This window comes from Eulemur rufifrons, chromosome 9, assembly GCF_041146395.1.
Source record: "Eulemur rufifrons isolate Redbay chromosome 9, OSU_ERuf_1, whole genome shotgun sequence".
Classification (NCBI taxonomy): Eukaryota; Metazoa; Chordata; class Mammalia; order Primates; family Lemuridae; genus Eulemur; species Eulemur rufifrons.
This window is the reverse complement of record NC_090991.1, coordinates 33714613-33776333: the sequence shown is the minus strand read 5'-3', so window position 1 is coordinate 33776333 and position 61721 is coordinate 33714613. Positions and strand designations below refer to the sequence as shown.

General features: G+C 46.5%; 2 protein-coding genes and 1 pseudogene across 7 annotated transcripts; 1 reads left to right on the top strand and 2 right to left on the bottom strand.

Moving 5' to 3' along the window:
* The first annotated feature begins 1401 nt into the window (after positions 1-1401).
* On the top strand, positions 1402-33785 carry KAT7 (lysine acetyltransferase 7). 6 transcript variants are annotated; one of them, XM_069481231.1, is made up of 15 exons: positions 1402-1490; positions 4340-4487; positions 7482-7658; positions 8793-9032; positions 13317-13399; positions 16741-16830; positions 18335-18433; positions 21425-21535; positions 23031-23222; positions 26649-26738; positions 26939-27079; positions 28168-28261; positions 30632-30778; positions 31389-31495; positions 32119-33785. In XM_069481231.1, the coding sequence occupies exons 1-15, from the start codon at positions 1476-1478 to the stop codon at positions 32218-32220; spliced, it is 1836 nt and encodes a 611-aa protein (XP_069337332.1). In that variant the 5' UTR covers positions 1402-1475; the 3' UTR covers positions 32221-33785. The 6 variants fall into 6 exon arrangements, with proteins under 6 accessions (XP_069337332.1, XP_069337334.1, XP_069337333.1 ...); XM_069481233.1 differs by lacking the exon at positions 8793-9032; XM_069481232.1 differs by lacking the exon at positions 16741-16830.
* Positions 24566-25773, bottom strand: LOC138391965 (large ribosomal subunit protein eL8 pseudogene; annotated as a pseudogene).
* A 7077-nt stretch (positions 33786-40862) lies between the features above and the next one.
* Positions 40863-46190, bottom strand: TAC4 (tachykinin precursor 4). The gene is made up of 3 exons (XM_069481230.1): positions 46080-46190; positions 44754-44847; positions 40863-40894 (listed from the first exon to the last, which is right to left on the bottom strand). The coding sequence occupies exons 1-3, from the start codon at positions 46188-46190 to the stop codon at positions 40863-40865; spliced, it is 237 nt and encodes a 78-aa protein (XP_069337331.1).
* Between the last annotated feature and the right edge of the window lie 15531 nt (positions 46191-61721).

The following is a 61721-nucleotide window of genomic DNA, read 5'->3' as shown; positions in this document are numbered from 1 at the left end:
ACAAATAGGTTCTTATGTGCAGTTCAACCTAAGTATTAATAAGTTATCAAAGGTGTTTATACTAAGCACTAAAAGCTAAATATTAAGTACTAAAAGCTGTCTGTGTCAACACTGGCCCAGGATATCTCCAAGGAGAGTGCAGGGAACTTTAACTCTTCCCAGTTCTCCGTTTAGCACATCAATCAGATGTTTACCTTCTGCTACTTTGTTCTTTAGCCCTGCTCCTTGGGGGAAATCTCCATCTTAATTGGCCACAGGTTGAAACTGGGGTCCAGAATCCCAAATTGATCACCAAGCTTGCCTGGATTCCACCCAGGCTCTAGGCCAATACTTGGTCCTCTCAAGACTTTTCCTCCAGGGGGGTTAAATTCTCAAAGCCTTGCTCTCCATTTTCCAGCCTTTATTTATGACTCTTCCACCAACTACTCCTTCCTAGGCCTTCTCATTATTATTTAAATATTCATTCCTTTTCGGGCACCAGCTTCACTAAAAATATTCCTTTCTCTTCCTCGCTCCCCTAACTCTTGACTCATACATCTGGAGGACATGTGGGCTAAATAGGGTTCTCTGGAACAGCATCTCCACAACCAAAGTCACATTTTTCACCCCCGGCCACCCAGTGATCTCAAACCCAAACACAGTGGGAAAAGGAAGTGGGCGCTCACCGCAGAGCTACATTGGGAATTTTTGGAGCTACAGCTCCTGGAAAACGGTTTTGCCTCCTCCTGCGACGTGAACGACTAACTTATTTGCTGTTCGCTAAAGGCAAGGACAATGTCTCCTCTAATAGGAAATTTCCTGAGGACGGACACTACCCTTTCGTTCCTTTTTCAAGCCCCCATTCCCACTCCTTTGAGACACAAGATGGCTCTTAACAAAGTTTCTTGTGCAAAATATCCCTTCCCAACTTTGAGTTTATATGATAAACGGAAACGTCTTTTAGTCAATAAGGCAACGGAACGGTTAAATTTCAGCAACCTGATGGATTCTGGGGGTTTCCTTTTCTTCCACTCCAGAAAACGACCAGGAAGAGAAATTTTGCCCAAGATAAAGATGAGAACCGTTTACTTCGACTGTCAGGCTTCTGCCCCAAACAAGAATGGCTACCCACGCCCACAAAGGGTTCAACTCACCTAACTAAAAATGGCAGGCCCCGGTTCCCACTATTTGAGTCATTTTTCTGCCCAACTCCAAAATGGCGCCCACTAGCTTCACCAAAAAGAGCGAACCTCCCACAACCCTCTCCGGCCCGTAACGTCATGTGACGCGAGACCCAGCCGGAAGTGAAGGAAAAAGCGCTTCAGCCCGCGGCGCCTGCGCAAAACGCTCTAGACGCTGAGAGGCAGGAGGCACTTGGGATCGTCCGCAGGATTGGGACTGCTACAGAGGCCGCCACGGAGCCCGCCGGAGCCACCGTTCCTGCTGCTGCTGCCGCCGCTGCCCGAATCGGAACCGTCGGGCCGCAGCCGCCGGCAATGCCGCGAAGGAAGGTGAGAAACGGGAGAGGAGGGATGGCGGGTTTCTAAGGACAGTCGATTGAGCAGAGTGACGCAGTTGGCCACGCCTCATGGCCGTTGGGTTCCAACTTCCCGCTCCCCCGAACCTAGCAGAGCCACCCTGTCTTCTATACGTACCCAACAGAAAAATGTGGGCCCGACCCTGGCCTCGGCCTATGCTCGCAACTATTCCCGCCCTCTGCTTGCCTGGATCGTAGGCGTTCTTACTGCTAATTGGTCGCTGAAACGTCTAGAAGCGTATTGATTGGCTGGTGACGCCGCCTATTTGGGCCCAACGGTCACCTCCCCGCGTGCGGGGGCGGTGTCTGGGGCCGGCCCTAGCGCTTTCCAACTGGCTGGAAAGAACGATCCCTCCTCTCTTGATTGGCCGGGCTTGGCAGTCTGTCCCGCGGGGGCGCGGTTTAGCTGGACCTCGATTGGGCGGCACGAATCCCCGCCTTTCCGGGTGGGGATGCCGATAGGTGCACAGGCGGAGTTTTGGAGGCCGCCTTCCTTTCCAGGTGGGAGGCACAACAAAGCGGAGAGAGGACTGGGTGGTGGAAAGCCAGCGCCCACTCCCAAGGGATCCCCCTCAGGCCTTTGGCATCTGAGCCGTAATCTTTCCTTATTTGCGTGGCGCAACAACGCTTAGAAAATGCAGTTCGTAGAAGTCAAAAACTTTCTAGAATTAGGGGATTTATGAGATCACTTAGGAATGCCTCCGTCTCTTCTTTTTACAACTATGCAAATGAAGGACTCATTAGCGGCCCTAAGTCGCTCGATTAGGCGATGGCAGAGCTGAAACTACGGAACAAATCTAAATCAACTCAGAACAAATCTAGTTCAATTAAACAGATGCTTATTGACTACTTGCTACATGGTGGTTGCTGGGGATCCAGTAATTAGACATGATCCCTGCCTTAAAGGTATCACAGTCTGATGGGGGAAAACAGACATATAAACAACTGTAGAAGGATTTAGTAAATTATTTACTCAGAGGCATATACAAAGTGTTATAGGAGGGAGATGAGAAAGCAATTAAATCTGCTTTGGAGTAATATAGGAGGTAGATCGGTGAAGAGAAGAGCTGAGTCCCAGGTTCAAGCGAGGAAGGGATGGTCACAGGTCAAGGATTCAAATATCTGGGTAATTGGACTATAGTACTGATCTTTAAGATTCCCCCTTCATCCTGGCGATTTTCTGTGACTCTTTCTAGGGCCTCCGCTCATTTCTGGGCAGGTTACCTTTTGAGATATTTAGACCAGAATACCATCTGGGTGGTATTCTTCCTTATTTCTGTAGAAATCTTTCTCTTCGCAGAGGCTTTCCAAGTTAAAAATTTATGCTTTTTAATGTCTCCTAAAATGACGTGAGTTGGTAGGTAGTATTTATATTAAGATCACCAAATGTAGGAATAATATTGGTACCTTGGAATAGGTCCGTTGTCCCCTTTCTCCATTTCCCAAATACAAAGAATCCTCCGAAACATAAGTTTTTTTTTTTTTTTTTTTTGAGACAGAGTCTCACTCTGTTGCCCAGGCTAGAGTGAGTGCCGTGGCGTCAGCCTAGCTCACAGCAACCTCAAACTCCTGGGCTCAAGGGATCCTCCTGTCTCAGCCTCCCAAGTAGCTGGGACTACAGGCATGCACCACCATGCCCGGCTAATTTTTTCTATATATATTTTTAGCTGTCCATATAATTTCTTTCTATTTTTAGTAGAGATGGGGTCTCGCTCTTGCTCAGGCTGGTCTCGAACTCCTGAGCTCAAACGATCCGCCCACCTCGGCCTCCCAGAGTGCTAGGATTACAGGCGTGAGCCACCGCGCCGGCCCAGAAACATAAGTTTTTTAGTAACTTGTTTGGTGGCAAACCTGTTTTAAAATGTCTTGAAGCTACTTACAGTTTTTGTATGTCTCATTATATCTTGCTGCAGAAATATTACTGTGCTTGATTATGGGGTGTTATTTGTAGAATATTTGCAAAGTATTCTCTTACTAAAAATCTAAAAAAATTATGAATTCCAAACATGACTGGCCCTAGGGTTTTAAATATAGGATCAGTAGTTTGAAGCTTTGTATTGTTTTAGCAAATACTCTTCCCTTTCTGGCTTGATAAAGGGTATAGCGTTAAGGCTCAATTGATAAGAGTTACTTTTATGACGAATCATTCCTCCGGAGGCTAATAGTTGATAAATAATTATTAATTGAAGAGATGATTTTGAAAAAAATTGTTTTTCAATACCCATCAGTCTTTATGTGCAAGTTTCCTTTTTTAGCACTTTAGTCATTCATGTGGAGAAACTTCAGATAGATGGCATAAGAAAAAGAATTTTTATCTTTTTCTGCTTACGTTCTTTTGGGATCGGAGTTGTGGACCATGATATTTTGAAATAGTGCATGTGTTTTTTAAGATGTGATAGCTGTTCATGGAAACTTACAACAAAAGCTTCCCTAAAGTTAAATGGGGCCTAGCACCAAGATTTTTCTTACTACGTTGGACTTTTATTTATTGGCATAATTATGTCAGCCAGATCATTTTGAGTTGGGTACTTTTATTTCCAGTTTGTGGTAATAATCTGTAAGTGAACTTGGTTCAGACTTAGTGATAATACAGTAAGAATTTTCTTCATTTATTTAACAAAGTTTCCTTATTTGTAAGTTGTTCATTTAAGTGTCCTGAATAAAGGGAAGTTGCCTCTAGGCAGGGAGGGGAAATTCTTGTGGAATCCTTTCTTAGGTTTGAACTTGGTGTTCCCAGCATCACAGTTGGTTTTGTTTCCAGTGTTAATGCAAACCCACAGAGTAAATGCTTCTGTGCTAATGTCTGGATCTATGGTATTACAGAGGAATGCAGGCAGTAGTTCAGATGGAACCGAAGATTCCGATTTTTCTACAGATCTCGAGCACACAGACAGTTCAGAGAGCGATGGCACATCCCGACGATCTGCCCGAGTCACCCGCTCCTCAGCCAGGCTAAGCCAGAGTTCTCAAGGTAAAAGTCCTTATTCCTCCTGACCACTGCTCACTCTGACTAGAGATCATGTTGTGTTGGTTAATGTGGAAACTGGCGCCGTGGCTTGATGTAGTACACCTGATGACTGGTAAAATGCAGAGCAAATGCAGAAGTATCAGGTCTTTAACAGTGCTTAGACCGAAAGGAACTATGGCTGCTAATAATGGATGTGAGACATATGTATGTCTTGAGCTATTCGATTTTTTTTTCCAGCTTACAGTGTTCCCATCAGTAAAATGGGAAAATCTCTTCACTTTCTGTTAGAATGGTTTAGGCTTAGGGACTTGAAGTACAGACTGGAGCTGACTTAGCATTGTTCAACTTAATGACTTTACCATGGTGCTAATGCAGGATGCGTTCAGTAGAAACCATACTTTGAATTTTGATCATTTCCTGGGCTGGTGATATGCTGCACAGTATTCTCTTGTGTTGCTGGCCAGCAGCAATGAGCCACAGTTCAGTCACCCACATGATCTTGAGGATAAACAACCAGTATTCTACAGTGTACTGTGTTTAATAAATTACATGGGGAAGCCAACACTTTATTACAAAATAGGCTCTGTGTTAGATAATTTTGCCCAGCTGTGCTCTAGTGCAAGTGTTGTGAACATGTTTAAGGTAGGCTAGGCTAAGCTCTGATGTTCAGTTGGTTAGGTGTACGAAATGCATTTTCAACATGTGATATTTTCAACTTACGATGGGTTATCAAGGCATAACCCCATGTAAGTCAAGGAGCATCTGTAGTCTCTTGAATTTGTTATTGGAGGAGGCCCAGTACTTCTAAAAGCATGTTTAGTTCTGGAATATAATCCAGTACATGTGTGATAGATATAAATAGTTGTATCCAAATATCAGCGTGTAAATACCCAGGATTTTACTTTGCTAGTAAAAAATTGAGCCTCTTGGGTTTGGAAGGTAGCTTGAAGGTTCTCTAGTGCATTTAGCCATCTGGGATTAGCTTAGGAGGAGGGTACCCTTGATCCCTCCTGGCTCTGCTCTGGGATTCCCTGGGGAGGAAAGAAGATTGCATTTAATACACAACGCTGATGATCAATAGGTGATAATAGATTAAGGGGAAAAATTTTATGTTTTGGCACTTAAATAGTATTGATTTGGTTATTGCTATATGAGCATATTGCAAAATGAGAGAAAAAAACAGTTTTCAAGCAAGAGAGAATATTCTCCTTAACAACTGTTCCTAACTTTATTTTTGAATTTAAGATTTCAGCCTAAGTATAGCTATTGTTTTTTGGTTTCTCAGCCTTCACGTTTTTACCACAATGGGATTATTGCTAAATGGCTACCGTAATTCAGGCACTATGCTATGTCCTGGGAACCAAGATAGAAAAATCATAGTTCCTGCCCTCAAGGATCATACAGTTTAATGTGAGATATAGGTATGTAAATTGGTGATGGAAATACAGTGTGGCAAGGGCTGTGAGGGAAGTTTGCATAGAGTACTGTGGAAGCCCAGAGGTGGGGCAGCCAACTTAGGGCAACTCTCCTAGAATGAAGTCTTAAAGAATCTAATAGTAATTTACAAGTTGAAAGATGGGAATATGTTATTTTAGGCAGAGGGGACACTATATGTAATGGAAGGGGCATCACGTGCTTAGAAAGCATAACTGGCCATGCTCTAGACACCTGAAAGTTGTAAATACTCAAAATAGCTAGGAGATGCATGAGCTCTTGGGCTCTTTCTATTTATTATACTTTCTAACCACAGAGTTGCACAACCCCTGAGGGCACCATTCACAATGTCATCTATGTAAGGTAGCCTTCTGTAGAGCGAAATGTAGACAGCATGGACTCCACCTCTGGAGGTGTACAAACTATTAACCTTGCTGTGTGCTAACTTCTGTCACCTAAAAGTTTAAGAATTTCAGTTTTCTTCTTTGGAGAACCTGTAAGATTTACATGTTATCTCAGGATTTTTTGTTGTTTACAATATACTTTAGAGAGGATTTTGAATGTTCTCACTGCAAAGAAAAGACAAGTGTTTGAGGTGATGGATACTGTAATTACCCTGATTTCATGATATATACATGTACCAGAACATCACACTGTACCCCATAAATATGTACAATTATGTGTCAGTTAAAACAAAACTAAAATGTATGTATTTATCCAAAAATATGCTTTAATTTAAGCTTTGAATTTCTTTTACTTCCTTTAAGTACCATCATGTTGGAGATAGAAAGGGGCTGCTGAGTGCCTCAGAGTAGATTGTTTTGCCGTCCGAAGACCTTAAAAAGCTGTATTCTTGCCTTGCCTTTATGAATCTATTATCATTTTGCTTTAGAGTATCAGAGGGTCATTGGAAAAAAAAAATAGACCCCTTAAGAAAAGAAATAGTTGTATAATGTTATACAGGGTGTCCCCAAAGTCTCCATACATAGGGAAAATGGGAAATTGTAGCTAAGTGTACTTTTGTTTACAAAATATTCATTACAAAATCTTTCCTTTGTATAGAGACTTTTGGGACACCCTGTACATTTAGTAGGAGAATATCTGTTTTGTGGAAGGTTGAGTAAGGGAAGAAAGAGAGGATATAGCTAGTATTTTATAAAGCACTATGTGCTAGGGGTCTTGGTAAGTGCTTTACATGCATACCTATTACTCACCACAAACTTATGAGGAATGTGCTACTAGTATTTTTCCTTTTTTATAGGTCAGAAAACAGACTTGGAGAAAATAACTTGCCCAAGATGCCACAACTATTTGGTATGGCAGAGTGGAATTGAATCAAGTTCAGTCTTGACTCCAGAACCTAAGCTATTAGTACTATACTATATTGCATCTCTACACCTGAGCTAGGCTCTTTTGCTTATGTTCTATTCAATAAAATACATATTTTAAGGATTTGTTGGATTTTGTGAAAGAAGAGGAGGAGCTACATTCTAATAAATTATATAGATGAGACATAAAACATTTCTTTCTTTTTTCTTTATTATTTTTTAAAATTGGGATCAGATTCCAGCCCTGTTCGAAATTTGCAATCTTTTGGCACTGAGGAGCCTGCTTATTCAACCAGAAGAGTGACCCGTAGTCAGCAGCAGCCTACCCCAGTGACACCGAAAAAATATCCACTTCGGCAGACTCGTTCATCTGGCTCAGAAACTGAGCAAGTGGTTGATTTTTCAGATAGAGGTGAGTGGGTATGGTATGTCTTGGACCCATTCCAGAGAATCTGGTTAATTTCTTTTTAAGGAAGACTTGGGGCCACTGCAGATGGATACCTAATACTTCAGCTGGATGTGTGCTGTTTGCCTAGTTCCTTTCTGAGGACAGTTTGATGCTAGAGTATTCCTGAGGTCCCGAGTAGTTGGTGTATGATAGATTGGACCTGTAATAGGAAAAAGAGACTGGGGCCTTCTCAACCACAGATAGCTTGAACTAGGTTTTCTTCTGGCAATGCTTGTCAGTCCATTTACCTCTGGTTTTCTGAGTGCGAGTGACCTTCAGTGATGGGGCATGTTAAGCTTTTGAGATTGTGATTTACCAGCCCAAATCAGGGGCCTTAGAGCAGAGGTTACAGACTGCTGAGCTGCTTCTAGGCTGTCTCCGTGGTCAGTTGGTTTGCTTGCACCGTGTTAAATTTTTTCAATTTGTTGCCAGTATTTGAAAATACAGAGATTTCATATAAAAACCAGGATTAATAGTTTGTTTTAAACAATGGAAAGATCTGGGAACATTGGGTGGCCATTCACCCATAGTAATAATTGGCTGGAGCTGAATAGTAGTTGTCCCCTTTAGACGGACAATGAGCTGTCTATTTGGCCTTGCCCAGCCCCTGTAGGCATTTGGGTTGCAACTCCTGATTTAGAGTCTGGAATTTCAAGATTGGATTGTTAGACTACCAGCAAGTTAACTCAAGAGTCTAAGTCCGACCACTTTCTCACACCAAGTCTGTTCGGTGTCATCCAGAAATACAACCATTTTCATTTACCTTCTGTATCTCCTGCAAGGGGAGTGGAATGGTAATGATTTTAGAATTTATTCCCCTCCAGATTTGATTACCTGTGATGAGGAGCTCAGGAGAAATAAGTGTTATATATTAGGTAAACCCCAAATTTAATTTTAATCAGAATTTAAAGTTACACAAAAGGAATGGTTTTAGTGTCTCTTCATTTTTTCATTTTCCATTTAGCCTTATAGTAGATGAGTAGCTAAAAGTTACTGGTTAAATCATAGAGGATCTTGGAAGCCCATAAACTCTTTGAATAGTAAACTTTTGAATAAATGAACCCCATTCATAAGTTCTACCAATTGCTTTTGCTTTAGAAACTAAAAATACAGCTGATCATGATGAGTCACCACCTCGAACTCCAACGGGAAATGCACCTTCTTCCGAGTCTGACATAGACATCTCCAGTCCCAACGTGTCTCATGATGAGAGCATTGCCAAGGACATGTCCCTCAAGGACTCAGGCAGCGATCTCTCCCATCGCCCCAAGCGCCGTCGCTTCCATGAAAGCTACAATTTCAATATGAAGTGTCCTACACCAGGCTGTAACTCTCTAGGTTAGTGTGCCCAGCTTCGTGACTCCCTTTGTTTTGTGGTTCTCTCTCCCTTTTTAATTAGAATCATCCAGAAATGTTTTGTGTTCTATTGTGATCTGGTCTCTTAGGTTCTTCATTTGCTCAGTAACAATGAGTTGCCCACTTGATTAAAAGCATTTCTCTTTTTGGTTTATTGTCCATAATAATATTAATAGATCTGGTTGCAAGGAGATTAACTGTGGTGAACCATTCAGTTTATTGAGAGCTTTTCCCAGTGAAAAATTCCCTCCTTTTTGCAGCAAAAACAAAGACAACCGTTATGTCCAAATGTCATTGTATGGCACATAGTTTGTGCTTATTGAGGACCAGTAGAGGGTAAGCTAGTGCAGAATAGTGGTTGCATGGCCGTTGCTGTTAAGAAAATGAGAAAACAGATTTCTTATCAAGAGGCTGTGAAACTAGTGAAGTACGCATGAGACCCTGGCCTTCTGTAACTTCAGTAGTTTTAGTCTTGTGGCTTTGTGTACCTAGTATAAATAAGATAAAATATTTCTTCTGAGATAAATATTGTTTTCTTATGACTTTTACCCCTTACAGAATTACTTTAGGGATTCTTGTAATGATTTGAACCTTATTTGTGCTCGCTTGGTGAGCTGAGGTGCAGATGTTGGGCTCAAGCTTTTGTCTGCTGTCAGAAGGTGCTGCTTGGAAAGTAGGAGACCTTTCACTACTGGGTCTACCTCTCAAATTCAGCCTTTGCATGTGGCCGTTCAGAAAAAGGTAGAACAGAGTAAGTTGCTGCTTTGCAAGCCAATAGTACCTTTTCTGTAGTATTTGTTAATTTGGATCCTTTCTTAGTTTTAGCAGCAGTTTCTCAGATAATTTCAATCCATCAAAGTACATAAATAGAGCAAACCCCTGAACTCCATACTAGTCATTATTCAAAGAAGATAATTATTTCAGGCCTGCATCAATTTCCTTGGGATAAATAATGAAAAACTAAGAGTAGAGAACGTATTACACTAGTATAAGAGATGGTGGCTAATATGCTTTAAGAGGTTGAGGGGATTTACTTGCCACACAGCAAGGACGGGCACTTTCCTCAGCTTCTGCTGGTCACAAACCATGATCGCTAAATTGTTAACTTTTATGTGCTATGTTTACTCATTCAGCAAATATTTATTGAATATTTGCCATGTGCTGGACACTGGTTTTTGTTTTTTTTTTTTTGAACCAGTCTCACTTTGTCTCCCTGGGTAGAATGCAGTGGTGTCATTGTAGCTCACTGCAAGCTGGGCTCAAGCGATCTTCCTGCCCCAGCCCCTCCTCAGTAGCTGGGACTACAGGAATGCGCCATCACACCTGGTTAATTTTTTTCTATTTTTGGTAGAGATGGGATCTCACTCTTCCTCAGGCTGGTCTCGAGCTCTTGACCTCAAACAGTCCTCCCACCTCGGCCTCCCAGTGTTCGGATTATAGGAGCTTATAGTCTAGCTGAGGAAGGCAAAGACAGGTAGATACATAATAATATATCAACTGGAGATAAGTGCTATGAAGGAAAATAAAGCAAGGCGTGCTGAAGGGTAGGAGATTACGTGTGTGTATACATGTACATATGTATGTAGTTGGTTATATACGCATATACGTGGTTGTATATGTAACATTATCTATGTAGTTGGCTAGGGAAAGCTACTCTGATGTGGTGACATTTGAGCAGAGACTTGCCATTTGAGTGTTTGAGAATAAGCATTATGGGTAGCGGGAACAGCAAGTGCAAAGGCTCTGGGGCAGGAGAATGCTTAACCAGTTTGAGGAACACTTAGGAGCCAATATGCCTGGGGCAGTGACCAGAATAGAGAAGAGGAGATAAGGTCAGAATGGGGGCCTGATTGTATTAATTATGCCCAGGACTTAGCCCCTTGGTGGAGTAGACCATGGGGTAAATATAAATATGTAACATCAGAGGAAAGTTTACTTTACTTTTGTTTTGATGTATTGGAAACTTGAAAAGTGCGAATCTGAGTTTCCAAAATATTCTTGATCCTGTTCCATTCCTTAGGCAAAAAAAAAAGGTCATTACTTTTTAAAAACAATTTTTCCGTAAAATTATTGTGTGTGTGTGAAAAATTAGGAACCCTACAGGAGAGCTCAAAGTGCATAAGTAAAAGTTCTCTTTTATTCATACCCCCCGGAACCATGGCCCAGATATAAAACTACTGTTGGTAGTGTTTTGTGAATGCTTCTAGTAAGTTTCTGTACATATATAAGCATACATATATGTACAGACATTTCTTTTTTATTATGCATAAAAGGAAAAATACAATTGGTTGTATATCTTGGATATTTTACATTATCAGCACTTAGTGGTTCATCTTTGTAAAGGATACAGAGAATTTCATTATATTGATAGTTCATAAATTACTTAAATTGTCCCATATTGATTGACATTTAGATAGTTTCTCATTTTTAGCTATTTTGGACAATAGTGTGATGAATAGCCTTGTATGTACATATTTTGATGTCTTTCTAGAAAATGTAGGATAAATTCATAGGAGTGGAATTGCTAGTTTAATAGATCAGCTGTTACCTTTTAAACTTTTAATATAGATGCATTAGAATGGTTTTAATTTATATATTATAAAATAAGACATGACTTGAATAACTTACTCAGCAGTTGTGGGATACATAACAACTAAAAAGCAAGTCTTGCTGTAGTGATACTACATTTTACACCCAGTGTTTGATCACTGAGGTAAGTTTTTTGTGTCCAGGTTAATTATATGGATCTCCAGAATTGCATTTTTAATAATATAGTCCAAGCACCCTACACCCTAGCCCCAGCGACAGAGGGAGACCCTGTCCCTCCCCCCCCAAAAAAATATATATACATATTTATTTATTTATATATACAGTCCAAGAGAAATGGCAGCCTGAATGTCATAAAATAACCACCTCCCCAATACTTGGACTGTGCTTTCCCTTTAAAAGTTACTCTGTAAATCATGTTGTATAAGTTTTAAAATCCCAGTGTTGTCTTTCCCTCAAATTAAATGTCTTTTTTTTTTTAATGAAAGGTGAATATTTTTATAGACCTGCAATTCAACTTAGTGACTTATCTTTCTCATTAACGTTATCTCACCAGCCCATTCAGTCTTAGGTGTTTTATAAACCTTTTGGTTGAAGAGGTATATAAAAAGGAAATAATATTCAATTCCCTCTGTGTTTTCCAAAAACCACATGAGAAAAATGGATGAATGAAAGAGATACCCCTTTAGATAAAACAAGCTTTCTGTATTGTTATTCTTGATATTTTACCCTCTTATAGCCTTGTGTTAACTGCCTGTTTAAAAGTTTGATTTTTTTAATTTATTTATTTATTTATTTTTCCACTACCAAGAAGTGGGATTACTGGATTGAATAGTAGGTCTACTTTTAGTTCTTTGAGGAATCTCCATACTGTTTTCCATAGAGGTTGTACTAGTGCACATTCCCACCAACAGTGTATAAGCTTTCCTTTCTCTCTGCCTTCATGCCAACGTCTATTATTTTTTTTTTTTTACTTTTTATTTATTTATTTATTTTATTTTTATTTATTTATTTTTTTGAGACAGAGTCTCACTCTGTTGCCCGGGCTAGACTGCCATGGCGTCAGCCTAGCTCACAGCAACCTCAAACTCCTGAGCTCAAGCAATCCTTCTGCCTCAGCCTCCCAAGTTGCTGGGACTACAGGCATGTGCCACCATGCCTGGCTAATTTTTATATATATATATATATTTTTTTTTTTATTTTTTTATTTTTTATTTATTTATTTTTTTTTCAGTAGAGACAGGATCTCGCTCTTGCTCAGGCTGGTCTCGAACTCCTGAGTTCAAACTATCCGCCTACCTTGGCCTCCCATGGAGCTAGGATTACAGGCGTGAGTCACCACGCCCAGCCTAAAAGTTTTTTATTTATTTATACATTCCACCGAAAGAAAGTGTTACTGCCTGTATTTGTGTGTATTATAAATGTACAATTTTATGCGTTTTGGGATTTGAGAAATATATCATCAGAATCAAGGGAACTATAGTTTATATTGACCATATATAAGTATGTTCAAATATGGCCAGATCCATCCTGTGGAAGAAAAGAATTTATGGTGGGTGTGAGTTATAGCCCTAAGAACACTTACTTTTGGTGGATTCAATCTGATCAGACATATATTTAATAAAAATGATAAGGCAAAAAACAGGTTTGTTGTAGAGAAAAATACCACTTTCTAAGCTTGTCTTCTTTCTCAAGGTTAAGTTTTTCTTCCTTTAACAGGACACCTTACGGGAAAACACGAGAGACATTTCTCCATCTCAGGATGCCCGCTGTATCATAACCTCTCAGCTGATGAATGCAAGGTAATTGTATTCTCATTTATTCAACATGTAATTAATGAGTGCTTACCATTGCCGGGCACTTTGCTAAACACTGGGGATATAGTGGTGAACAACATGGGCAAGACCTTGTTCTTGCATTTTAGTGGAAGAAACATAAAAAACAATTGGTTGGGTTTTTTTTAGAAACTAGTTAAATAGACACATAAAAGAATTATAATATGTAATAAGTGCTTTGAAAGAAATTAACAAGGAGATTACAAAATATTTGGAACATCAACCACTAGCGCATTGATAATTTCTATTAAAAATTGACTTCAGGCTGGGTGCAGTGGTTCACGCCTGTGATCCTAACACTCTGGGAGGCCGAGGGAGGAGAATTGCTTGAAGTTAGGAGTTCAAGACCAGCCTGAGTAAGATTGAGACCCTGTTTCTACTAAAAATAGAAAAAATTAGCTGGGTGTGGTGGCGTGTGCCTATAGTCCCATGTACTTGGGAAGCTGAGGCAGGAGAGTTGCTTGAGCCTAGGAGTTTGAGGTTTGCAGTAAGCTTTGATGATGCCATTGCACTCTAGCCCAGGTGAGAGCAGGAGACTCTGTCTCAAAAAAAAATTTGACTTCAAAGATTGCTAGGGACCTCTTCTGCTAAGGAATAATTTGCATAAATATATGTTATGTCAATATTTATGCATTAAGTTCACTTATAAATCTATGAAGTCATTTTGCTTTTTAAAATTTTTTCGTAATTCTTTTCCTCTTTTTCTGTCATTCCTGCATGATACTTTTCCTTTTTGTTACTCTCAGTCACACTTACTGTTGGCTAATTGTTCTTTTAAATTCTTGAAAAATATAGCTCCTAAATAACCTTGGGGATTTGGGGATAATGTATTTACAAGTGGAGGCTCAGATCTTATTTTGTATGTTTCTGCATGGGTTGCTGCTATGAAGGATGGAACCAAAGAACTAATTATGGGAAAGCAAGAGTTGAAAATATTAATTAAATGGATTGCTTGGGTAGTAATTGGACAGGTTATCCAAGCTAGTTAGACCAAGGTATTATTGTTGTTTTGTTCCTGTTAATTTGTTAATGAAGCCATGGTCACTGTCTGAGCCAGTTTTATTCTTAGAAAAATTAGATTCCCTCACTAACATTAATTCTCCTTGATTCAGGAATTTATAGACCACAGGACTGAAAGTTTGTGTTTAGTCTTTTGGTGGAGTAGTATGCTTTGAATGCTTATATGGATTTTAGGTCAATGACTCTACTCTTTTATTTTTTTTCTCATTCCAAATCTTTTTATAAATGAGGCAGTTTTTCTGCTCTGTGTAAGTGGTAAGTCTTCACATCAATCTGAGGCCAGATCAAAACAGAAACAGCTCTGCCCACATCTGCATCAGAAACTGACAAGGCCTTAGGTACTTCTGTCTCTGAAAATAACTGATCTCTGCTTTTTGGGAGTTGTCCTCTATGACTTGTCTTTAAATATAACAATTTGATACTATGGATGGTTTTACATTAAAGTCTACCTGCGGGGCATGGTGGTGCACGCCTGTAGTCCAGCTACTCAGGAGAGTGAGGTGCGAAAATCACTTGAGCCCAGGAGTTCGAGGTTAGCCTGGACTACATAGCCAGACCCTATCTCTTACAAAAACATTCCTAAGGTATAATTTTAAGAGTATTGGCTTGTAGCAATATGAACATATTGTTACCTTAAGCAATTTATTTTAGGAAAAGAAAAATTTCAGTTTGGAGAAGAAAATTCTGAAAAAAACATTTCCATCCTGAATTTTTCTTCTTTTGTTCTGTCTTCTCTGTAAGGGGAATTAGGCTCAGTGTAATCCATCTTTACTACTGGAACGTGTGCTTGGAAAAGCAGGAGAATTTCTGCAAGATGATACATTTTTTATTACATTTACAATCTCAAATAGATTAATTCCTCACATTTATTAAAAGCTCTAGTATTTTTAAAGAACCTGCATATACATGATTGCTCTTGTGTTTCCCAAGACACCTCTGTGATCATTGATATTACCACTTTTATTCAGTCATAAGTTTCTCTGGCCACATGTGCCAAATGCTCTTACAGATATTTGAGGATTCAGTGGATAAGATAAAATACATTCAGGAGCTTACATTCTTATGGGAGGAAGTAACATAAACCTGTAAATTAGTAAGTAAAGAAGAATTTCATACAATAATAAAATCCGTGAGGAACGAAAAGACTAAAGACAGAGAGAGTGACTGTTTTGGGGGTGGAAGGTGTAGGACTGCTTTTCCTAGGGTGGTCAAGGAAGACCTTCCTGAGGAGTTTGCATTTGCTCTGGGACATGGATGAGAGTAAACTCTTGGGTTTGAAAGACTAAGAGTAGGCTGTGTGGCTGCAGCACCACGGGAAATGATGAAGCAGGATCCAGATCACGAAGGGCCTTGTAGGCCTTGGCACAAAGAGTGTGTTTACTTCTGATGGTCATTGGAGGCGTTTGGAGGGCTTTAGCAGAGACATGATAGGATTTCATAAACACTTTTTTTTTAAATGATGGCTTGCTAACATGTGGCGAATGGAGTGTGGGGGCAAGAGTTGACAAAGGGTAGGGTGACTGGAAGATTGTAAAGAAGTTCAGGCAGTAGTTGGTGGCCTGGACTAGGTTTGTATCAGTGGCGATGCTAAGAATGGGTCGGATTCAGGATATATTTTAGAGGTGAGCAACCCACTAGACTTGCTGATGGGTTTGCTGTAAAGTGTGAGAAATGGGAAGAACCAAGGATGACATTCAGGTTTTGGACCTAATCAGCTCTTTAGGCAGTGTTGCCATTTATCGATATCGGGAAGATTTGAGGTGGAGTAGATTTGTGAGGGAATGCCAGTTCTGTTTTGACTATTCTGAGTTTTAATGGTGAAGTTGAGTAGGTAGTTGGCTGTCAGTTCTCAATTCCCAGATGACAAAACAGAAACTATTGAGAGCTGATATGATCGTGTAACTACAGAGTTAAGTTTCCCTATTGACTTGAACCCAGGTTTTCTGATGTTTTCTTTGTACTTCCTTACTCTGTTCTTGCACTTCCTCACACTGTTTCTTATTCGTTGTACAGTGGAAAGAGTCCAGGCTCAGAGTCATCAGACTGAATTAAAATCTTAGCTTTACCACTGTTTAGGGGTGATCTCACTTTGATTGTCAGTTAATGGCTGAGAAGGCAGAAAGTGAAGCTTGCTTTATCTTTCTTATAGGGCTTGTGATAATAAGTGTGAAGACCCTTTGACAGTAAAAGTACAACATAAATTCAAGGGATGATCATTGTGTTCTCGTGCTTTAAGTAAACATAGTCTTAGAACCAGGTGGATTTATTGACGATGTTGATGGTTGCAGGTGAGAGCACAGAGCCGGGATAAGCAGATAGAAGAAAGGATGCTGTCCCACAGGCAAGATGACAACAACAGGCATGCAACCAGGCACCAGGTACGGGCCTTGTTAAAGCTCTGGCCATTCAGAGTTGAGATCCATGACTTGGATCTTCTTTGCCCCACTATTGTCTTTCGGAGTATCCAAGCCTCTTATTCCTATAGTATGTCTAAATAACTGGTCTCATAAACTCAGAATCATGTTTGTTTTTCAAATAGTAAATGTTCATAAGATGAACACTTCTACCTCATAAATAAAGGAAACATGCTATCTACAATAATAATAGTAGTGGTAGTAAAAGATGATTCTAATTATTTGAAAGATTTCTCTTGCTGTTTCAGTGCCTTATTTTGCATCCTTTTTTTAACCTATCGTACTTGGCCTTCCAACCTCTTCACTCTGTTGGCATGTTTCTAAGGTCACCAGTGACTTTTCCTCAGCATTTGACACTTGTTGACTGTATCATTTTTCTTCTGCTTCTCTCTTCCCCTGATTTCCAGGAAGCATCTTGGCTCTGTCCTAATCCTTCTCCCACTTCTCTGAACATTCACGCCTCATTGATTGCACTTAATTCCTTGTTCTCCCTAAATGCCTTTGGTCTTTACTTTTTCTGTTTTCCTGCCTGGTACTCTATACTTCTACCAAGAAGAGATTGTATTTATCCTTCAAGGCCTTGTGCAGCTGTTGTAGGAATTCATCCCACCATTAATGAATTTCTTCCTCATGTATTCCCATTGAAGTGCTCACAGATGTTAGCCTTTGTCACAAATTATACATAGTTCATCATCTCAGTGCCTGTTATTGCAGTTAGATTATAGGTGGCTAGCTGAGTAAGCATGGTGATGAGGAAGAGGTTTGGCTTTGGAGCCAAACGGGTCTGGATTTGAGTACTTAATTCTGTTACTCCAGCTGTGTTGTCCTGGGCAGACCGGCTAACTTTCCTAAACTTTATTTCTTTGTTAATAAAAGGGGTGAATTATGCCTACCTGGCAGGGGAGTCAGCTAAATTATGTATATAAAGTACCTATGCCCAGTGCTTGGCAGGTAAAGCACTCCATAAGTGCTAAGCTATACTTTTCTTCATTGTCTATCTTAGGTTCTGTTCTTACTCAGTTTTTCTGTTATATTTAAGTATTTATTTTGGTATCACTGTTGATCACATCAGTAAGCATTAATTGGAAAACGGTAAGCAATCAATAAATGTTTATTGAGTTGAAATGATCTTTATTTTAGTCTGTTGCTTTGGTGGAGATGTCTATCCTTAATTTATGTTAATATTAAAATAAGTTTGCATTCCCAAACCTATATTTAACTAGCAGTAAGTGTGGTAGTTTGGGTGATGAAGGAACCTAATTTGGAATTTAAAAATAGCCATATTATTCAGAGTTGATTGTAACATTTCTGGCATTTTTTTCTTTTTAAAAATTTAAAAATCTTTTGGTACTTTCCTTTTTTTTTTTTTTTTTGTGGACCTTCTCTGTGGTCAGGTACTTTCATTTTGAAGCTTAACTTGGTAATGAGGTTTCTAGCTAGCTTCTAAGTTTTCTCCTTTTCCTTGTAGGCACCAACGGAGAGGCAGTTGCGATATAAGGAAAAGGTGGCGGAACTCAGGAAGAAAAGAAATTCTGGTCTGAGCAAAGAACAGAAAGAGAAATACATGGTGAGGAAAAATTAAATAATTAGCATGAACTTCTGCTATCACATTTGATTCTTTTTGCTTTCTAAGCTTCTGCCTTGCAGATTCACCATTTGATATTCTCTACACATGAATACCAAGTGATTCTTCTGGAACTTAGAACAAACTTAATCCCCCAGAACTGGGCTGTTGAGAGTGGAAACAGGAGGTCTCGGGAAAATGAAATACAGTTAGAATTTAGATTTTTAAAAATTTGATCCTCAGCTGGGTGCAGTGGCTCATGTCTGTTATCCTAGCACTCACTCTGGGAGGCCAAGGCGGGTGGATCACTCGAGGTCAGAAGTTCGAGACCAGCCTGAACAAGAGTGAGACCCTGTCTCTACTGAAAAATAGAAAGAAATTATCTGGACAACTAAACATATATATAGCAAAAATTAGCCGGGCATGGTGGCGCATGCCTGTAGTCCCACCTGCTCGGGAGGCTGAGGCAGTAGGATCGCTTAAGCCCAGGAGTTTGAGGTTGCTGTGAGCTAGGCTGACGCCACAGCATTCACTCTAGCCCAGGCAACAAAGCGAGACTCTGTCTAAAAAAAAAAAAAAATTTGATCCTCTAGTTATTTGTAAACATCACTATAATTTTAAAGAGTTAATTTACTTACTAGAACAAATATCATGACATTGGAAATGTAAGAAAAAATATTCAAGTTTAGTAGTCATGTACTTCTTTTAATGGAAAAACAAATTTCCTCCATGATAAAAGGTATTAATTGGGTGATATACTCTGTAGTAGATCTTTTAATAGTATTTTAACATTTTTTTCTAACTTTAAAAGTAATGCACACTTCTGTAAAGAATATAGAACAATTAAGAAAAATATACAGAAGAAATCATTAATCCTACTAAAAAAAATATCCACAGGTAGCATTTTGGCTTATACCCTAGCTTTTTACATAATACCTTATTTACATTATTAGGCTCTTACTATAGAAAGCACTTTGGGTTCTGTCTTTCCACTTAAACATCTTGAACTAATTTCCTCATTTCATTTAAAATTAGTCAATTTTTTGCATAAAATGGAGTTTTTTAGGTAAAGATTTTATTATAAGTGTGTTAATACGTGCTTACTATTGAAAATACCAAAAACAAAGAGAAGAAAAATTCCAATAAAAAAGTCACTCCAAGATACAAACCACTGTTTAACATTTTGATGTTTACAGAAACAACATTCTTTCAGTTGTTTTGTGATGTGTATTTTTATTTTTTCATAGAATTGTAATGCTTTCTTATTTAATCATTAGAGTAGATTATTAAATATATGGTTTGTGAATACTTAGACAGTCAAAGCGTGACTTCACTAAGCCAAAAATATGCCAACCTAAGTATAGTCAGCTCCTCGTATCCATGGGTTTTATTCCTGTGGATTCAACCAATCATGGATTGGAAAATATTTGAGAAAAAAAATGGATGGTTGCATCCGTACTGAACATGTACAGACTTTTTTTTCTTGTCATTATTCCCTAAACAATGCAGTATAACAACTGTTTACATAGCATTTCTATTGTATTAGGTATTGTAAGTGATCTAGAGATGATTGAAAGTATACAGGAGGATGTGCATGGGTTATAATGCAAATACTGCACCATTTTATCTAAGGGATTTGAGCATCTGTGGATTAATACCACTTACTGAGTATGTGCTGGGTGCTATGGTTATGATTCTCTTTTAATCTTTGTAATAACCCTATATGATGGATGGTGTACACAGGAGGCTTAGATAGGTAACTTGCCCCAAATCATACAGGTAGAAAGAGTATCTGAAGTAAAAGGGCCTGAAATTTTTAACCTTATAAACATCTGCTTTTCAGTAATTTGGGATAGGTTATTTGGACCCAAGCTTCCTGATAAAAACACTAGATAGGATTTTTTTAGACATTTTTTTTTGCAGCGTTCATGAAACTAGAAGAAATAACTAATACTTAGAACCTGAATCTTAGATGATAGAGTCAAAATTCAAAAAGATACACAGCAGATGGAACCAGATTAACCAAGAAATTTTAATAGGGGTAAAGGTACTGGTGAATGGTTTCTTCGTGTGCTAATATGTGTGTGAAACCTGTAATGCTCTTCCTGGGGTGAGCCATCTGACCCACTTAACCACCATTATCTCCTATTCTTCGGTTGGGAGGTGGAGCCTAGAGCTGAGTGGGAAGGGCTAGAATCAGAGGTTTAAAAGGGAAGTTTACCTTGTGGAATTTCTTTCCTGGGGAAGGATGCTTGTAACTGCCATGGTAAGATTTGAAAACGATTTAAAACCTGGATTATTTTCATGCATTGAATTTTCTGTGACTTTTCCCTCTTCTATGCTTGTTTGACATTTAGTACATTTAATTTTAAAGAGTCCAGCCCTTTTTTCCTGTGTACCTGGGCTGGAATTTTAAAAGTGGGAGCAGTACGCTTTTGGGGGGTAGTGCAATGATGGCTGCAGTGATTCAAGTAAAAGAATTTACAAAGGACTTCTTCGTCCAGCTGCCCCCCTCCCTCCCTGCACATTTTCCTTCCAAGCTAAAATCTTAGACACTAAGATGTAGAGAATTTGTTTTTTGTTTATTTTGTTTTTAGATCAGGAAGTATCCACCAAGCTTCCCTCCAGATCTCAGGATTCTAGGAATTTGTGGTGCCTCTGGGTTTGTTGTACTTTATTTGTTTGTACAGTCTAGCACATTTTTACATGAAGAAATGGAGGCAGAGATTTCTGATCCTTGAGGGTGCCCATTTAGAGATAGAAGAATGAAACTCCCTTCCAGAGGTGTGTGGGCATTTCCTCTCCAGATTCGTTAGGGTGGGTGGAGGGTGTCTTCTGGCGTTGACCTGATAAATAGTATGTTTTGTGCTCAATCCCTAGCACCTACTATGCAGGCACTAAATAAACAGCTCATGTTTGTGGTTTGCATCGATTTAAATGAAATAGATTAAGTTCTTAGGAGCAGAGAGTGTCATGCTCTGGTTATTTTCCTAGGAACACAGACAGACCTATGGGAACACTCGGGAACCTCTCTTGGAAAACCTAACAAGCGAATATGACTTGGATCTTTTCCGCAGAGCACAAGCCCGGGCTTCTGAGGATTTGGTGAGTATTAAAACCTCCAGGCTGAGGTCTACTTGTAAAAAGCATTTAGAATTGCCAAGAAAAATGATTAGCAGTCAATTTGATGGGAATTAAATGTACCTTGCTGCTTGAATCGCTCTCTCCTTCCCCCAGCTGTCCCTATTTGGAGACTGCCTTTCCCATTTGTATTTAAAACTAGTCACCCCTCCTCCCTTCTCCTTTTTCTTAGAATTTTTCCCTTCGTTCCACCTCAGCTTCTGGAAGTACCTGTTTGGCTTTGGGCGTAGTGAGGCTGATAAAACAGCAGGTGCCCCTTTGTGTTTGTTGGCCAATTTGCAATTCTGAGAATCTCTACTCTGGGAGAGACCCATCTCTGTTGTCTTCTTAATCGTAACAGAAACAGCTCCCCTTTTGCAGGGTTTCCTCTGTAAAAGAATGAAAATAACAGTGAAGGGAAGTAATGGAAAAGGCTGTTTGCTGTCTGTTACTTTAATAATCTTTGACACAACCAAGTTTTATATGTTAAGATGGGTTTCCTTCCTGATTTTTATTTACAAGTAGTTGACACTTAGTTTTGATGCCCCAGGCAGAATTTTTAACAACTTTGCTTGAAGAAAGTTCCAGTGGTTGAGTTTACCTCTGATTTAAAAGATTAAATGTGTTCAGGGAAATTCAGTTTGTAAAGTGACTCTTATCTCCATTGTCAGGCCGCCCCTCTCCCCTCAAAACTTCTTGAAAACTTTTAGGAGGCAGGGTTTGATGGCTGCTTTTGCTCCGATAGGCTCTTGCTGCTCTTGGTTTTCTTTGTCCTGTTTTGGAATAGAGCATTTCCCAGGCCAGCTGTTCACAACTTCCTACCTGGTTATGCTTACAAATTACTTCTGTAGCCAACTCAGAGCCACTGAATGGATATCCAAAAATGTCTTTTTTCCAGAGTTTAGATTCCAGAATTAAATCATCATCCACATTTCAAAAATGTATTTTAGAGAGCCCGGTATTTATTTTTCAAGTGGTCATTGTGGATATATGTCACAGAGATTGACACAGCTTTATAAAAGCTCCTACAGATAAGTAAGGCACATTCTAAATCCCCTTTTCTGTCTAGTTTTATAATACTTTGTAAGGGGTTGGGAGTTCGTATCTATGGTGGATTACCTTTATAATTCAGTTTGGTTGAGGCTGAGGTTTTACCAAGGACTCATTCTGATGAGGCCCAGAATGTGGTAGAGAGCAGAGAAACCACTTTCCATTGAGACCTGTGCTCTGGACAATAGAGATAGTAAGTTTTCTAGAATTCTACTTGGTTGTAAGCCTACTTATAGAAATCTGCTTGATTTGTCCTTGCCCCTGTAGCTCTCTTGAGTAATGCAAGCTCTCTTGGGTAGAAGCAAAATGCGTCTGATTTTTTTATAGCCTAGCATGGTAGCATGTACACAAGCTTACTCTACAGGTTTTTAAAAACAAACATGTTTAACCTCTAATCCTCCTTTGACTTTTGATTTCTTCATGGCAACAGGAGAAGTTAAGGCTGCAAGGCCAAATCACAGAGGGGAGCAACATGATTAAAACAATTGCTTTTGGTCGCTATGAGCTTGATACTTGGTACCATTCTCCCTATCCTGAAGAATATGCACGGCTGGGACGTCTCTACATGTGTGAATTCTGTCTAAAATACATGAAGAGCCAAACGATACTCCGCCGACACATGGTAAGTTGTCTTGGATTTCTGTGCCTTGACCATGATAGTGATAAGATCTCTAGATTTTGCCCTAGAGATGACATCTATTCAGGTAACTCTAAGTGGTCCACAGCACTGGGATGAAGGCATAGGAAATGGAAGGCCACATTTCAGAGTCAGAGTATACAGCCTATGGCATGGTGTTACCGGGTGGCACCCAAAGCAGCTGAAGGCCCTTAAGAAGATCTTGATATGCATTTCCCTAGCTTTGTTTTTTTTTTTTTTTTTTTTTTTGAGACAGTCACCCCAGCTAGAGTTTAGTGGCATCATCATAGTTCACTGCAACTTCACACTCTTGGGCTCAAGCAATCCTCTTGCCTCAGCCTCTCAAGCAGCTAGGACTACAGGCATGTACCACCATGCTCATGCCCCTACTCCTCTTTTTCTTCCTTGGAATATGAATTACCTCTGTCCACAGTTTTTGTGTGTCCCAAACTAGATGAAAATACGTAGACTTCATTAGACAGGGCGGGGACAGCGTGGCTCCCCTTTGTATCCCTAGCTACTGGCATGGAAAGTAGATGTCCAGTGAGTGTTGAATGAATACTTAGTTGAGAGAGGTCAGCCTGTGACAGATTGTGAAAGTAACAGAATGGGTCCTTTGGTGCCTTATCCTCAAGTTGTCTAGTGCTTTCTGCTTTCTGAACATTCTTTTTCCTATTAAAATAGGAATAAAGACTTGAATCTGGTTTTATTTGTTGACAAACGTTTACTAGATTTTTTGCAGCTTTAAGTCATTTTTCTTTCCTTGGTTATGGAATAAAAAGTCTTGTCTTAAAGGGAGTTTCTGCCATGGAGCAAGGATGGGGGATGGAGGAATGGAGAGAGATCAGATTAGCTTTTCAGACTATGTCCTTTCTATAGTCACAACATAATCTTGGCTCTAAGGCCTTTTAGAGTGTCTCTTCTTCCTTTTCCTTTCGTCTTTATTCCCCAGGATTTCCATTTTCAAGCTAGGTGTCCTGTGATTTCCGTCATACTCTTCTCCCCAGTTTGGTGGTACTGTTTTTTATGTTCCCAGCTCTGAAGCATGTGATCTAAAGCTTTGTGGCCCAGAACTGCTTTGACTTAAGCCCTCTAGACTCCAGCACACCTGACTTGGATGAGGATGGAGTAATTGGGGGGGGGGTGATGGACAAGGACTGTGGAGGCAACCAGAGCACCAGGAATAATGGTGTCAGAGGGACTGGACACTTGACGCACATGGTAGTCCATGGAGATAAACTCAAATAGGATTTTGCTAAGTGAAAGTAAAACTGGTATTTTTATTGATATGAACTGCTTACCATTTATGCCTGCCTTTTTGTTTCAGGTTACTTAGTGACACTAACCTATAGAAGAGCCAAAAGGGCAAGAAATACCAGTAGAGGGAGGAAACAAAGGATCTAGATAAATCTGAGGATCAAATAAACATTCTGAATATTTGAGGACCTATAGTATCACATGATATAAAAATCAGATTTCAGGAAATACAAACCTGTTTTAATCTATGCGTATTCTGATTCTCATTGCTTCAGGTGTAATTGCTGAAATGATCTTTGTTTGGCTTGGCTTCTATTTCTAAACAAATAATTGTTGCATTGGTTTGGTTATTGTTGGTAAGAGACAGCATGAGTAAAGGGATAGAGATAGGAACAAACTATAGGTGGAGCTTGCTTTTTTTTTTTTTTTTTTTTTTAGGAGAATTTTTATGTGCAGAAAACTCAGCAGTGAACATTTAACCCAGTTAAGTGGAAAGTTCTCTTTAGCCTTTGCCTTTTCCAGCTTGGCAACGTGAGCCACAGAATTCAGACTCAGAACATTGCTTCCCCAGTGGTGGCAGATTTCATCATATCTGTCATTGTAATTGGTCCTGGTAGTTTCCACCAGCTTAGCCAGAGCTCCTTTGTCTTCTGATTTAACCTGTGTGAAGGTGACAGTTGTACATGTCTTCCTGTGGAGTAATAGACGCCCCAGTCTTTCCCTTGATAATGCAGTAAGGGACCCCCATCTTCCAACACAGGACAGGCAGGGAGACAGTCAGCCGGATGGGATCCACATCATGTGTGATCACCACCAGCTGAACCCTCTTGTTCTCCACCAAGGTGGTGACAGTGTTAACCCCTGCTCACTCGGACAGGTGATCTCTTAGTGGGGACATCCCCTTTGCCTATAGCTGTCTTCCTAGCCTGGGCCAACAGCACTGCTTCTCTTACTTTGTCTCTGTGTCTCTGGTCTGTACTTGTGGGCCAGCTTAAGCCGTTGAGAAGCTGTTTGGCAGTCCAAGGCCTGGGTAAACTGCTTAATCACAGGAGGCACTTTCAGCTGCTTATAGAGAATAGCTCTTTGCCGCTACAACCGGATGTAGCAGGGCCATTTGGCAAAGTGGGTGAGGTCCCTTTTGGGCTGGATGTCTCTTCTAATGCCAAAGTTCTTAGGCCTTTCCTCCAATGGGATTCACCACCTTCTTGGCCTCCTGCTCCTTTACAAAGGCAGGGGCTGGGAACACCTTCTTCCCCTTGGCTTTCTGTCGTTTTGGCATCTTAGGTGGCTGGAGGGGAGAGCAAGGTGGAGCTTCTTGGAGCAATTCCAGTTAATAATTATTTGGATTTACACATGACAAAATTGGAACACAATTCTTGAGTTGACAGAAAAGGGTCGCAATAAAATTGCCTAATAGGAAGTGCTCCCTATACGTATACGTTTAAAACACATTTATAGCAATGGTTGGCCGACTGCATTAAAACAATTAGCAATTGAGGGTGAGGCAAGAAGGGGTTCCTTGTGCCACCTTGTGGCCAAGTGCTCCCAGCTTCCTGCTCAGCCAGGCTGCCATGATTTTTTTTTTTAAAAGCCACAGAAAGACTTTCTCTTATTGTTATATAACACAGAGATCACATTTATTGGGGGAGGGGGAGTTGGGAGGGGGAGCAGTCCATAGTTTTTATCATTGTGGGTCAGACTTTCTAATCTGAACAAAAGAAGACCATAATGGTTAGGTGGTAATGAGAAGTTACTGATAAAGGTGAGAGTAAAGCACTTAGCAACTCTAAGCTGCTGGAAATAAGCTGCTTAAGAATTTCCTGTTGTTGTGAGGCATTTTATAATAAGGGTATTCTTATTTATCTGTCTTTTACGTAGTGGATGATTTTAATCTCCTGGACTAAAACAATGCCAGAATGGAGTCTGGAAAACTTGTGCTGAACCGCTGTAAAAAATGCCATAAATATGTTGCAGTGACTTTGGAAACCTTTATTTGTTTTACTGAAAAATCTCTGTTTTGCTGTATGTTGTCAGGTGTGTCCAACTGTTGTGCAGCTCAGTTAACCAAATTTGACCTGTGATTCCTTTTCCCTTTTGAAGAGCAGTCTTGTTGGGAGGCTCGGATTCTCTGATGAGAATTTCATTCTCTTGCAGGCCAAGTGTGTGTGGAAACACCCACCTGGTGATGAGATATATCGTAAAGGCTCCATCTCCGTGTTTGAAGTGGATGGCAAGAAAAACAAGGTAAAAAGTGGTGACTTAAGAAAGGGGTGGTAAGGTATATTTACAGGTTTCAGGAGGAATGTGTTTTTTTTCCATCACCTTGTAAAGGAGATAGAATTCTTCTATTGCCAAAGTACACAATCTGTTTCATTAACAGTAATGGTATAATCATTAATTTTAGGCCTTTGTCTGATAAGTTTGAACTATCTCTCTGCTTCCAGATCTATTGCCAAAACCTATGCCTATTGGCCAAGCTTTTTCTGGACCACAAGACATTATATTATGATGTGGAACCCTTCCTGTTCTATGTTATGACAGAAGCGGACAACACTGGCTGTCACCTGATTGGATATTTTTCCAAGGTCAGCAGGATCTGGAGATTAAGAAGCTGATGGCCAGAGCAGGGTGATCAATGTTGGCATGTGGGGCTCAGATCACTGACAGGAAGAGGCAGTACGGTGGGCAATGATGCCAGCCCTTCCCTTTAGAAAAAGGCAAACTCAGGTAGCAAAGATTGTTTAATGAAAATGTTCAATTCTTTATTAAAAGCTTCTGGTTTATTCATTTCTGGACTCGTGGGCTAGAGCTGCCTATTAATTACTGGCCAGGACCCTCCCTAGTAACCCACGAGCCCACATCTTGTAGGCTGGGTAACTCTCCTGGCTTTGCCTGCTTCTATGTTATTAGCTTAAAACCAGGAATGTATTCCTTTTGGCCAGAGTCAGGCTCCTTGTAGCACAATCCTTCAGTGATAATGTCACTGTGCCTTTTAAAGACCCAAGGCCAAATTTTGACTATGAATCTTTAGTATAATAACTTTATTGAAATATTATTCAAATACCATACAATTCACCCACTTAAAGTGTATAATTCAGTAGTTTTTAATATATTCACAGAGTTGTGCAAGCACCACAATTGTCATTATCCTGAAAAGAAACCCCGTACACATCAGTAATCACTCCCTGTTTACACTCAACCATTCTCAGCCCTTCTGTCTCTATACATTTGTCTATTCTGGACATTTCCTATAAATGGAATTATATTGTATGTTATTTGGTTGTTTTTAATCTCCTTCCAGAATGAGGACTTACTGTTTTGTTCCCTTCCCTTCTCTTCCAGTAGGCAGCTTGCTTTTGAAAAATTGCTTTTAAAGTGGGCAGCTCTAGACTGACTTCGCAGTCTTAACCTTCTTGCTTTACTCTGTGGCTGCAAAGAACCCAGAGTTGACCGCCCCCTAAAATGAGACTGGAGGTCTCAGCTAGGGAAACCCCGGGATTAATGGCTTTGGTCATCATAAAGGGTGTGGATTTATCAGCTGTGAGCCTGACAGCCATTCCCCAGGACTGGTTAGCTGGGTATTTTGCAAGCAGCCTTATTTTGTATCTCTGGGAGTGCTGAAAGCTTTGGTTGTGAACCCTCCTAACCTGCGCTTGTCTGTTCTTGATTTTAGGAAAAGAATTCATTCCTCAACTACAATGTATCCTGTATCCTTACCATGCCTCAGTACATGAGACAGGGCTATGGCAAGATGCTCATTGATTTCAGTAAGTGAAACTGCTAAGTCATAAGCTGCACAAGGCAAAGGACCATGTGAATATTGTCGTTTGTCTTTTTGTCTTATGGTCTCTACAATTCCTGGCATTTCGTGGAAGTACACTGATTATTTAGTAAATGAATAAATGAGCGGGGGAAACCTGAACATAATCATTCTGCCAATACACACTGAGTACTCAATCAATACAGGACTCTGAGTTGGTACTTAGTTGGTAGGAGATACAGAGGATGATAAAGTAAGCTCTTAGGATTATCCCAGTTTGAGACTTTTAAACAGAGCACATATATGCATAAGGCTTAAAATCTGTTCCTTGATGTTAGGGATTTTACTTTTATAAGGACTTGTCTAGAGGTAAATCCATATACCCAATAGACCCTTTGAGTAATATACTCTGTCCTCATTAATTGTGGATTCTGTGCCTATGAATTTGCCTACTCACTAAAATTTATTTGTAACCCCAAAATCAGTCTTGACGTTTTTGTGGTAATTTGCAGATACGTGCAGAGCATTCCCAGCTGACTTTGAAAATTTTTTAGCAGCTCTCGTACCGTAAACAAGTATCATTTTCAATCTGTTAGTGCCATGTTTTTCACATTTTTGTGCTTTCCTTTGATGATTATGAATGGCACCTGAGCATAGTGCTGACGTGCTGTGTAGTGTTTTAAGTGCAGGAACACTGGTGTACCTTACAGTGGTGTAGGTAGCTTTCTTCAGGCCTGAGTTAATAGTGCTGTTGCCTGTGAGTTCAATGTTAATGATATCAAAAATATATTCAATAGGGTGTTGTTAAACAGAAACATATAAAACAAGGTTATATATTGATCGTTGATGAATATGTGACCAGAAGCTTGCAGGAACCTGACTCTGTATTTCCCGTAGGAGCAATGGGTCAGTGTTCGCTAGTTCAGTGGTCTTGGTGACTGTGGAACCCACTGCTGTGAATAATGGGACTCTCCTGTATCTTATCCACGTCTGCTGTCATAGGACAGGACATACTTTAGTCAAAATTAGAATTTTTAGAATTTGGCTTACAAACCTTCTTTCATTTTTAAGTCACCTGGGAAGAAATGAATCATGAAGTGACATAATCTACTTTTAAGGGGGGACTATATATCACTGAATAGGTAACACCTTTTCTATAAACTTGATTTTATGGAAATTTTCAAACATATACAGTGGTAGAATGAGAGTATAATAACTGCCCCTGTACCCATCACCCAGCTTCAATAATTATCATTTTTTGGTCAATCTTGTTTTTCCTGTATTACCCACCCTCTATTATTTTGGTATCTCTAAAAAATAAGCCTACTTACTATACCTTAAAAACAAACAAAACAAAAGGGAATCTTTAATATCATAAATTACAGTATTCAAATTTCACTGGTTTTGAGATTTTGTTCTTTGGGTTTGTTTTTGGGTTGTTATTGTTTGTTTTTTGTTTTTAGACAAGGGCAGCAGTGAGAAAGAAGGAATAGAATAGAACAAGGAGTTTCATCTCTAACTGACAGTAGTTTCCCAGATTAGGAATTTTGCTGATTGCATCCCCATAGTGTTGTTTTGTATATTTTTTATAAATAGGATGTTAGATGTTGAGATGTTAAAACTAGACGCTTCATCGTTTGGGTTTTTTACACTCCCCAGTGCCTCATAGGTGATACTGAGATAATCTCTTCTTAAAGTTCAAAGATTTGAAACATAAGCCATGTAATGTAATGGCTTCACATCTCTGTTTCCGATCTCTCCTGTTTCCAACACACGTGTACAGAGAACCATTGTGATGAAAGTTTCTAGTGAAGCCTCCCAGAGTGTTTTTAGTGCCTATTACAGTAGTCCCCCCTCATCTGCCATTTACTTTCGAGGTTTTAGTTACTGTCTACCACAGTCTGAAAATAGTGCGTACAGTAAAATATTTTGAAAGAGAGAGATCACATTCACATACTGTTATTACAGTATATTGTTATAATTGTTGTATTTTATTATTGCTATTAACATCTTGCTGTGCCTGATTTATACATTAAACTTTATCATAGGTATGTTTATGTAGGAAAAAACACAGTATGTACAGGGTTTGGTACTATCTGCAATTTCAGGCCTCCACTGGAGGTCTTAGAATGTATCCCCTGGGGACAAGGGGGAACTGTTGCATAAGTAAATACAAATACTTCCCATTTGGTTTCTATAAAGGCAGCATACTATACTGAACAGCCACACAGCATTCCGCTGAATGACTAAACCCTAACTGATACTGCGGAGAAGACTGTACTACTTAAACTTTCTTCCATGTTGGCACACTGTTCTTTGCTTTTAGGCACACTATACAGTGTTGCTAGAAAAATTCTGTATATTTGTTCCCTGGCAGGTTATTTGCTTTCCAAAGTGGAAGAAAAAGTTGGCTCCCCGGAACGTCCACTCTCAGATCTGGGGCTCATAAGCTATCGTAGTTACTGGAAAGAAGTGCTTCTCCGTTACCTGCATAATTTCCAAGGCAAAGAGATTTCTATCAAAGGTTGGTTTTTGACTTTTTGAAATGGTTGTTACCCAAGTTGTTAACACCACTGTGTATTCTAACTTTTCTGCTTGGCCCCTGTTGATGCTTTCTAACCTGCAAAGATAAGCTGTTCTATATTTTATCTTACTATAAGAACAGAAGGCTCACTGCGTATGGACCACTGCAGAGACCCTCACTAAATATGCCCAAGGATTCCAGAGTATTTGGCCCCTGGGAATGGTTATGAATTGTTTTCTCAAGTCCAGGGTTGTTAACACTTTAATTCTTACAACAGACAGAAGAAAACTTCTTCAAGTCTGTTGGCATATGCAGGAGCTTCTAAAAAGACATCCTGTGTGCTTATGTAGGGTGGAAGAATTTAGTTTTGTCTACATTTGGCCCAGATTTCTAAGGGGCCAAGAGTAGCTTCTTGCTATAATATCCTTTTTCTGTATTTATTTGGGCTGGTCAAATGAATGCTTTGTAAACTTTTTCTGAACCGGTTGGGCTGAGGATAGAAGATTCCAACCATTTGGAGTCCATTTGGATTTCCCCTAAGGGAAAGGCTTTGGTTGGGGGGGTGAAAAACCTGCTTTTGGGCAGGTTCTCAGAAGCTCTTCTGTTTTAGAAATCAGCCAGGAAACGGCTGTGAATCCCGTGGACATTGTCAGTACTCTGCAAGCCCTTCAGATGCTCAAGTATTGGAAGGGAAAACACCTAGTTTTAAAGAGACAGGTAAGGTTTTTATCAGTTGTTTGCTCATTGCTGGATGTCCCTTAAGGCTTAGCAGAGCAAAATAGGGGCCTTAACACTCAAAAGGTAACCTTCTCCGGAGTTTGACTACATGCACCTTGTAACTGGGTCTTGTTTCCTTAGCTGGCAGTGATGCCTGTGTTACCTTATCCTTATCAGAAGCTTTTGGTAAGCTCCTGTCTCAATTTGGATAACGCAAGTTAAGCAGCTTTGTGTTGCATAGCATTTTTATCATTTGATGATTTTCTTAGATTGGAGGAAATTGCCCTCATCAGTGGAGGGGCATCTTCACAAACTCCAGGGCTTGTGGAAGTGGTTGGAAATTCCTTTAACAGGCGCCACCTTAACTCATGCTCACTTTTAATTTTTTTTAATTGGCTTCATGCATGTAACAAAAGTTGGTGAAGAATGATTTTCAGTTCTCACTAAGGGCAAAGTAGGAAGAAGTGGATTAGGTGGTAGTTTGTAAGTCAAAAGATACTATTTTTAAACCTTAATATATTATTAAATCTTTGAGTCCTGCTTGGCTAATTGTCATTTTGGAATGTATGTAAAGGCATTTTAGTTGAATGTGTATAATGGTTTTTCTCATTGTTCTCCCCCAGGACCTGATTGATGAGTGGATAGCCAAAGAGGCCAAAAGGTCCAACTCCAATAAAACCATGGATCCAAGCTGCTTAAAATGGACCCCTCCCAAGGGCACTTAAAGTGACCTGTCATTCCGAGCCAGCGAACCCCAGCAGTAGGAATCCGTACCCTAGGGATCTGTCTGTCATTTCTGTTGCTCTTGTGATTGGCAAGTACAGTATCCTTTGGGAAGGCCATCCCCCTCAGGACTGTCCTGGCTCCGACCTTCATGTACACTGCAGACGCTGGTTCTGAGGAACTGTTGTTTCGGCCTCAGTGAGGTTGCCTGGATGGGATCTGTATTAGACTCAAGTGCAGATCTCTCAGCACTGACCCAAGGAGTTCTGTTATGGTACTGTACCTGTCCAGTCACTGGTTCTTTCCTCATGTTCTCTCGCCCCATGAGGTTGTGTTGTGTCTTCTAAACTTGGTACTAGTGCTTCTTGCCACCTGGTCACCAGACCTCCAGATATGGCTGCCACCACCAGTACCTTTCCAATGACTCCTTCCTTACACGTGTGTTCTGTGGAGGGGCAGGGAAGAGGTAGCACCTGTGAGTGTGTGTGTGCTGGGAGGGGGTGATTTCATCTTGCTTTTAATTTCTTCCCTCCGTTTTTATTGGAAGACCCGTTTTTGATCAGTATCAGGCTGACCAGAGCCAAATACTTTTCTTGAAGAGTTTCCCAGGGATTAATCTTGGTAACAGCACATAATCCATCTGAATGGGATGGAGAGAAGATGTAAGAGATGGTGGTTCTATATTCTGGTTTGTGTTCACCCGTGGGCAGTGTCTTGGTGAAAGGGAATGGATACTTTTTGCCTCACCAGAAAGTGCCCAGGAGTAAATGTTTTCTTCTCTCTTTACTCCCTGCCCCTTTTACATTTGCGGGTGCCAAAATAATTTCCATTTCTCCCTTTCATGCTACACATGAACTGGTTAATTACAGTGCAAAGGCCTTCCCACCTGTCTAGTCTGATAGAGTACACTGATACTTCCATATAAGTTGCACTGATTTTGTCCGAACGCCCTGGGAGAAGTTGAAAATGATTGAATGACTTCCATATCTCAGTCCCTGACTCAGCAAGGCAGAATGACCACCCCTGCGAAGGTTAGCTTCTCTTCTCAGCAGTGCCTCACCCTCCCTCTAGGACTAAAGTGCTTCTGCCCCTCAATGAACTCCTCCTCCATTTCCTTTTTGGGATTTGCCACCATCCTTCTATTCTCTGGTCTCCTATTTTTAGTGTTGTTCAAGTGAAAGAAGAGATGTTCCCTCTAATTTCTCTCTAGCCTGTTATAACCTGCTATCTTGGGGCAGCTTTTGATGTATGACTTGTCACCCTTCCCAAGTTGGTCTCCGACAACACGCTGTCTTCATGTGGAGCCCTCACCACAATCCTGACTCTGGTCATTTGTGCCTTTCTCTTGTCATCTCTGTACACTACTTATATTCACTGTGGGTTGGGGGGAGCTAATTTTAAGCATGTTCAGTGGCAGCTCCCCCCCCAGTTTCAGTGTCACTGTTGAAATTTATCCAAAAGCAACTTCACTGGGGGTTTTCTTAAGGGGTAAAGGCCTTTTACAGAAGCTAAACCCTCCCCCACATGTGGTAGAATGTGCTCTTCTATATCTACTTCTCAATAAAGCATGTTCTCTGCTCAAGTGTGTTTCATCTTGGGGCTCTCATTTGTGTACGAAAATGATGCAGATGACCACCTACTAATAGTAAAAGCACTTGGGGTTTGCTTTCCCTAGCAGTGCGCTGTTGAGGGATGTGGTTTGTGGCTGTGGAGTTTTTTCCCCGTGATGCAAGCTATCTATAGAGGGAATGCTTACTCTGAACTTGTTTAGTTGGCAGGACAAATTTGATCTGCCTCACTTTGGTCCTAGCTAATAGGCGTGCATAGCAGTGACTAGTCAGTATTAGCCCATTCTTTCATTAAGTTCATTTTCCTCTAATTTTAGGGGCAAAGAACTAGTAGAAAGTTAGGGTAGGTGGGGATACAATTGCTACTTACAGGAGGTGGGAACAGATATGTCCCTTCTCCTCTCCAAGCTCATTCAGCAATACTGAGCAATGTTGCCTCTAATCATTGACTCTCTCAGGTTGAAATGATTGTTTCTGAAAATAGCTGCCTTTTTCCTATAGGGTTTACCCAGTGCAGGAAAAGGGAGGCTAGGCACTTATATTTGTATGCTGTAAGGGATGAGGGTGGGAATTATATGTGCTGGGATGGTTTTGCTTATTGTAGCCAGTAGTGGTGAGAACCTTTCCCGTGGACAAACCAAGGGTCCTTGTTTGCAAGGCTGGAGTCCTTGTGTGTCGCTTACTCAGGTGGGGGATGAGATGGAGAGAAGCTTAAGATTATAAAAAGACCCTTCTCATATTTGCCTTTTATTAGAATGATGTGTGCCCAAACCTCCCTGTTCTGAATATTTGAATCAAAGGGGAATCTGCTCTCCCTCACATTTTGAAAAAATTGAAGTAGGTGATATGGACCACAAGATGGAATCTGAGAGGTCAAGGTGCACAGTCTGGTTCTCAAGCCTCTACTGATTGCCACCCCACTTCCCTCACCTACAAATAAAAGGAGGATTTGTCTGGTTTAAGCCCCTTACAGGTATGGGAACAGTGTTCACTTCCCTTGGCAACTTCGAGCGAGACTGTCCCCTTTGACTCCTTTTTACCTGCCTAAAAGAGACTCAGCTGCTGCTCAGGCTCCTTCATGAGAAGAGCAGAAGTCTGGAGTTACTCTTGGGTCTAACTCCTGAAACCTGCTCGGTGGAAGCAGCTACTCTGTCTCTGGAGGAGAGAGCCCTAGCACATGCTGGCTGCTTCCCATATGCTCAGCACTGTGCTTGGTGCCTTCATACCGACTGGTCTGACCCTCATATTAGCCCCGTGCAGTAGATGTTTACACTGGTTTGCCGAAGGAGACCCGGAGCCGAACGTGACACTGTAAGTAATGAAGCCAGAAATCTCTGGTCTGTCCACGCACAGAACCTCCACCACCACTGTTTGCCTCCTCAGCCTTCTCTGATTTCTTAATGATTAATCATCCCCTCCCTTCTAGTTGATTGCCTTTTTACAAGTGGCTTCCATTGCAAGGATAATAGTGAAACTGGTGAAAACTTTCAGACAATTAATTTTAGTTGATCTTAGAAGCAGCAAGTTAGGGGGGCCAGAAAGCTAAACCAGGAAGCAAAAGATGTGCCTCATTCTGGCATCGCTTCTGATTTCGGAATAGACTGTCTTAGTAAGCGCTGTCCCTTCTGTGGTTTTCGTCAGTCCTCACCACAACATTGTAAGGTGGGTATTATAGCTCTCTTCCAGGTGAGACATTTGAGGCTTTCAGTAGTCTTGCTGCTGCTGTATGGCAACAGAATGAGAGCCTTGCTGCTCGGATTCCACACCCCATGCTTCTGACAATGCTGTGAGATCTGGTCATCTGCGGCCTCTGTGTTGTTTTCCCATTTCTTACATGGAAATAGGAAATCATATTAAGTAATTTTTAACAATGTGGTATATGCTTTATGGGACAAGATGATGTTTTAGACTTGTCATCAACTTTGATTTGTCCCTGTAGTTGTGGGCAGTTGCATGGCTAGGGTTAGGAACAGCCTCAAATGGAGTTGTTCATGTCAAGCTAGTCGTTGGGGCTACGGATCACCTAAAACCAGCATACCAAATAGGCCACAGCTTGCTTACAGTACACATTCCTTCTGGAACATGAAACAAATGGAGATCAACTTTTTGGGGTGTATATTAGTAACTGTCTTAAAGGGTAGTCCTACACATACCTGCCTTCTCCTCCTTTGATGGGCAATTCTCGTCAAATGACATCAAAGCAGAGTTTCATGAGAGGTGCCAGGATCACCCATGATCCTTAACCCCCTTTTTTCCCCTGACCTGATTCAAGTATTGGATTTTTTTTTAACTGCACCTATTTATGCACACACATTTGACAGGAAATTGTGCCTTTGAAGTCCGTTCCTGGACATGGGGTTAAGAAACCCTGGTTTGAGGAAAGGCCCTAGCAAGACGACAGAATCCTGTGTCCTGCCTGCCTTCGCTCTTACCCCAGGCTCTCGGCTACTTAGCGTGCTCAGGCTCAAATAGCCAGTCCCGTCAAGTGAAGTGGCATGACAACAGGGAGAAGACTGGGCTCGCTGAGGCTCTCACCATTATTTCCTCTGCCTCGTAGGCCTTACCAGGTACATGTGTGTACAAAATGTACAGGGTTTTGCGTGTCATGAGAATAAAATACAAAAACTCCTTTGCAAAATAATAGTATGTGAAGTGTGCTAGAAATTCTGGAGACCACCCTTTGCTGTACATTGGGATCATGGAATTAATAGAAATTGGATCTCAACTGGTTTTGCCCCAGCACTTTCTGCCACAAAATTTGGTATGACTGCCTCTTCCAGACTGTCTCCTGCTGATGGGGACAGTATAATAGCTTTCTTCCTTTGTGGTATCTTAACAAAATGCCAATGAATGTCACTAAGAAGGAAACAAAGAATTGCCAATGATGAAAAATGTCCCTGGTGCCAAAACATCAGTTTGTCTCTTCCCTCTTGAGCAATACCTTTAGATACAGGTCATGCTGCCACCATTTTGGGGTTTGGGGGTTTGTTTACTTGTGCCCAAGAGTGGAAAAAATAACCCATGCTGTTGCGCAACTTTGGCTCCATGGCTCCTCCCAAATGTTCCATGTGAGATATAAACACCTTTATCCTTGACAAGTCATGTTCATTCCAAGAAACCAGTCTTTGTTCTTAACTGGGTATTTGTTTCTGGAAACAGCTTACTGTATATTCAGTCTATTCCAAAGTTATCAGAAACCTACACTCTTATCTCACAAATTTAGAGGTAGATCATTTCCAAAGATGGCCACCAGCAATCACCCCCATCCCTGTCTGTGTGTGCTGCTCCTTCCAATAAGAGGTCTGTTTTTCTTCCTTAGTGTGGGCCAAACTTGTGACTTGTTTTGACTAACAGAATGTTACGGAAGTGATATTTTGGCAGCTTCCACTTTTGCTCTTGAACATGAGCTGACATGTTTCCAAACCAGAAACTTGGGCTAAATTACTGAATGATGAGACCACGTGTAGGAGAACCGAGGTGCCCTAGCTGATGGTGCCAAAACCCCAGACTTGTGTGTCTTGAAGGGTTCAACCCCAACCAAATCCCAGCTGAGTGGAGCCTCATGAGTGACCCCTGCTAACACCACATGAAGCTAAAGAAACATCCTGCTGAGTCATACCAACCCAGAGGATCGTGAGAAATGTTCTAAGCCATGTTTTGGGATGGTTTGGTATACACACAGCAAGGGATAAGTGAAACAAAGAGACTTTTGAAACTGAAGGGCTGGAATTCAGTTTGGTCTTGTAGGTTGCATTAACTGATAGCTTGTGATTGGAAGCCAGAGGAGGGCCACCACCTTGTGCAGTTCCAGGAGCACTGTTCATATTCTGCAAAAATGGCACCCTTGGAGTCAGTTCAGCTCCTGTTTGGTCATTCAGCATATCTCAGCTGCCAGTCAAATTGCTTCTGAGGCCCCTTCCTGGCCTTAAAATTCTTAGCCACTTCCTTAAGTGGATCAGGAAAAGTGAAGAAAATCCTTCGTCTATCAAGACATGGCTCATCAGTTCCCTGCTCGACAATCCATGTGGCTTTCCATTGCTCATTGGATCAAGTTCATGTTTATCCTGGTTTTCAAGTCTTTCTGTAAGCTGACTCGGCCTACATAGCTGTCATCATTCCTTTACACATATCCTCGACGTGCACCCGGATTAGTCTCTGTTAGCCCCTTTCCTGTTTACTAAGAAAGCCTCTACTTCAACATTCCCCAAAGTATGTTCCATTAAATACAGAAGTATGGGCAAGAAGCGTTCTGTGTCAAATAAATTTGGAAAACACTGAGCTAAAGTTAAATCCAGTATGGTGCTTGACTATAGGGCTTCTCAAAACCTTCAGTAGGCCAACAGGCATTGGGGTTTTCCAGAGAAAGACACAGCATGTGACATTTCCTAAAATGACTGGATCTGGAAGGAGCTTCTTGAGGGACTGGTATGCTGGGGTCAGACTTGGAAATGTTTCTTTCCTCCCCAAATAGGCCCATAATTCTGCCTGAGACTTGGCGTAGGCCAAGTGTAGGGGTTGGTGTATGTGACGTCACCTTGGCTTAAATCCTGGCTCTGCCATTTCCTGTGTAACTTCAAGCAGGTGGCTTATCCTCATCTGCAGAATGGGGATAACAATTGTGAAGGTGAATTGTCTTGCCTGGCATATTTTCACTCATTTATTCAGGAAACGAATATTCATCAAGTTCCATGAGGCCCTGGGAGCTGGATATTTAGTGTTACACAGAAGCTGTGGAAAGAGCAGTCTGGAGGAGCAGAAGCCAGTGAGGAGTAGCTTTGGGCCAGTGGATCAAAAGTTCAGCGTGTGGACAAGTTGAGTTTGAGAACTACGGGACATGTGTTCAGTAAGTGGCATCACTATTATTTATTTAACTCACTTGTATTAAGTTTGGTTCCCTAGAGACAGACTCCTTGAGGACAGGAAATGTGAATCCTTTGTCTAAACACTCTCCAGGGACCTCTTACATGCCAAGCTCTATTGCTGGCACTGAAGGGTACAAAGTGAAATGAGATGGTCCCTGTTCTAGAGAACCCTGTCTCGCTGGGGAGGTACCATTCATTACAGCATCCACACCGTGGCGTAGAGTAAGTGCTGAAGGAAGAGTGTGCGAGGTGCTTTGGTGATGCCGAGGAGGGAGCGAATGGGTGGTTCCAGGGCTGGAAAACCTTCCAGAGAAATTGACTGAAAATTCCATTCCACCAGAATGGAAAGAGAACAGCATGTGCAGAAACCGGGAGCTTGAGTGAATGTGTTAGGTTTGAAAAAGATAGGATTGGAGAGCGGAATGTGGGCTTTGCACCGAGTGAGTGCGTCTTGGCGTTCCTATAAGGCCATCGTGTCTTCAGGGGCAAATTCCGTTCTCACATAATCGGATTCCCAGTCCCATCTGAGTTCCTGGTCAAGTGTGGCACATAGAGGAAAGTCACCAAGTATTTGGTGAATTTCATTTTTTCCTAAATGTCCCAAACTTCAAACACAAGAAGAAAGTCTTCAGCCCTCTCTGTGGGTCTTTTGAGTTGGGTTATCACAGTGAGCTGCCTCTTGGGACCTCACCTCTGGGTGAGGTGGGGAGGAGGCCTGGTGGGTTAGGAGGTTGCGGGGGGCGGGGAGGAGAAGGACATTAACTGGGAAATTCAGCAGTGTCAGACTCACGGAGGAGGCTTGCCCTGTTCCCACCCCCACATCCCTTACTAGACACGACAGTGAGGTGCGAAAATGAAGACTGGGCCTGCGGTTCACGCGGGGCTCATGATGAACAGTCCTCCTTGGGAGAGAGTCTTCCCCACAGGCCGAGTGGAAGGAGTCTTCCTGCCTGTGCTGGCGCCACTTGGCCTCTGCTGAGCAGCCTCTGCTGAAAACTTTCCTGGCACCCAGAGGAAGGTCCTGCCTTCTGTGCCAACACCAGCTTTCCCCTCCTTTTAAATATAGCCTGGCTCCCCGCATCCGTGCTGCAAAGAATGAACTGCCCAGAAAAACTCCTAACCCATTTCCTTTTCGGAGAGACGGACAGGGAGAAGCGAAATGTGTTGTAGCCTAGTGACTTAATGAACCTCCTTGCCCGCTGTGCCGGCCCGCACAGCTCCCAGCTCCTCTGTGGTCCAGCACCTCAATGCCCACCACCCGGGGTGCCCCTGGGATCCCATGATGCTGGGGTGCCTCTTTCTGAGCATGCTGAGAGCCTTTGTGCCCCACCTGCCTAGAAACTATTAATACCAGGGCAGGGACAATGGTCTCCTCATGAGCCCGGGGCTCCCTGTGGTCGGTCGGGAGCTGTTTCACTCCTCTGGAGCTCTCCCGTGCTCGGGAATGGGGCAGACTAACTGTCCTAAAAGCCAAGCAGTTAGATGAAGGGCCACTTTATACGAAAGAATTGATGAGTGACCTGGGACCTAATTCTTCTCCAAGTCAGGAGACACAAGCCCTTGCGATGACTGCGTAGGGAGAGGGCGTCTTCTTTCATGCTGGGGCTTCACAGGAACCCAAAGGGGAAAAAGACTCCTTGCCCTCAGATCCCTTCCACCCCAAGGTGCCTGTAGGACCTCCCCACCCTGTCACAGCCTCTAACCCATTTCTTTCCTGTTTATACCTGTCCTTACCTGTGTCCTAAGCCTGTCTTTCCACCCAAGGACCAGGGCTGCTTAGTATTTCTCTTGGCAATTCTGCAAAAGGCCTCTTGGCCTGCTGAAATGCCGGGGAGGCCACTCCTGCCCCCTGCCCTGCACTGGAGAAGGAGCCGGTCACCGGTCACTCCTTTATTGAGCCCCTCCTGTGTGCTGGGCACAGGAGGTACACAGTGTGCGAGGCTCGCCGCTGCTGCACAGTGAGATGAGGGCTCTGAGTGCAGGAGGGCAGGGGCGCTCCAGCTCAAGGGGGTCACCACCGTGCATTCATGCCCGACTGCTGCTTGACACTGAGAGTCCCAGGGAAAGCCCAATGGGTTCAGTTTGGGCCTCGTGTGAAATGCCAGTGTTGAGATCAGGAGTCACACAGAGAAGGGATCTGGCCCGCCTGCTGGTCGGCTGTGACATCCAGGTAGGGAGAGGCAGCGTCCTCTGGGAAGCGCGCAGTGGAGGCTCTCACTGTGAAACTTGGTCCTCATCTTCTCTGCCTGGGGACGGTTTGGTACACGGACGGTGGTTAGGAGAGTCTTGTCTGCCTCTTCCACCCTTGGAGCCTTCCCTAGTCACCCCAGCGAAGGCCCTCCCTCTCCCCAGCCCCGTTGCTCCTGTCTGGAGGTATCCAGGGCAATGACATTACAGGTTCATCTGCCACATCTTCCATTACTCAATCGCTAACCCCTCCAGAGCATGGACAGAACCAACCCTCGGTTGTCCTCCTAACGGAAGGGAATGGTACCCAAAAGTCCCAAAGGCCCTCCTGGGGACATGGAAAGTGCCGTGGACTAGGAAACAGGAGACACAGCTTTTAGTCCTGGCTCTGTTAACAGCTCACTGTGCAACTTTGGGCAAGTAGCTTTCCATTTCTGACAAATGACAACTTCTAAGCTTCCTGCCCACACCATGCATGGAGGGACATTTGTTTCTGTTTGGTGTTGGGGTGACTTCTGTGGCCCTTTGAATGAATGGAAGTGCTCGAGCAGGTATTCTCTCGGGGGAGCTAGGGAGGGCCAGAAGTCTGCAGCTCTAGGGGGAAAGGTTCGGCACTAGGGCAGGCAGGCTGGGGCTCCGTGTCCTCGACCCCCTGGGGCACCTGCTGCCCATCTCTCCTGAGCTGTGATCTTTCCCCAGCCTGATTCATTTATTTGCTTTCATGCCTGGCCCCTGGGAACCATTTGGGGGCATGGCCCCTGCCAGAAGGTGTGAGCTGATAACTGCTTAGGGTGTCACCCCTCCCAGGGTGATTTGCACTTACTTAACGATTGTCAAGGGCAGAAATGCTCTGAAGACTAAAGGCTCCAGTAACATTAATGATTAGAACTTTATGGACAGTGAGGGAATAAGGGGAGGTTCCAGGGTCCGGAAAACTGTGCATCGTTCCCTGTGGGTTCAGCTGGCCGTAGCGGGCGGGGCAGAGGGTGCTGGGAGCGTTAGGGGTGGGGAGGGTGCGGCTTCAGGGCCAAAGCTGTTTCAGTCCTGGGCCATCAGAGACCACCTCCCTGCACCTCGACTGCCTCCCAACTGATGGCTTGTGCAGACGGAGCCTGTTCTGTCTGTCCAGCTGCATGCTCCCCCCCCACCCCCGCCCCCGGACTGGCAACAAAGTGTCTGGCCACCGTCCCATGATGCCCTGGCAACCACTAGAGGCCCTCGCCTACCTTCTGTGGATGGTCTTCTCCTGACCAGGAGGCCAGGGACGGTTTGTTCCGACTGATACCCTGGTGCTGGAGAGAGAAGAGGGGGAGGAAGAGGCAGCAGAGGGAGGTTGTCTTGGGAACCAGGGAAGGCTGGGGCCGGGGCCTTGCAAATGGGATCACTTCTTAAGCATCCCTGGAGCTGAGGAAACACCAAGGGTTGGCTCATTCATTCACTGGTTCCTTCCCTGAATCCTCCATTCTTCCTTCTGGTCTGCTCTTCCTTCACAAACACCTAGTGGGTGCTTTAATAGGCAGAAACTGTGCTGGGAGTTGGGGAGACAGAGGCAATAGCAGACGATGCCTGCTCATTGGGGGGTTTCCCGTCTGGGGACACCAGCCGTGTGACCCAGCAGGACAGCGCAGTGCAGTGTGCCAAGGAGACCAGCTCCGCCTGGGTAGGGCAGGGGTCCGGGAAGGGGAGCATTCAAGAGGGGCTGGGGCCAGGTCAGCAAGGGCAGCCCTGAAGGATGTGGGGAGTCATGTTAGGGGATTGAACTTGATCCTGAGAGAGTCCTGAGAGGGTGGTGGGCACAGGTTGGTTGGTTTTCTTTTGATTTTGTTTTTCCTTTTTTGCTGAAGGGTTTTAAGCAGGGTAGTGGGTACTCAGATTCACACTTTTAAGATCCTTCTGGGCACAGGGGATTAGAGCTTTGAGTGCTCTTTTATTTTTGGTGGTTGACTCATTTTTTCCAGTGCCAGGCTTTAGACCCAAGGTAATTTTGAAACTGTGGCAGAACTAGATCCATCCCTGTCTCCTCCTGTCCCTGCAACCTCTGCCTAGGCGTGTGTAGATCACCCCTCTAAGGAAACAACCAGAAAGACCAACGTGGCCAAACCACACTGGCCTCACCCTCCGCGCAGCAAAGCCAGCCTGGCATGCCCCTGACCGGAGCATGTCCCCTCACCTCCCTGATTTGTTAGCGGCCAGGACAGCTCAACCCTCCCCTGGGCCCATGCTGAGGGCAAGGAAGGGCTGGGCAACGTTTACCTGCTTTTCTCCCTGGCTGGATCTGAGGTGTTCCTGGGGGAAGGAGAAGGAAGGAATGAGGACTGCACTGCTTCCCTGGGGGCTTGGTGAGGTGGGGGAGGCTCATGGCTATGTGGGTGTCAGTGCCCCAGTGGGTCTTCCATTGGAACTGTAGTCACTGCCCGTTATCCTCATGTGGCAGTAGGAGTGTGCCCGGTAGGCGGCAGTGTGGAGCAGTGGGCGTGCACAAACGTTGGTGTCCTTGGCATCTGGCGCCGGCTGGGTGGGCATCCTTGGGAAAAGCACTTACCCTATCTGAGTCTTAGTTCTGCTGCTGGTGATGAGGAGGATGTTGTGGAGATTTAATTGGGTGTAAGCACAGTAGCTGCTCAAGAAATATGTCTCTTACACCCCCATCCCCTGCTCCTCAGGGGTTGTTGGATTTGGAAGAGAACTTTGAAGTGGCCCAGGCCAAAACTCATTTTGTAGAGGAGGAAAGTAAGGCTAAAAGTGCTTGGTCACAAGTTGGTTTTCTCTATTTTTATGTGCATATTTTTTTAATTACAAAAGCAGTCTTTGAATACATGCCTGCTATTAAAAAAAAGTCAAGCAATGAAGAGGTTTGTACAGTAAAATTTAAAGTCTCTTCTCCCTTTCTCCACGTCATCTCCACTTCCTGTCCTAGATGTAACCACTGTTTACAGTTTGATATTGATCCTTCTAGAACTTTCCCTATGTGTTTACATATCTATGTGTGTAAGTATGCAGTTTTTAAAAAAACATGTAGGTTCCCATCATGCATATTGTTCTATAACTTGCTTTTTCCACTTACACATATATCCTGGAGATATTTCCATATCTTTCCACAGATGTGTCTCATCCTTTTTAATTGCCGCAAAGGTTATGGATGTGCCTAATATAGTTTGACCATTACCCAATTGATAGTCTTTATGTTATTTCAAACTCTTGCTATTACAAACAAGCTGGCAATGAGCGCTCTGTTGCAAACATCTCAGGGCTCATGCAGCAACAGTCCGCCTACTTGAGACATTCCCCACAGTGAGACTACGGGTCAAAAGGCGTGGGTGTTTCCAACTTTGATGGATGTTGCCAATGTGTCCTCCAAATGGACGGCGTGTAAAAGTGCCACTTTCTTCACAACCCCACCAACACTGAGCAGTGCCCCGTAAAAAATATAATGTTAATAATGAGAAAGAGAAAACTGCTCTCTGTCTAGACTATTTTCTCCTTATCCCCACAGGACAGGACTCCTGAGTTGAAAGTCGTCTCAGGAAACAGGTTCGGTTTAAGAATTGACTAGAAAGCTTGGCTTATGGCTGTGCTCACACTGAGACGCTGGGCTCGAGCTTCCTTCCCCCCGCCCCCACCCCCGGGACATCCAGAGAATGGAAGCCGAGGGCACCAGCCAGGATGCAAAGCATTCGCCCTCACCTTTCAGGCGATCACACTCCCCATATGCTGGGGACAGCCTGGTTTATTTACACCTGTCGCCTGTCATAATTATGAACACTCTCCAAAGCGTCCTGGTTGGGTGATAATTCACACTGTTGTCTGCCCCAACCCATCTCCTGAGCGACCACGTCTGGACTGCAGGACCTGACCCCGGGACCTGGGCTTGAACTCAGGACCCTGCCTGCTGGGCTCCCGCCCACCTTTGCCACTCACCTCCCATCTGCTTGCCCATCAGCCCGAAGAACTGGCTCGCCTTGGCCCTCTTCACCTGCTGCAGCTGGCGCTGAGTGATGGGCGCGGAGCCTTCCTGAAGGAGCAGAGAGTGAGAGTTGGGGGAGGTTGGTGAGGAGACGGGGAGGGCAGCCCGGGCAATGACAGTCTCAATGATGACAGCTCGCGGTTAGCAAACGCTTGCTCTGCGATGGCACTGGGCATTTTGGCAACTTTTATGCAATACCACACATCATCATAATAACTACCTACTATGTTATTATGATAAGTCACCTACTGTGCTCCTGGCACTGATCTGAGCACTTGATATAGTAACTCATTTAATCCTCAGCAAAACCCCATGAAAAAAGCTTTTACTGTCACCATCTTACACATGAAAACACTGAGTCGCAGAGAGACTAAATAACCTGTCCAGGCTAGGAATGGCGAAAGCCCAGCAGCACTAGTTTAAGTTTACGATGATGTTTCCCAAGCGGCTGCATGGAAACCCCCACTCCCCGCACACAGCAAGGTTTCTCTGTCTCTGGCCCAGGCACCCTGATGTCTGGCGCTGACTCTGCAGAGCATGTCAAAGTTGGAGAAAAGCCTTGGGGATCATCTCCCCTCTCCCCCCATGTTGCAGGTGAGGAAACTGACATCCACCAAGCAGCAAGAGTCCGTGGAGCAGCTGAGGCTTGAACCCTGGTCCCCAGTCCTGCTGCCTTCTCCTTACTGCACACAGATTGGAAGTGACTGAATTAGTCCAAGGCCTAGAAAAACATCTGCTTCGATCCTGAAAGGTGGGACAAGTCGTGAGGGACAGAGCGGTTTCCATTGTCCCTAGCCAGGTCCCTGCTGGTCCCAGGAACTCCAGACTAAGACCTAAGGTGTGCAGTTGTGCTTTTGAAGCCGTGCAACCTTGGACAAACTACTTGACCTCTCTGTGCCTCAATTTCCTTGTCTGTGAAATGAGGATAGTAATGGGACCTTCCCCATGAGGTTGATGTGAGGATTAAATGAGTTAATGTTTATAATAAAGCATATAGGATGGTGCCAGAAACATATGTGTTAAATAAGTGTTTCTTAAACAGCACACACACACACACACACACACACACACACACACAGCTGCTCCCCCGTGCATTCACCCCTTTGGAGGGCTGCCACGCCAGTGCTCATGGCCTTGAGACTACCCAGGAAGGGGAGTCAGACAAGCTGCCTGGCAGTGTCCAACTGCTCTCCTGGCAGCCATGGAGGGATCCACCCCTCCACTGTGGATCATCCCCTGCCCAGGTCAGAGCCTCTCCCCAAAGGTACCTCCAAGGTCACGGTTATCCAGGGCTCTGCTTCAGCGCTGAGTGCGTGTTCCTCTCCACCGTCACCTGCCACAGCGCACAAGGACAGCCCCATCAGGAGAAGCAGGGTGAGGCAGGGCAGCATGGTGAGCCTGCTCTGTCCCAGAACCCTCTGGAAGCCCCTCGCAGCCCAAAGATGCCTGCCTCCAGCAGGCTCGTGTCCACACTTTGGCTCCCTGAGTGTAGGTGGGGGAAGCTCCCCCTGTTCTCTGGCCATTCCAGCCATCCTGCTTCCTTCCATCAGCTTATTTGAGCCCCAGGCCGTTTCCTGTGACTCCCTCCCTGGCTGGAAAGGCCAGTGATAGCAGGAGGAGGGATGAGACCTCCTCCACTGCCGCCCCCTAACATTTGATCCTAGGGCTTAACACTCTGATGCAACGCCTGCCTCCCCTTTGGCTGTGTTCCCTGGGTGGCAGGTGCACAATGGGGCAGTGTGTGGGGCCTGAAGCTTCCAGCTTCTGGGCTGAAAACCCCGAGGGGAACTTCTCACCTTGGAAATGGGGAGTGGGGCTGTGCGGCTCCTCCCTTCCTGGTGCTGTGCTCCCCTGCACAGGCTGTCCCCCACAATTTAGCAGTATTCTGCCACTCGTCTCCCCTTCCCGACTGAGCCCCTCTTCCTCGGCATTTCCCTCCATCAGTAATCCCGTGTGTGCACAAAAACACATCCTGCCCTAAGAGAAATAACTCGGTGCTTAAAGAAATGAGGCTCCCCACAAGTGGGAACTGGGATTTACCAGAAAAACAGCCTCCCGCCTCAAGTGTCATTGGCTCTAAACCATCTGTCCCCTTTGTAAATCCCTAACCCGACCTGTCTCTCCTGCTTACAGCCTTCCAGTGTCTTCCCGTTGCCCTGGCATGAATTTCAAGCTCCCTGGCATGGACTTCTCTGTTTAGTTCCTCCCTCTCTCCCTCCCCCCATCTATTCATCCATCCACCCACCCGTCAGTCTAGAACAAGGGCTCTGTGGTCAGAGGCCTGCATTCCAACTCTAGCTCCGCCACTAAGTAGCTGTGTGACCTTAGGCATGTCACTTAATCCCTCTAAACCTTAGAACCCTCATCTGTAAAAAGGATTAATAATAGCACTTGTTTTCAAAGTCTGAGGACGAAATGAGATAATGCAGGTGGGGCACTTAGCACAGTATGTGAAGGTCAATATTTGTTACCCAGTGGGTATTATTATTGCTACTATTATTGACACTGGTTGAGGCACGGGGCCACAGAAGGTGAAGCAAGACACTGTCCCTGTCCTATAGGAGCTCATGATCCAGGCATGCAGACCTCTGTTTGGCAGATAAGCTATGTGCAGTTTGGCACGTGCCCGCATAGCGGTGGGAGCAAGGGAAGGGCGTGCCTTCCTTCCCAGTCCGCCACCCTCCCTGCCCAGGACACGCTGTGCCACCTGCGCCCAGGACAGGCCATGACTTCCCGCCCCCATGCTGCTGCCTCTGCCTGGACCCCTCTCTCCCCCTGGTGAACTCCGCTCATCCTTAAAGGTCCAGCTTAATGTTCACCTTCTCTGTAGAGTTTCTCTGTCTCTATCCCATCTCCAGCAAGAAGTAATTGGCCCCTTTCCCCAACATCCCCCACTTACATCTCCTGCGGCTCTTCACGGGCTGCTGTGAGAGGTTGTGCAGGTTGTGTCCTGCACAAGGGAGGCTGTCGAGGGGGAGAGCAGAGGTGCCAGCCGGCCCTTGCTCTGCTCACTGGGCTGCACAGCCTGGCACGAGGCAGCCGACCCCTGGAGGAAGGTGTGGGCTCTGTTGTATGGGAGTTGACTATTCCATGAGCTGTCTGGGAGTGGGGCTGTGATAGACACGTGCTTGGCACACAGTAGGTCCTTAATAAACGTGCACTCTGAGTCCAGGCTAGCCAAGGCAGGGATGAATAAAGACAAGCGTGGAGCATTTGGGGAAGGAACTCCCCATCTGCCCCCTTCCAGGAATCTCTTTGGTGGGTTCCAATCCTGCATTTGCTAAAGTGCAGATTCCCAGACTCAGCCTAATTCCCACACAGCCAGTCTCCACCTGTGGGTCCCTCTCAACATCCCAGGGAGGCAGTTACCAGCCTCCTGGTGAAATCCCCCCAGAAATCTCACATTCCATTTTGGGTTTTCCACTGTTGTTCACAAGTTCTTCTTAGAACAAAGTTTCCCCTTTCGTCCCCTTTATTTCACAGATGTGGAAACGGAGGCAGGCCAGGCTTGCTCTAGGTGACACTGAGAGTCAGTTGACAGACCAGCTTCCAGGACCCCTGGCTGTCCCCTTCCCACCTCCCACGGGGGCCTCACCCACCGGGCTGGAGGCAGAGGCAGGGCCTGGACCCGTGGCTGGGGAGATGGCCTTCCATTCTGCAAGTGCAAACGGGTGACCTTACCCCTAAGGAGTATCTGAGCCTCAGTTTCTCCATCTGCAAATTGAAGCTGCCCCTCATAGGGCGTGGTAAAGATTTCACGAATTCCTGCCGGCAAAGCGCTCGACGCAGAGCCTGGCATGTAGCAGGCGCTCAATTAATCCTAAATTAATTGTTTTGATTAGCAGACGTGCGGGACCCCGGGCCTCCGCGCTGGTCTCCCGCCCCGGCTCCGGCGCCCCAGCAGGAGCCATCCCGCGTGGGGAAGGATGTGGTTGGCACACAGCGGGCACGAGGCCCCGGGGCAAGGGGCAGAAAGGAGAGGCGACCGGAGGAAGGGAGAGAAAACCCCAAAGGTCCGGAAGGCTGAGAGGGAGGCAGGGCACGGGCTGGAAACCGCGGCTATTTGCAGCGTCGCCCTCGGGCTGCGGTCAGGCTGGCGCTGGCAGTCCTGGGGCCGAGCCCGCCGCCCCGCCCGGTGCCCTCGGCCACCCGGGCACGGCCCCGGCCGGCGCGCCCCGCTTCGCCCCGCGCCCGCGGCCCCGGCGGCGGGTGGGCTGGGGCGCCGCGCCGGCAGGAGCACCGCGCCGACCCCCGGCTGGGCGGGGACAGGGCCCGTGCGACCCCACCCCCGCGCGAGCCGGGCCGGGGGCGGCGCGGGGTGGCGGTCCGGCCGCGGGGCGGGTCGCGGCCGCGGCGAGGCTCCCGGGGCGCCGGGTGGGCGCGCAGGATTGCTAAAGGCTGCGGTTTGGCTAAGATTGCGGAGCCCAGAAGAGAAAGGGCGCGGGAGGGAGGAATTTCAAAGAAAGCAAAAAAAAAAAAAAAAAAAGTGTTGAAGGAGAACCGAGAAGAGGGAAACGCGAGAGGAGGGCGGATGCGGGCAGGAAGCTGACGTTTCCTGAGCGCCCACTCTGTCCGAAGTCGGTGGCAGGAGGGCCTCATTTGACAGGCCGGCGTGGGGAGGCTGAGTGCGTGCCTGGGGCAGGGCCGCCGGCCGCTAAGTGGCACAGCCGGGATTCGAACCTGCGTCTGCCTGCCGCTCCGCGCGCTTTCACCTCGACTGAGGGACGCAAACCGGAGACGGCCGGGAACTGCGGGGCCGGGAAGGGAGGCAGGAGGGAGGGGCTCCAGGGAGGGTTCACGGCTGCCTCGTGGGGACCCGGGGGCAGGGGGCAGCCGTCAGGTGGCGATGTGGGTTCCTCAACCCGCTGACGCCACCGCGGCCCCGCTCCAGATTTTCCGGCGCCCTTCCAGCGCCCCCGCGTGGAAGCTTCTGGCCACTTCGGATCCCCTCCTAGAACGCCGGCTTGGAGGGATCCAGACCGGGCGAGGGGCTGGGTCCTGGACTCCGAGGGCCTGTCCCCTGGTTAGAGGGACAGGAGGTGAAGGAGGGGCTGGGCTGCCAGAGGACGGGGGCAGGGGGGTGTCCTAGGCCCAGTGGCTGTTAGGGTGGTGGATAAAGGTAGCCAGGAGCGCAGGACTGGGACGACAGTCCCTGCACCCAGTGCTTGGTTGGACTCCCACTGTGACGGCTTGAGCCTTCCGGAGCACACAGCTCTCCCCGAAGTCTGTGAGGTTCCATTCATGCACTCAGTCATCGACTCTGGATTTACTGAGCACCTTCAAAGTTGGAGTTGCCTAAAAACAGAGACGAAAGAAACAGAGCATTGTAACAATTTTAACACGGTTAAAAGTGCCACTGCAGGGGACAAATGAAGAATCCAGGAGCCCCTTTGCCACATCTACACTGTGGGTACACGCAGACAGAACACCTAGCAGATCTCTGTGCCCACAGTGTAGGTGGAGCAAGTGGAGCCCTGGCCCTGGGTGCCCCGAGGTTGTACGGGCAAATATATTTGCTCGAATTCGTGGCAGAGGATTTGGCCCAAGCCTGCCTTGCCCTTGGCATCTCTAAACCCTCAGTGATGCCCTGAGTGTCTCTGGAAGGGCCTGAAGGTGTCGCTCAGTTTCAGAAAGAAATTTTCACCCACCTGCCCTTCTCATCTGACACCTCCCTCACCATCAAAGGTGCCTCCTGGCCCAGGGGTCCAGGGCCTGGGGGTCTCTCTCCCTGGCACCTTTGCTTCTCTGTCACCTTTGCTAAGCAAAGCATAGTGCAGTGGTTAAGAATAATGCTCTGGGTTCGAGTTCTGCCCTACCACTTACCCTAGCACCCGCAGTGCTAGTTTAAGTTACTTAAGTTATGTAACCCTTGCTGAGTTTCCCTTACCTTGTCTGTAAGATGGGGGTAACAGTACATGTACTCACTTCAAAGGGTTGTTGAGGTTGAATGAGATAATACATAATAGAATTTTGTGCAGCATTTGGCACACTGTAGGTACTTAATAAATAGTAGCAATTATTATTGCTCTTAATAAGATAATTAAACAATAACATTCTTCCATACTTCATGGGAAAGCCCAGATTGAGGAAAGTCATTTAAGGCATTCCCCAACAGTCTGTCAGCAGGTTGAGAGTTTTCTGAGGACAGGAGCTAGGTGACTTCCATCAGACTATGAGCTCCTTACCACAGGGTTTATTCCTTAAACGAGGTTCGATGTCTGGACCTTACAGGTAGGATTCAGAAACCTTGAGTCTGAGGTTGAGGGAGGCTGATGCAGCTCTTTTTGGGGCCTTGTTGGGGGAAGTGGGTTCTAGTCCTGACCCTTGCCTCAAAGTGGCCCAGAAGAAGTCTCTCTGCAGAGCCCGTGTGCAGTAAAGGCACCACAGTCTGACCCCATTAGTGGGAGAAGAGAAGCTCATGATTAAAATCGGCCGTTTCTTCTTGGATCTTGGTTAGCAAGTGTGGGAGAGAAGTGAACAGCTAATTGAAAATATAATTATAATGCACTGTCCTTTGTCTGCCAAGTGGAGTCTCCAGACCCCAGTGTCTGTACAATAGTTTATTTCTCATGTCGGGGAGGACTCTGGAGCCAGCCATGCGGAGACAGCACCCAGGGGTTGGGGACTCAGCTGGCAGGAGCTTGGCATCAGGGACCCGTGGACCTGCCCTTTCAAGGACTGAATCCCATCCTGCTCCCCGAGACCACGGTCCAGATATCTGAGCCTATGGAACCAGCTGGGGAGGGCAGTTGTGGGGGAGGGGAGGCTGCCTGGCGCGTTGTCTGTGGTCTGGGGAGAGGAAGGGTCAGTCTGGGGATGGAGAGCGGGGAGCTCCAGCCACCCTCTGGCCTCATGTGTGAACACTCCAGCAGGGGAGCAGAGATGGCTGTGGGAGGCAAGTTAGTGATCCTCTGAGTCTTTAGAGCCAAGGTAATCCCAGAGGAGTCCAGGTCTGCAGTTAGGACCCCAGGCTCTGCCACTCCTGGCCGGGCTGGCTCTCTGTTCCACCCCTGCAGATAGAAACAGTTGGCGATGTTTTAGGGCACACCCACTCTATGCCAGCACTAGATGTAGCACTTAAAGGACTTCCCCTTAGAGACTGTATCTTCTGGTCTTGGTAATTTTCTTCCCTGGTCGCCAGACTCCTCTATGTCCCCTCAGCACCCTCCACCACTTCCCATTTCTCCTTCAGCTCTGAGAGACACAGGGCAAGACACTTCTCTCTGGGACTCGTCTGTAAAACGGAGAAGTATGTTGAATGGGAAGATCTGAGATTCTAAGTGAGGTGGATTGGAGATGCCACTTGAAGAGTGTGTGTATATGGGGGGCAGTGAGTGAGGATGGGAGGGGCAGAGGAAAGGAATAGTCGGAGTGCCACCTTGATAGTTAAGTAAATCATTACAGACAGGTCTGTCCTATACAGTTGTGCAGGTCGATTACTGCACAACAGTGCCTGGCTGGGACAGAAAGTGGAGGCTGAAATCCAGCCCCTGCTCATATCACCAAACCAATCTCTCGGACCTTGGCTGCCCCCGAGGAATGGCTGCCTTTTCCCAGTTCACACAGCTGTGGCTTGTGGGCTAGCAGACTGGAGGCACAGATGATGAAATATGAGAGCAGAAATCCAAGGGGGATGATGGAGCTCATCCTGTCCCCGAAGAGGCATCCTTTGAACCCCTGATTGAAATGCCAGTGCCAGGCATGTAGAAATCAGATCAAAATAAGATGTGTCACAACCCCAGAAAGCTTATACGAGGCTGGGGAGAGGTGTGCCAACTGGACATAATGCACAATGGCACCATTGCTTTAATCGTGGCCACCATATTTATTTGAGTGTCAAATCAAGACACAGCGTACCATGTGTCAGTGTACATGCAGGGCTCACAAAAAACAGATTTGGACATTAGGAGTTTCCTGGTCAACCTGGGCCAGGGGTCTTCAGCAGTTATAGTCAAGTTTTGTAGAGAGCGTGGCGGATGCACGGAGGGGGAGTTTGGCTGGGCGCGCCAGGAAGCGTTCTCAGAGGAGATCTAGAATGGCGGGTACCAACAGTGATGGGGAAAGGTGTCCTAGGCAGCAGGGACAGCACAAATAAAAGCATAGAGGCGGCCGGGCGCGGTGGCTCACGCCTGTAATCCTAGCACTCTGGGAGGCCGAGGCGGGTGGATCGCTCGAGGTCAGGAGTTCGAGACCAGCCTGAGCAAGAGTGAGACCCCATCTCTACTAAAAATAGAAAGAAATGATCTGGCCAACTAAAAATATATATAGAAAAAAAATTAGCCGGGCATGGTGGCGCATGCCTGTAGTCCCAGCTACTCGGGAGGCTGAGGCAGTAGGATTGCTTAAGCCCAGGAGTTTGAGGTTGCTGTGAGCTAGGCTGACGCCATGGCACTCACTCTAGCCCGGGCAACAGAGCGAGACTCTGTCTCAAAAAAAAAAAAAAAAAAAAGCACAGAGGCTTGAAAGAGGACAGTTCTCACAGGGTTGCTGCATTCAGTGAGACCCTACTCGGGCTGCCTGGGAACTGGGCAGGGAAGACATGGATGGGGCCGCCCATCCCCGTGAGGCCTTGAATGCCATGCTAGGAAGTTTGGATTTTATTCAGCAGATGTTGGGGAGTCACCAAAGACAGGGGAGCTGTGTGGGATGTTTGTCCCTTTCGTGGGCTCTTAAGTCCGCCCCTCCTCAGAGGCGATGAGGAGGCCAGGCTGGAAGTGGGGAGAAGAGGGTTGGGACACACAGCAGAGGGCGTCTGAGATGTCAGGGAAGGAGGGAGAGAGGGAGGGAGGGAGGGAGACTTGGAGAAGATAAAGAAGAAAGGCAGGCACTGGGGGGCGGGGAGGGGCTGTGGGCGTTCGTTTGGACAATTGGATAGTTTGGGTTTGAAATGCTTGTGACTGTCCAAGGACAGATGCCAGGAGGTGCTGCAGCTCAGGGGCAAGCCCGTGGAGCTTTAAGGAGATCAATGTGTGGGGCTGGTGACACTAGGGGAGACCAAGTAAACACAGGGAAATTGAGAATACAAGGCTGAAACGGAGACCTGGGCGGGCTCTGGAGAGGGGGTGGGGTGAGGGGACCAGGAAGAATCTGAAGGATGGGCGCATCAGAGAGAGGGGAGGCGCGGGTATCAAGGACAGGAAGCTTAGGAAAGACACCGAGGCGTATGAACAGACACATACACGTTCACACCCACGAAGGGGCAGGGAGTAATGCACACAGGTGCCGGCACAGTTCCTTCTAAGGTGAGCAGTAGGTGCGAGAGACTTCCATCATCTATTCCGTACCCTGTATTATTTGAATATTTTACAGTGAGAATACGTGCATGTGTTACTCACACTATTAGAAACAATTTGTCCCAGACAAGGAGTCATCAGAACGTCCATTAGCAGGAGAATGAACGAAGGAGTCAGTTGTGGCGGTAGGATACTCCGCAGCAGTGAAAACGGATGCGTTACAGTGCGTGTGTCGGCGTGGAGAACTCACAAAGTGCTTAGCAAAAGAAGCAAAGCGCGGCAGGGTACCCGCAGTCCGAGTCCAGCGGTGCGGAATTTAACAATATCGGAGACATATGTCCATATTATAAGCGGATACCTGCACGTGTAGTGACCGTGTAAAATACTCATGGGAATAACTGATAAATTCCGGAGGGAACTGACCTGTGGGGTGGGAGGGAGGGAGGAGACACAGGTGGTTTCGAATCTTCTCGGTAATGAGTTATTTCTCAAGCTAGTAGGGAACATTCTGGTTTTGCTGTGCTGTTGTCTACACGTTTTATGTGCCTTATATAATTAATCCGTTTAGCAAAAGAAGACTAGAAGAGAAGTATGAAAAGCCATGGGGGAGAGGAGTGTTAGGAACGAGGGAAGGGTCACCAGCGTTCAGTGGGGCGGGAAGTCCTGCAGGGAAGCGGACTGGGGGCGGATGCAGGGGTGCTCTGGGGCAGGAGGGTGCCCACCAGTGTGCTGGGCGCACAGGGGGAGGGTCAGCTGTCAGCTTTCCTGCCGAGTCCTCCTGGCAAGAGGGCCCTAAAGTCCAGGGGTCCGCCAGGGGCTTTCCCACTGGGGTGTGGAGACCTCTGCCTCTGGGGCGCAGGAGGAAGCACCGAGGCTCTTTGATGTTGTTGTCGCTGGGGCTGGAGTAAAGCTGTCCTCTCTCACCCGAGAGTAAATGGAGTCATCACCCTGAGACTCACTGAGGGCCTGAGGGCGTGACAGTGGCCCCACCAGCCAGTGCTGCTGGAGGCATAGGCTGGCCCTGAGGCAGGGGGATGACCGTGCTGACTTCTGCAGGAGTCAGTGAGTCTCCAGTGCCCGGGGGTGGGTGGGCGAGGGAAATGTTGAGGCTTGAAGGCTTGGGGAGGCCAAAGCCAAACCCCAGTGCCCGGGCACGGTGAGTGGGCTTGGCAGGCAGCAGGCTGAAAGATGCCGTGCCAAGCTGGGGAGAGGGGCTGCCAGGGTTGGAGATCAGAGGAGCGGAAGGGGGGGCCGGGCACTGTCAGGGCTTGAAGTGGGAGGCCGCCGGGGGTGGCGTGTGGGGATCAGGGAAGCGGGGGGGAGGCCGGGAGGAAGTGGGCACTGCCAGAGCAGCAATGGGAAAGAGCCGGTGCCAGCTGGGGCTTGGGGGGAGCCCGAGCACTTATTCCCTCCCCAGTTCTCCTTCACTTTTGCAACAAAAAACAGATGCCTCTGTCGGTGAGTTGTAAACTAGAGTTTCAAGGTTCAGAGGACCCTCTGAGGTCGTCTTCTTAATCCACTCTTTGTACAGATGGCGACAGAGAATGCCCAGAGTGGGGGACTGACCTATGCAAGGCCTCCCAGTGAGTCTAGTGACAGGACTGAGCCTGCCTGTGTGTCCAGGTCTGTACCAACACCTGTGGGCTGTAGGCTGGGACCTGGGGGAACGGGGGTGCCCGGAGTGAAGGGGTCTCGTCTTGACCCCAGGAAGCCAGCAGTCCTTTCAGGGAGGGAGGTGGCGCCCAAACACATCCAAACCCAGCCAGCGATGGAAAGCCACCTGCACTGCTGGGGAAATGTTCTGGGGCCACCAGAAATGAGTGGACCCCTGTGAGCCAGGGTCTTTGGGGAGAGGGGCCCCATGGAAGCTATAGCTTTGGCAGCACTCCAAATAATGAATGAGGAGGCTTTTAAATCCATGAAGAGTCTATTTTCAGTGAAAACCAAAGGTCCCACAGTACTAGAAAAGACTTTGAAAGGCAAAAATACATCATGAAGGTGGGATTATTGCTAGGTGTCTAGAGCTACCCCTGGTTCCTCCCGCTGTCTGAGGGAGCCTGGGTGTGGGTCTCTGACCTGCAGGTAATCCTGAACCCCGCGGGTATGTTGGGACACAGAGCTGAGAGTCTTCTCTCAGCTGTCACCCGCTGCAGCCCCAGGAACATGCACTGCAGGCCAAGGGCAGAGGTCACTTGGGAAGTGCCCCTGGGGAACACCCGTCCTACTCGTGTGACAGCGCTGCAGCCTGAGGCCCAGGGAGAAGCAGCATCATCTCAGTGTTTCATTTATTCCCAAGATGTATTTGGGGACTTGCATGTGACTAAAGGGAGGGTGTCAGCCTGAACCAGGATGCCCCAGAGGGCAGAGAAGGGTCCTGGGATACGAGCTCTGGGGAGTGGGCCTGGCTTGGTGGGGATGGAGGGTGGGGAGGAGCCGGTGGTGGCCTGAACCCTGACCCCTCCCCACCCTGTGTTCGCCCTAGGGAGCACTGACTGCTTTGGAGGAGAGGCCGCCCACCGTGGGGGAGGGTGGGGTGTCCAGCCGCTCCTGGGGGCTGCAGGATGGGACCCATTTAGCCTCTGCTGTCATCTGACCCCCATGACTCAGGCCTGGCCCTGCCCGTGGAGGGCACTGGGCCAGTCTGAGCTCATCACCACCGCCTGGAGCAGAAGTGGTAAACAAGTTCACCCTGGGCCTCCCACCCCTGAGAGGAGGCAGAGAAGAGGGTGAGGTGGGGGCCCCTCAAACACTCTGCCCAGGAAAGCCATCTACGCAGCACTGGTGCATGTCACGGTGTCCACGTGTGTGCTGGGCTCTTGCTTGTGTGTGATGTGTGCGCAGTGGCGTGCTTGCTTTCACGCACATCTGTGGGGGTGCCCGTGGCCAACCTTTCTGGGGACAAGTTGGCCAGGGCTTACGGGGATGATTCTCGCCCATCCATGACATCTGGGGACCAACAGTCCAAGGCTCCTGAGGCTGGGCCTGAGGACTGGGGTCCTCCTGAAGTCACTCCTGCCTTGACCTGCTGGATCCTGGCTCCCTGGTCTTCAGGCCGCGTGGCTCAGACCCATGTGCCGTGGGGTCCCTTATGGCCTCTGGGAGCCCCTGAGATGCCACAGAAAAGTACTCTTGGGATGTTGCTCTGGCCTGACGTCTGAGAGGGCACAGCCTTCTCCAGCCTCTCCCCTTTTGCCAGGGTCTTGTGGCCCCTTCTCCTCTCCTTCTGTCTCTCACCTCCCTCCCTACCTTTCTGTCTCCTCCTTGCCTTTTACACCCCTTTCCTGGTCTTTCCTTCCTCTCGCCCCTCAACCCAGGTAACTGTTATTGCTATTTGCAGCCACCAGATGGCACCAGCGCATCATGTCCGCCACCTTGCTGAGGGTTCAACGCTTAACCTTCCTTAACCCTCCACGACACCCACACCCTGCCCAGCGCCTTCCTGGGACTTTAAGCTTGCAGGAAAACCAGCAGCAAAGCACCAGCAGGGCCAGGGTGGGGGCAGGAGTTCCTAGCTCCCTTCCAGAGGCTCTGCCCTTGGGGTGACACCCCGCAGAGGGTGTTACAGCACTTACTCCTCACAACCCCATGAGGTCCAGGTTAGCATCCCCACTTTACATATGAAGAGAACAAACTCAGAGAGAAATGAAGTCACCTGGCCAAGGTGGGACAGCAAAGGTGTGGCGGAAGGGAACTCGAACCCAGGTTTTGCAGGTTCCAGAACCCCGGGGTTCCAAGGCACGTAGGGTGGGAAGGGGGTCATGCAAGGGTCCCCAGAGCAGGTCAGAGAACCTGAGCACTACCTCCCATGCTAAGTGCCTGTCCTTGCCATCGTCCGTTTAATGGCTCTTGGCCTGTTTCCTTCAGACTCAAAGCGCTCTGCTCCAGGAGGTGCCCGTGATCACCTTAGCTCGTGGGTCTGCTCAGAGTGTGGGCACCTGCACGCGAACAGGCCTCTCTTTCTCCCTGTGGTCTGTCCGTGTATCCTGGTGTTCCGTCTCTTCTAATGAGGCTCAGACTTAGCCCTCTGGGAGCCCCCAGGCTGATGGGAAAGCAGGACCCTGTCCCCAGGGCCAACTGAATGGGGGAGAGAGAGGGCAGCCTCCTGGGAGCCCCTGCTGGCGTGGAGCCTGAGCTGGGTGAAGGTATGCGAGCAGGCTTTCTGGGGGAGGCAGAGGATGGGACAGGACTGGGGGAGGGAGGCTGAGTGAGGCAGTGCCCTCGGTGGCAATTATCAGCCCAAGGGTTGCTCAATGGTCCTCATGTGTGTGTGGGGTGGGCTGTCGCACCCAGGTAGTCAGGGGAAGGGACTACCTTGGCCCTAACTTGGGCTAAGCTCGCTTACTGGCCCAGCCCCCCACCCCCACCCCTCACCCCTCACTCCTTGTCCCATCGGGAGGTCGCCTATGGGCTGGGAACAGGAGGGCCAGGGCGGGGTCCCTTCCCCAGGGCCTGAGCAGGATCCTGAGCAGGCTGTGGCAGTGCCCAGGAGCCAGAGAGGAGCCGCTGCCCCCCACCCCCTTGGGCCTCTCTGTAATTAGGACTATTTTTAGGCCCCTCTTCCTTCCTATTTCAGGCCTCTGGACTAGGCCGGAGAGTGGGCTGTCCTGGGGCCATGGGCTGGAGCCGCTAAACTGGGCCGCGGCGTGGGAGCTGCAGCCACAGCACAGACCACAGCCCGGGGCGGAGCCCTGGCGGGGGAGGGGAGCCCAGGACGTGGCCAGGCCTGGGGCAGGGCTGGGGGCCAGGGCATGTGGGCCCCTCACCAATCTGCTCCCCGCTGGCCCAGCCTCTGGCCTGGGCCCCAGGCCTGCATCTCTGCGTGTGTCCAACATGGTGCAGCCCCAGCACCTTCAGGACAGGGTTGGCCCCAGGAGGGATGCCCAGAATGCTCACAACAATAACCAGCATTTATTGAGTGCTTACTGTGTGCCAGGTACTGTCCCGGTGCTATACCTGTACTGTTTACAACACTTGGAGGCCAGTGCTATTTTCATCTCTACTTTACAGGTAGGAAAATTGAGGCCCAGAAATAGTCCATGTGTCCTGTGCCAGGCTGGGACTCACGTGACCTGCTTTCAGGGAGCATCCTTGTCTTTGGTGGGGTGTTGGGGGATGCAGTGCTGAGAAACATGAGTTTCTCCCTGAGCCACTTTCAGGCTCCACTCCGCAAGGCCGGCGCTGTCGGGCTTTGGCTGCCAGGCGGTGCCGGTGACGATCTGCCTGTCCATCCTGCGACGGACCGTGGCCTGTCCTGCAGGCGGAAGGGTGGGTCTTGCCCAGCTGGTTCTGGTTAGGCACAAGAAAGCGGGCGAGGGGTATATTTAGCACTGGTTTCTGGAGGAGCCAGAGGTCTTTCATCCTTGGAGGCGCCGGCCGCAGTGGGACTCAGCTTGCCAGCGCTGGGCTCACGGGCTGCAGGGCAGACAGGCTTCGGGGCAGGGAGCGGGGTCAGGGAGGAGAAGGGGCAAATGTGATCCTTCCCATTTCTGGGGTGGAGGGGTGAGGGCATGTGGCGATGCCAACCAGGGCAACTGAGGCTTGGCTACAATGCTCAGAATATGTCCCCGTAAGCTTGACGTATCGGAGGGTGGGCTTGCAGGGAGACCTGCTGCCTGCCGCTCCAGCCCAGGCCTGGCCTAGGCCTAGCATGTCCACGCATAGGGCTTATTCTCTGGGCTTAGCCCCGGCCTGGGAGTCTGGGGGCCTGTCCTTAATCAGGAGAGGTGGGCAGGGGCAGAGTTCAAGGGATAGGAAGGGGTGGCCTTGACTGACCGCCATGTTCTGCTGTCCGAGTTTGGAGAAGGTGGGAGGGCTGGGGGGCAGGTGTATGGATGCAAGAGAAAGGGAATCGGGCACAGGGAGGTGACAACGTGCCGCGTGGGGTGTTGGAGTGTGCAGAAGGTACACACATGTTGGATTCGGCACCATGTGCTGGGGCCGTGTGCCGTCCGAGCACGGTGCAATGGGACTGGTAGGCCGGGACTCTGTGGGGTGTGGGGGATTGTGTCGCTGGGTTCTGGTGGTGTGTGGGTGTGAGATGACCCTCAGGTGACCGTGGCGTGCTGCACTGTGGGTGACTAGGACAGCGTGTGGCTCCACCGTGGTGTTCCTGGGGGGCAGCCTGTGAGGATGATGGGAGATGAGGGCCTGGAGTTGAAACTGTACGACTGTGATCTTGCAGGGTGTGTAATTATCCCCCTGGATGTTGGTCTCTGTGTGTGAGACTGTGAGTAAACACATGTGTGGATGCAGAGCCCTGGACTCCGGCTCTGTGTGTGCGTGTGTGTGTGTGTGTGTGTGTGTGTGTGATTGTGAGTCTCAGTGTAGCTGGGTGTGAGTGTGTAGCGGGGCTGTCAGCCACTGCGCACAAGGCCTGTTCCCCGCCAAGGGTCATGCCCCATTGCCCTTCCGGGGACCCCCCACCCCAAAGCCACAGGCCTTCTGGGCCCCAGGGAGGGAACCCTACAAGTTGTAAGCGCCTGTCTCTCCCCTAATCCTCTCCCCCCACCCCCTCCGACCGTCCCCACAGACAGCAGGCTTCTACCTGCCCCAGGGCGGGGCGGGAGGCAGGGGAGGGAAAGAGGAGCCTGCCCGCCTGCCCGCCGCCCCTCTGTCGTCTCTGCACTCAGACAAAGAGCTCACCCTGGTCTCTGTGGGCGTCTGGGAGACGCTGGGGGGATTAGCTGCCCGCGCCGCCCTCTCCCCACCTTGTGCCAGCCCACCCGGCTGGCACCAACACCTCGAGCCCAGGGGCGGTGCCCTCCCCGCAGCCGCTCTAGCTGGGGAGAGAGAGTGTGTGTGTGTCTGTGTGTGTGTGTGTCCCCTGAGCAGCACTGTCCTGCAAGCAGACGCGCAGGCCACTGGGCAGTGGGCCCTGAGACACCACCTTCCACTGCCAGGCTGGACTTGGCCTGGCCTTGGTCTCTGCCGCTCTGGCCACTCCAGCCCGTGCTCAACAGACACGTTGGCACCCCCACCCTTGCATCTCTCCTTCCCTGCCTCTCACCCCTCCCCCACTGCTGACTGCCGCTCAGACCTTCCATTCTTTCCCCTGCATTCCTGGGGGAGGGCATGATCCAGCCAGTGAGCTCTGAGAGCCAGAGAGAGACAAGGCAGTGGGCTCCCTTCCCGTGAGGACCCTGCTTACCCCAGAAGCTGTCTGTTTCAGCTCGGGCTTAGTGGGATGGGGCTTGATGGGGACGACTTGGGGATGACAAGGGGTCTGGGCTGTTCCTGGTGTTTCTGGAGAGCTACCTGTGGCTTCTCCATTAGGGAGAGTGACGCGTATGGTTAGAGTCAACTGCCCTGTGACTTGGAGGCCTGAAGTCCTGCACTTACTTTGTATTGTGCAAAACCAGACATGGTGCTCAAAGTCCTTTCATGTTGACTCTCATTGGCTTTTCACAACAGAAAGAGAAGGGTGGGTCTTGCTACTTTTCCCATTGCAGAGGTATTTACACCAAGGCTCTGAGAAATTAAAGGATTTACCCAAACGCCCACAACTGGTAGGCAATAGAGCCAGGAGAGACCCTTTGGATTCCTTGTAATTCCTGTGGCCAGGCCTCTGCCTCCCCAGCACCCTGTCCCTTCCACCCTGAGAAGTCTGCCGCCTTGGGAAACTCAGGAATGGAGACAGGCCAGTGGGAGCTGGGTGAGAGGACCTGGCCCTTCCCTGTGTCACACCCCATC

What these genes read in the sequence shown, in the direction of transcription:
- KAT7 (XM_069481231.1), top strand. An exon ending in AACAGAAAGAGAAATACATG is followed by an intron (nt 18,434 to 21,424) that starts GTGAGGAAAAAT and finishes TTATTTTCCTAG; the next exon opens with GAACACAGACAGACCTATGG. An exon ending in TGATTGGATATTTTTCCAAG is followed by an intron (nt 27,080 to 28,167) that starts GTCAGCAGGATC and finishes TCTTGATTTTAG; the next exon opens with GAAAAGAATTCATTCCTCAA.
- TAC4 (XM_069481230.1), bottom strand. Translation starts at nt 46,190, where the DNA reads ATGCTGCCCTGCCTCACCCTGCTTCTCCTGATGGGGCTGTCCTTGTGC. An exon ending in AAGCAGAGCCCTGGATAACC is followed by an intron (nt 44,848 to 46,079) that starts GTGACCTTGGAG and finishes CTGCTCCTTCAG; the next exon opens with GAAGGCTCCGCGCCCATCAC. An exon ending in GATGGGCAAGCAGATGGGAG is followed by an intron (nt 40,895 to 44,753) that starts GTGAGTGGCAAA and finishes AACCGTCCCCAG; the next exon opens with GCAGAGAAGATGAGGACCAA.